Here is a 61,618-nt window from a genome sequence, read left to right as displayed (position 1 = left end):
ATTCATACGAAAAGGAGGGATATTTTGTGTAGCACATGGTAGTGATATCTTCTCCCTCTTTTCAGTTGTACATGTAAAAATTGTCGTTTAATAATAATATGACTCATTTGCTATAAAGAGGTACATCACTGATGCTCATTTCTGGATCAATTACAGTCAATAAGGATCACCTTCATTGTGCAGCATTCGCCTATGAGCTAAACATAGCCACATTACATTACGTTTGTAGGTTTCTACGAGGAATTACCTTCTGTTTGATATTCAGTTACATAAGCTATGCATATCCATTTTCGGCTGTGCAGTATTATGTAGCTTTGTGTTACTGTCACAAAATACTTTACTCAGATTTAGTCAGATAACGTTTACTGACTGAGTATTGGGTCATGAACAGACATAACAGAACATAAGTTTATAGTCCAGGGCGTTGTCTAACCACCCAATATAGCAGATCAGTTTAGTAACGCGGTACACACATCATACAAACTTTCCTTGCAAGAAAAATGGAGTCGAATTGACAGTGGTGAGAAGCAAACAGGGTAGTGGAAGGAAAATAGTTTGGCGCACTGCAACGTCATTCTTCAGTGTTTCAGAAAATCCTGGAACAAGCAATGTTTCTTGTATTATTTGAAGGTTGGGGAGCACAGAAACTTTTTATCAGGCTATATCTTATACCACTGATTTATATAGACAGAGTGGAGCCTGAGTTTCAGAAAATGTTACAGCAAGCTTTCGTAGAGCCTCCTGTCAGTTCCTATGATAAACTGTTGTTGGTAAATCCAAAGTTTATGGTATTAGCGTGGTATTAGATTTGCAGCAAATGTACATAGTTTTTATGTAAGCAACTAGTAGGCCACTGGTGTTACATGGCCTTCTTCAAAAATTTTATGCTGTTAGACTTTTGTCGTCAGTTGATTTAAGACAAGTTATTGATAAAGTGAAGGAGATCCCTTGTGTCGGAGTTGTGCGGAATTTTTGTGTTATGGCTCTTGATACCAACTTTCTAAGTTACCGTTTGGATTCAATATTAGTTGATCTCCTGTAACATCATTCTTCTAGTTGATTTAAGAAAAGAATTGACCACTTATGTGGATCACATTTTATTTGCTGAATAGGATTTGGAAAAATATAATGACGTATTGGACACACTGTTGAACGTAATTAAGAAGTGTGGCGTAATTGTAAATTTAGTGAAGCCAGAGTTTGGGAGAAGTGAAATAAAACTTCTTGGCCACATTCATTGTACACAATCTGATTCCATCGAAGGATGCTGGCTGAGCCAAATTCATGATTTTCCTGTTCCACGACGGTAAAACTGATTTGTACATTCCTGGAACTACTTCACTCTTATAAAAAAAAGTTTTGAATCCAATATTTAAGCTTTATCTCCACTACTTGCATTGATGGATAAGGACACTCCATGGAATTGGGATGCTCAAGCGCACGAAGGATCTGACAGAGAGGAATTAGCTGTTATGTAGGCTCCTTCTGCCCCATCGTGATTCCAATAGAGATTCTTGGCTAGAGCTGGACAATTCAAACAATGGACGACACTGCCGTGCCTCCGTTATTATGATTCCGACGCAGTGTGGGTTCATGACACAACATTTCATTGTCGTCATTCCATTCTGCAGCGGATGGTTGTCCTCATTCGCAAGTGCAATTTCATTTAATGTACTTGAAACAATAGTCTCAGTGAGGAAAATTCCCAAGAATTTTAAGCAAACATTGTCATGAGACGTCATACTTTGTAGTTACAATTTACATTTAGTCACAAAAAGCGAGAATATGCAACTTACATAGGGAAAAATCACCCTCAAAATGTAAGAACTCTCCTACTAATAAAACACAGAGGACGCTAACTGCATAACATGACATTTTCAGGCGTCTACCAGACGCCAGTAGGAGCCTGGCTGACTACTAATAGGATCAACATGAACGATGCCTGGCTCTTCAAAACAAACATGGAATAAACATAATTTGCTGTTCTTATGTGATCGATTATCAAAACTGATCGTGTACATTTTATTCTACGCTAAATATTATGTCTATACATGTGATACTCTATGCTTTTGTATTTACTTAGAATCATTTATGATAGATGTTCTGCTTTATTGTCATGGATCCTAAGATGTCTGTCAAGGCTGAATAACTAAAAGTCAGAAAGTCTTTAAAAAAATTGTTTGCAAAAGAGGAGATAATAATCTGTAGGGTGATACGATGTGTGTATAAATGTGTATGAATATGTAATATAAGGCTTACAAACTATTTTAGTAAATTTTCATGTATATTACAAGAATGGATGGAATGGCACAGGTTGAAACATGGACTCACAAGGCAAGGATATTTGATCAACTGTTTGCTGGTCCGCATGAAATTTTTCTGCCAAGAGATATATAGAGGTCACTTACTCAGCGAGTACAACTGCTGCGAGCACATACCAGTCCAGATGAGGTGCTAGCTGCCTTATCGGCACAAATTAGAGGCGGATCCTTCTGGATACTTTGACAAACCTGTGTCAATTGTGGCGTGTCATAGACCACCAAAACAGCCAGCGGCACAGTCATCAAGTGATGTACTCAAGCGCATACATGAAGATGTTTCCATGAATTCAATGTGCCTTACCAGTTGTCTAATTGCACCATGAAGAGATTAACTATTAGTGCTCCCACGCATGTGTATGACAGTGTAGATATCAAAAAAATGTCACCTTTGGGTCAAGAAACTTTACCACTGTATTCACAAAACAACATGAATTCTTTGCAGTTTCTATTTTCTCTGTTCTTGATTGTGTAAGAAAACCATACAGAATTCGTCATTATTACAACACTTCCAGTTGTGGATTACTCCACAAAATCCTAATTCCATTCAATATTTTTGTGTTGAACTGTATTGACAGGTAACAAAAGGGTGGAACATGTGTGTTCTTTGCATCACACGAACATGAAACAAATATGTAATACTTCAAGTTTTTATAATTTCAGGTGTATCTTAGTTTGTGTATATAACTTACTTCTTGTCACACATTATTTGTTTTATTACTTTAATATTGAAAGATCGAAAATCTTCATCCTTTATTACAAATTTTACAAGAGAGCTTGTCATAACTAATTAACATCCAGAATTTCTTCGGTAACTGAAACAAAAACAGCCGATTTACCATATTTAATGTTTGTATGTTGTTTTATGTCAATTATTTTCTGTATATCTTCCACCTTTTTGTACAGGGATTGTGAATTTAGCACATTCTGTGTTTAACACAGATTCAGTTTTTACTTAAAGTTTACATAATCTTGCAATCAATACATTTGTGTAGTCAGTTTCATCCACAAACATAGATGACTGTTTTATTCTGTTTTTATTTTTTGTTAGGGCAGAAATCAGTGTTTAAACTAAAATGTTTGTTTTCTTTGTCTAATGATTTACTGCTCATGATGGAAGGATTTACTAGTTATTTGCCTTGTAATAGCAGCACTGACATAATTTGTTCATTGGTTTTCAGTATTACACAAGTTTTTCTAGTGTCACTGAACTTAAATTGTGGAGGTCTTGGCTCAGCACTGTATAATATCCCGGCTGTAGGCTTTGCCATAACGTTATCTTCATTTAAATTTTAACTGCAGCGTGATGACTATTTTATCTTTCGATAGCTTTTATTCTTTTAAATGTACGGTAGGATGCTTGGTACAAGTTTGTCCTGTCTTCTGGTGTTATTGTAGCGTGTTCTCGCCGATTATGAGCTTCTCCGTGTTTAACAAATCAGGAACATGCAAAGCTGACTAAGGGAAGTGTCTGCAAAGGGCTGAAATTGGAAGTGTGTTGGGAGTCAAACTGAGACCTTTCAGAGGCGTCGGCTACGATGTTGGAGTTGCTGGTGAGACTTTTTTAGTTTAGATCATTTTAGTCGACTGATACAAATATTTGCAAAAATATTTCGCATTGATTCCACGTGCAGAACTTGTAATGAATCATAACGTTATTTGGTAACGAAGCAGGAAGCATTACGAAGACTGTGGAATGGTTCGATTTTCATAAGCTGGAAGCTGTTTACTGAATCGATTCGTATTTACTCAATCTGATGTACGCACACAGTCTTACCTCCCAGTTTTGCGTTTTTGGTAATTCATTACTCTACTGGCAAACACGTAGAGAGAAACTGTAATTTTTAGCATTTGTAGCACTTCGGTTTATAACAGGGAGATACATTGCGTAGCATGTAGTAGTGATATTTGATTAAGTATATCGGCAATAGATCACTTCCGGATCCAATTTTCGGAAGTACAATCAAGATAGCCATCATAATTGCACAGTGTCTGGATGTAAACTAGACTTATCCAAACCCTATAATTTTATTAGGGTTTTATGAAAAATTGTCTACAATTGGAGGTTCACTTACTAAGTTTCATTTGTCCATTTTCCATTTCTAAAACTCAAGTGCGTATCATTTAAAAACGTTCCTTCACTTACTTTTAGTCAAATACGCTTACAAATTAAATATTTGGTCTTTCACAGACATTAATTTACAGTAAAACTTACGACGTGTCCCAGGCGGACACTCGAGAATACTACAAATTAAGAATGCGCCAGCAAATCGTTTGATCGCGTATCGTCTTCTGTGGGGTAGCTTGGGCTAGCTGTAAATGTTGTTGCTCATCTATGATTTAATAGAGGCAGTTTCAGATTATACTACAGCCCACAGATGAAATTCGGCTCTCTTTAGCAAAGGCCACTGACGGCAAAAATTCTCGACGGAAGCGGTTGACTTCGGTCTGCGAAAGTTGTTCAGGCGTTTGGTAATGTGTTTGTCTCTATAGAAAATTGACGTTACTGGCTATTTTTCCCATTACTTAATAGTTCATTTTGTTTGCCTGGGAACACTAACTGTTGTTCTTCTAGGAATTAGCCACGTCATAATGTGTTGACTAAGGTTACGACTACGTTGTGATATGGTAATGAAATAGTAAGTTGTTTTTCATAGATCTACATTTGCCTCAATATCGTGGCGTGACAATGGCCTTGTTTAGGCATTTGTAGATACTATTGAGGATTGAGCAATCAATTTTGGCCACCTGCCAAATGAACATTGATCCATTCTTGGAGTTGGGTAACAGTAGGGTTTTTCATTTAGATATATTTAATGGACACTACTCAAGTTTAATTTGTACAACTTTCATCTACATTTTATTCAGATCGCTCATTTTAACTGTGTACGTCACAATCATTTAATGTGAAGGGTGGTTTCGGAGAGAGTGGGAGGGTCACGGGAGCACTTGTGCCTCCCCCCTCCCCTCCTCAGACAGTTCGAGAGAAGCAAAAAGAGAGAAAGAAGAGAGAGAGTAAGGAGAGAGAGAGAGAGAGAGAGAGAGAGAGAGAGAGTGAGAGAGAGAGTCGGTGAGTGAATCTCAGCATAAGCATAATTTTTACCTAAGTGCAACAAGTAATTTTGAATTCAAACAATGCTAAAAGCTTGAATTATCAGAACGTAAGTGTGAGTCCTTGTGTTATGGCTTCAATTCGTTGTTTCCAGCTTCTTTTTTTGTCAGAATTTAAGATAGAACTAGAATAAAGTATAAAGTCGATTGATCGTTTCGTGATTGTGCAGCAGATAAATGAGCAATGCATTACAAGCTATGCAAGCAAAGTTAAATGTTTTATCGATGGAAATTTTTTTAAATTTTTAGGGCTGCGTTCAGACTCACACTTTCATTTAATTTCAGTAAGTATATGTTCTCTCTGGATTCTTTCCCTAGATAGTAACAAACAGTACTGGCACTAGTGCCTATAAACAGCTTTCTTTTAAGCTACGCGTTTCGATTTTCCACCTTCGCCCGGATTCTTAGTCATTACATTCTGCTTGATGTTTCCATCAGGAACCAGAGTATTTCAATTATAATATATTTCTAAATGTGAAATTCAACTCTGTCGTCAGTCACCTTTTCATCGCGGAACCACTGAATCGAATTTGATGAAGTTTCAGATGGAATGCTGAATAGGAATGTATGCTACTTAAAAAGCAATCCATGATAGTGAACCAAGGCAACAGTAACTCTGTTGGCACTGCACTGCTTTGCAGTTCATTGAGCTGCCTAAAATTGGAAAGTACTAAATTGTCGATGTCAAAAAGATATATACAGAAATCCACGAGAGCGTATGCCTATCTTTTACGGTTCACCCATTATCACCATTTCCATCTTTTGATTGTACTTGGTGTAGTGAATTCGCAAGACAAATTTGGTGATTGCGGGTTAACCATAAGAGATAAACGTGTGTGTCCTCATGAACCTTTTCCTAGATTGCTTAAAATCTGTGTTTAGTATGATATCAAATTATGTGCCACATATTGATAAGGTAGTGCGTTTCTGCTCCCGAATCCTGTACTTTAAATAGCAGATTACATTTCAACGGCTGAACAAACTATTATCAAACATACATCACGACAATGGTATATACGTGTGTGTGTGTGTGTGTGTGTGTGTGTGTGTGTGTGTGTGTGTGTGTGTAGGTGGGTGGGTGGGTGTCTGTGTGTCTCTTTATTTTAAAATTAGTCTAAAAATTCCTATAAGAAGACGTTCACCTTTCTGACCCTTATGCCCCATCACCAAAAAAAATTGTGTGTCCGCCCGTGTTTATTGCGTTGCTATATGCCTAGTAAAAATCTCTTTTTGTACAATTTTCTTGTTTTCTTATGTCCAGAAGAAGTGTATCTTGGATAACTTACTGAATTTTTGAAACCCCTGTAATGTAATGACGAGCAAAGCTTACGAGAACAGCTTACTTTGCTCCGATATTTTTACGGCATATCCCTAGGCTAATTATTTTAGCGACGTTTTCTTAACCTATGGTTAGTATTGACTGCGGCACCCATGATATTGTTTATCGTCGCAATGGAGTCATTAGGAATTTCATTATGGGTATTAGAGCTGCATTCGCACTGACGCGACGAATTGCTGTCAGTTAAGCTGCTATATGCTGCACGGTACCAGAAACACCGGCTTGAAGCGGCTGGCAATTAGTTTGCGGGTAAATTTACGGGTAAAATGTCATGCGTGACTAATTTCTTCAGTGTCGCTGCTGAGGGACCTCATGCCATCTGTGTCAAGTTTTTGTTGTGGAGAAAATTGCATACACCATGAAAGTTCAAATCAGTTATGAGGATGACGAATATCACATCAGTATAATTTACAAACATTTCAGGAGGAGGGTAATAAACATCTTTGCAAATATTCGCTTGAAAAAAAGCATTCTTGACAGAATCTTTAATGACTTTTATTGTTCGTACATGTGAATGACGTATTTCTATTCTCATCTATATAAAATTTATGGCTACAATGCATTAAAACTGTTTTATGACATTTTTCTGTGAAACATCAGCTGAATGACTCAGTCAGTATACTAAAGAATAAGTATTTTAATTGCTCACGACCTAAGCACTCTCTGAATTTATATACAGTAATTCGTTTCCGAAATTTCAGTGGCAGGGAGGCTGAAGAAGTAAAGTATTAGGCTTAATGTATTTGTTTATACGCCTGACAAGTCCAATTTTTTCAGAAGTAAGGAAATTAATTTTAAGATATTGGTCTTGCTACATTCGCTGGCCAGTCTTCAACCACTGCCATGGAAGTTGTAAAGCATGTTCAGTAGTGCGTACGTCCCATTCAGCACCTGAAAAAGAAACCGAACACCTGTTAGAACGCCTGATTTTTTTCTTCGTTTTCAAGGCATCAGTATCCCATAGGATGCGAAACTTCTTGAATTTGGACGCTCGAAGTACGTTTTGTGTGCTATAGGAATGCTTGTAACGAAATCCCATTGGACGCAAAATGTATTGCGAGAGTCCACTTTCAGCACTAGCTCTAATTTAAAAAGTGCGGTGTTTTCTCTATTAAGAAAATCGTAATAAGTTAAACAGTGTTTCAGCTATGGTCTAACCAGGAAGTGCTATGAAGACGATCATGGTTTTACATCCCACGAGACGCAGTGAACTGATCGTATTAAGAAAAATCGAAGTCCAGAAAGCGATTCATGAGCAGCAATACGTTTCTAAAGTGAGTGGTAGAACTTTACACAAATTGTAAGTCTAACCCAAAACATTCAAAGTGTTTAACCATATTTATAACTGACTCTCTCATGTTTACTCTTGCGTGACACGAGTTCTTGCAATGTATGTAACAAAGCTAAATCACGGCCTGACATTAAATTTATCATAACTCGAATTAAAATTGCGTTAATATGTACTGCTATACGATTCCGTAGTGCCTGGGTTGTTAAGAAGAGCGATCTATCTCCGAACTAACAATGAAACGTTCTTCTTACACTATCGTATTTATCCGCCGATAACAGGGCGCTACTTTCAACTTAAATACCTTCCTCTGTACGGAAATTACGTATGTGTACGAGTAGAGGGAACGACGACGTACGGAAGTTTGGGTCTATCTGTGGGTCGCGCGCGGAATGCCAAAGCGGTTAGTGCGACTACTCGCGTAAAGCGAAAGATTCAGGTCTGAGTCCAGTCCGGCACAAATTTTCTGTACCGTCAGGCCATTATAGAGCTGATAATTCCTCGTATTCGCAGCTGAGAATACATTTTATGTGTATCCTGTTGTGTTCAGTATCCTAATTAAATAAAACTCAAACTGTCGTTTTTCTGCAGTGATTATACTCTGTACAGTCAGAACATTATGCCGACCATCATAACACCCTGTATGTCCACCTTTGGCACGGAAATCAACGACGACGCGTCGTTGTACGGAAGCAGGGAGACATGGGTAGGTCGCTGGAACCACATGTCCACACACAAGTCACCTAATTCCCATAAATTCCGGGCAGTGAACGATGAGCTCTGACGCTACATTCAGTCATATCCCCGATGTGTTCGATAAGGTTCATATCTGGCAAGTTGGGACCAGAACATCAACGTTAATACGCCACTGTGTTTCTCGAACCACTTCATCACACTACTGGCCCTTGGGGCATGGTACATTGTCTTGCTGAAAATTCCACTGTTGTCAGTTAACATGAGCGTCATGAAGGGGTGTACGTGGTCTCCACCAGTGTACGATACTCCTTGGCCGTCACGGTGCCTATCACGAGCTCTGCCGCTGGACCCATTGATTGCCAGATGAATGATTCCCAGAGCATAATAGCTTGCCTCCGTCCCACCATACAGGTTTCAAGGAGCTGTTCTCATGGAACACGACGGACTCGCGCCTCCCATCGACATGATGACGGAGGTATCTGGATTCTCCTCAGGTCATGCAACGCTCTACCACAGGGCCAACGTCCAGTGCCGATGATCACGTGCCGATTTGAGTCATAGTTGCTGATGTCGTGGTGTTAACATAGGCACATGCATGGGTCGTCGGAGGCCCATCGTAAGGAGTGTTCGGTGCACTGCGTATTAAGACACACTCGTACTCTAACCAGTATTGAACGCTGATGTCAGTTCTGCCACACCTCACCGCCTTTATCAATCTGCCGAGCTTACAAGGTCCGACATCTGTGATCAGGCATGGAGCCCCAAACCCACGACGTCTGGACGAAGATTAACATTGAGTTTAGTCACGTGGTGAAGATAATCACCACAGCACTCCTCGAACACTCGACAAGTCATGTAGTTCCCGAAATGTTCATACCGAGCCTCCGGGCCATCACAGTCTGCTCTCGGTCAGGCTCAGATAGAGCTGGAAGGTCCACATTCTACACACTAGCAGCACACACAGTGATACTACATGCATCGTGCGTGTGTCTGACTAGCAGTCGTTCCTCGCCAGGTGGCGCTACTAAACCCTCAACGATTTTACTATCGATGGTAGGTCAACGGTTATATTTTTCTGACTAATCAGTGTAATCTGTATTGTGAAGCACTTTGCGATGTACAGAGCTAACATCATAAAATTGTTACAATTCATTGTTAAACATGTTAGGAACATGATGAACTGAGAATGAAATTCATACGAAAAACTTGTCTCGAAGCTCAAGAAGTAAAAATCCTCTTTGCCAATGTAGTCATTACACTAAAATGAACAATAAGGAATTTCCACAGAATGAGTAAAATTAACAAATGGCTTTAAATCAAATTTTAATAGATCTCATACGAATAACTGAAATGTAATTAATTACCGAGTACTGCGCCCGACATCGACTGTATTGTGGTGGAAGATGCTAAACCAAAGAAGCTATGTTGAGCAACTGTGCAATATTCTGTACGAGCACTACTGCCGTGCTGGTATGATAGAGGGGACTTTTCATGACGTCACAAACTTGACGCTGACGTCCTAATGTTAGAATGGCCAAAGGATGTGGTGGAAGTGTTTCAATAAAAGATACTGGCTTGCATCTTTTACAGCTAGTTGTTCTGATTATAGTCTAAAGTGTAAAGGAATCACAATTCATTCGTTAGTATACTTTTCCATGGTATGTTTTCTTTTATATGCATGAACGAAATTTGGGTTTGTTACTTTCACGTTATGGTTTTATTTCTCTCAATTAATTGTAGATTTGGAATCAGTTCAGCTGGAAAACTAATTTGGAACACTGTGTGGAAGAAAAGTTGAAAAGCAACGAAACACGTTAAACTATTTTCTCAGTATTTTCGGGATGAGGATACTTTTTTCAGTCCACGTTAAGAGAAATAATGTATTATGAAAGCGGCTTTTTCGTGTTACATACTCCTCTTCTTGGTTATTCGAAACACATAACAAAGGATAGTAGTGTTAACGAGATGCGATACTTCTTTTTATTAGATCAAACAGGTGCCTAAGCGCAGAAAATCGTCTGAAAATACCTTCCTTACAAAAGCACTTTGACATATAGTATTTGAAACAACTGTTGTGTGCACACAACAGAAATTGAGAACAAGTAACAATCGTCTGTTAAGGTTTTGGACAAACTAACACGGCATTGCCGGCTTCAAAGCATCGTACAGCGTAAAGCTGTAGTGTCATCTCTTCTTATTATACCTCCATGACATCCGTCCACTTGCTGGTTACACAATATATAAACACAAAGTAACTCCACTTGTGTTTTTTTTTTCGTCATTTAGACATTGTACTTACTCAGTGGTCTATTCTGATGTCTGATGTGGCTCAAGGTACGATGTGGGGTTTCTTTTAAATAAATATATAAATATGTTGTCTTCATACGTCTCGTAAATTATTTATAAGGAACTTAACCTTAACCTAAGATTCTTGGAAGTATAAGTAATTGATCACAATCAGTATGTGAATTATACTTAAGACTAAAAAAATGAAGAAAATTTTAGTAGCTCTTGGCACTGAGCTTCTGTCTGGTGCACCGGTCTTGTTTATAAAGTCAGTAACTTTTCTGCTTTATAATTTTGACAGAAGTGAAGATAGAGCTTGCAACTTTAGTTACGAGTCAAGTGCTTTGTTTATCTGGTGATTGTTTATAAATAAATGCTTATCAGTTAGCAAACGAACCAGACAGAACTCACCAATTTAGCCACCACACTTCGTTGGTTCGCTAAATTCAGGGAAAATAACGAAGACCTACTACAACGTGAATCCCATACTATGGTTTTTAAGACTTTCTTTTTTCAGTTTCTTGTTATGAAAACACAATTTTTCCTTCTTTTCCATGTAAACGAACTGAGAATAAAGCCAGAAAGGAAAGCAAACAAGTGTAGACGAATTCAAGATCCAAATTGAGCACGGAGGGACGGCTGTGGTGAAGTGGGATCGTTATGGAAGTACAATTCACTTTTCTTTTCAGAATCGCTTGCTCATATCAACCAATGACAATTACCTCACACTTTTACATTGCAGTTTGTGGCAATTTTCGAGTATTGGTGTTAGAATTGTCTTTGCCCCAATGAACGAATGCATTTTCAAATGACCTAGGTGGTGACAAGAGCAAGCGATTCTGCGAAGTAATGCCTATGAAGCAGTTGTAAGTGATGGTAAGAAAACTAGATACCATGTTGGACAGGATAAAGGACTTGTCTACTAAACGAGACTCTGTCTGCCAAACAAGAGCCAATGGCCAGTGAAAGGATGCTACAACAACTGATTTATTTAATTTATCTACAACTAATCGTGTGATGGCTACTGAAATAGCTGAGTTATCCAGTAAGCAGGATTCTATAGCAATTTCATTTAATGAACTATCCAGTAAGTAGGATACTGTAGCATAACACATTCACTGAATTATCCAATAAACAATTTGCTGTGCCGACTAATCAAGAGAAGATTTAGTTGTAAATCTCAAAATATCCCGTAAAACAACATGTATTATTGCATGACAAACTGATGGAATACCCGCACTGAAGGTAGCCTGTAAGGGCATACATGGTACAGGTCTTCTCTGAAAATGTAGGTCAAGTAATTCAAAAGCAGACAAAATTGTCAGGAACCATTTAGAAGTTATCAATCAAAATGGATGATTAAGCTGCTAAACAGGATAAAGTTCGAAATGACACGGTCGAATTGGATGAGCAGTTACTAAATGAGTAATTTATCTCGTGGATTGATATGAAAGAAGAACACCTTGTTCAATTAGCAGTGATTAAGGTGCAGAAAGTTATTAAGAAACCTTGTAACAGTCCAGCAGGGGACCATAATACCCCCAACTCAGTTGCTGTCAAGAAATGCAGAAAAAAGGAAAAACAAGAAGTTGGACTAAGATTTCTCCACTACGCCGTAGAATTGTCGGCGTCCAATTTAACGAACAGCGAAAAGAACTATCTGAGACTAACGATTTATAAGACATCTATGATACAAGTGTCGGAGGAAGACTCTGCGCCGGATATAGTGTTCAGCTAGAAGGAACAGCGTTTGCACTACACAAAATGACGTGTGACAAACAAACTGTACGTTGCCTAACGATTATAACTACGAAGGGAATCTCAGTCGACATCGACAGTTTCACGTATTTACATCTGACAAAAAGAGTTTCTACCCCATCGTCGTTGTAAGTGCTTTTCATGGAGACATGCCAAAATCATGATCTGAGATATGGAAGATCGCTTTCACTCTAGTTTGTACACAGGGAATGCACCTTTGCGTGCAATAGAAATTGCTGTGGCATGTGACACGTGTAATGATTCTGAGAAGGCATTTTTAGTGAAATGGTTTTCAGGAATAGAAGAGAGACTGAGGCAGGAACTGTTTAAACTGAACCTTTTCAGCTATAAAACCGAAGTTTCAGGAAATACTTCGAAAAACATTTGAGTAAGACCAAGTTCTAGGACAACTCAGTACCACAGAAACATATTGTTTGGACATAGAAATGTAAATTACCTGCTCCCGTACGAGAGAAACTAGTCAATGTGTCCGAGACTGGTATCAAGGTATTTTAAGAGAATGAGATGTTCCATAGGAACAAGAAAACCAATGAAAATTGGGAATTAGTCATGTAAATGTGAATGCATAACTGAACGGATCGGTAGACTCACGTACCAACAATAGTAATGGAAATGCGTTTAGAAGTGTCAATAATCGTAATTGATTCCTTAGGGGAAAAAGTTACATGACATGTTTCACCCTCATTAGTCTACTTTTAACAATATGAGTTAACAGTGGCAAAACCATTTAAACAATCAGCAACAAAACTGAGAGAGCTCTGATGTTGAGAGGATTGGGCAGTTGAAGTTCAACCCTGACACAATCTTCCTGGAATGAGGTAGGGGAAAATAGAAGATGTAGAATTTGTGCAGCACAACAAGGAATTTGTCATAAAGGAAGAGTTATACCCTAACAATCGACAGTATCAAATCACACAGAATAATGTGTACCAAGCAGCATTTGAGGCCTATATAGAGAAAATACCCATTGGGATTACTTTAGTTACGGGGGCTGCTGTGAGCGTGATTTTCATGAATATATATCGAAGAATATGTGAGGAAGTTGATGTGCCTATCTTGCCCATTAGTAAGTCATGTTCTGGGAGGGTTTGATATGAGATCACAAAATTTTTAATGGAGGGTTCGCCTATCAGTGAGGCTAGGGATTGGAGCAACAATTGATGTGTTTATTAATAGTGAACTGTCTTATCGGAGTTGATTTCCAACGAGAGGGAAAGGCTAAGATTTACCTCTCTGTGGGCCTTTGGTTGTTTTATAATAGACGGCAAGGAATCATTAATGTAATTATTTAAAGCTCAGGAAGGCCATGACAGATATTGCCAAAATACAAAAACTGAATACGTGACCAAGGAAGAGAAAACACACGGGTGGCAGCAACCACTTGCCAGTAGTGCTGTTGATTTAAAAGAATGAAAGTGTTAGTCAGCTGGCCTTGATGGAAAACAGCAATCGAATGTGACAGTTCTTCTATTGCAATATATTAAAGTGTCTAAAATGAACTGGGAATGAGAAGAGGCTATACATGTCATTAGAAAGGGAAGCCATATGAATCCCTCTATTATCCTTTGTATCCCATTCACTTAGCTGGGAAACCTACGGTTGCATAGGAAATTGTATATATTTTTGTATATAGCTAACAGTGTAGGATTTTTCCTTTTTTCTGAAAGTGTTTGTTAATATTAAGGTAATTTTAGTTTACATAAATATAAGAATAAATTCTTGGTTTCAAACCAATGCTCACACGCGAGCAACTGCATTAATATTGTTCGTATTAATGCCACATACATCTATAACATTCACTGACTTGCGAGGTAGAGCAATGATGTGAGAAAGGGCTTTCATATAGACAGCAAATGAGATACAACGTAATGCAGGCTGTACTCTGCTTTAGGTTGTTAATCACACTAAAATAGTAAATATGGTTGTAATAACCGGTAATTTGTTTTTGGGAGATACAGGATAACCTGTGGTACATAATATATATTGCATCAGTTGCAAGAAAAGCGTGAGGCGCATAGAAACAAACCATGTGGTTCCAGTGTGGGAGTTACCAGTGAATTCGCACTATTAATGAAACTTGAGTAAAAAGCATTATGCAATATAGGAAATACCCATCATTCATGTCATAGAGGAGCCCTTTTAAGCCTAATCCAATCTATTGATTGCTTCTACTATGAAGATACGACAGGCTGTAACTGAAGAAATGAAAGTAGGAACTTAGAGACTGTTGTGTATCATTGTTGAGAACTGCGAACTAAAATAACAAGTTACACGTGAGGGACCAAACTCAGATATGCATGAGTTGCAGGAGTGATAGACATATCAAATAAAGTTTTGCGTCACCGCGGTTCCTAGAACTCCGGAAGATAGACAGACGTTAACTGTGGATATTGTATCACAGACACAGTCCTTTTGACTGTTCAGAGAAGTCACTAAACTCGCCAAAAGATGTAAACAACCATGCACGAGCAGCGCATAATAGACGGAAAGGGTCTGACAGCCGAACAGTTACAGTCATTCCACGAGCAAGGCGTTTCACGGCTCATGTTATCTATAGTTCAACCATGCCTAGACGGTCAATAAATACCGCGGATCGATCGCACCTGCATTGTTACTTCGTGCGAGGAAGGGCTCTCAACAAAGGAAGTGTCCGGGAGTCTCGGAGTGAACCAAAGCGACGTTGTTCGGACGTGGAGGAGACACAGAGAGATAGGAACTGCCGATGACGTGTCTAGCGCAGGCCGTTCAAGTGCTGCTACTGCAGTGAATGACTGCTACCTACGGATTATGGCTCGCAGGAACCCTGACAGCAACACCAGCATGTTGAATAATGCTTTTCGTGCAGCCACAAGGACGTCGTGTTACGACTCAAACTGTGCGCAATAGGCTGCTTGATGCGCAACTTCACTCCCGACGACCAGGGCGACGTCCATCTTTGCCACTAGGAGACCATGCAGCGCGGTACAGATGGGCCCTAGAACACGCCGATGGGCCGCTGAGGATTGGTATCACATTCTCTTCACCGATGAGCGTCACATATGCTTTAAACCAGACAATCGTTGGAGACGTGTTTGGAGGCAACCCGGTCAGGCTGAACGCCTTAGACAAACAGTCCAGAGAGTGCAGGAAGGAGGATGTTCCTTGCACCTTTGGGGTGGTATTATGTGGGGCCGACGTATCCCGCTGGTGGTCATGGAAGACGCCGTAACGGCTGTACGATACGTGAATGCCATCCTCCGACCGACAGCGCAACCATATCGGCAGCATATTGGCGAGGCATTCGTCTTCATGGACGACAATTCGCGCCCACATCGTGCACGTTTTGTGAATGACTTCCTTCAGGATAACGACATCACAAGACTAGAGTGGCCAGTATGTTCTCCACACATGAAACCCATCGAACATGCCTTGGATATATTGAAAAGTTCTGTTTGTGGACGACGTAACCCACCAACCACTTTGAGTGATCTACGCCGAATCGCCGTTGCAGGGTGGGACAATGTGGACCAACAGTGCCTCGATGAACTTGTGGATAGTATTTCACTACGAATACAGGTATGCATCAATGCAAGACGACGTGCTACTGGGTATTAGAGATACCGGTGTTAACAGCAATCTGGGCCATCACATTTAAAGACTCGCTGTATGGTGGTACAACATGCAATGTATGGTTTTCGTGAGGAACGAAAAGGGCGGAAACGATGTTTATGTTGATCTCTGTTCCAATTTTCTGTACAGATTCCGGAACTCTCGCAACCGAGGTAATGCAAACCTTTTTTTGATGTATGTACAAGCAGGAGAAAGTTTTCTTTTTATTGGTTTGAGATTAATATTTTTTCTTGAGTTAATGCCTTCAACTACTTTTTAAAGTAGATAAAACTATTAGACTGGTAGTGTAAGGATATCTATATAGCAAAAACCCAATATGAATCAGTGTGGCTGCTATATGCTTTATGCTTGTATGGACAAAACGTTATCTAAAATACAATAAACTATACGCATATGAATTGACAAAATACTAGGACAGACATTAGTTAAGCATTCAGCATGCAGAACGTTTTACCAATCACACATACCGTACACTGTGATGTCGAATTATAATGAATAAATAATCCATAGATAGTCTTATGTGGATTAGGAAGCCCATTTCAGAGAACGACACTAAGGTGCCGGTCTCGTAAGGAAGAGAGGTTATAATGCACAGGCAGTAATGGCAACAGAAAGCTGGTTGAAGCCAGACGTCAATGACAACGATATCCTACGTTTGGACTGGAATGTTTATTGTATGGATAGGTTAGTAGCCAATGGTGGCGGCGTCTTTAGTGCAGTAAAAATTCGATGAAATCTAGCGAGGTTATCGTGGATTCCGAATGTGAATTAACCTGGGTGATATTAAGAATCAAAGAACGGTCAAAAATAGTGAACGGATGCTTTTATAGACCATCTGAGTCAGGATCTGTAGTTGTAGAGCGCTTCAGACTGAATTTGCAAAGTACCATTAGTAATTTTCCTGATCATGCCCTTGTAATAGAGGGTGACTTCCACTTGTCAAGCATAGACTGGTATTGTTATGCCATCAAGACTGCTGCCAGAGGCAGGGAATCGTGTGGCATTGTTCTGGATGTCTTGTCCGAAAATTACCTTGAGCACATAGTCAGAGAACCCACTCGTGCGGGTAACTTCTTAGACCTCCTGGCAACAGACACACCTCAACTTACCGAATCAGTTAACGTAGAGGAAGGTATCAGTGATCGGAGGGATGTGACGCCAACTATGACGACGAGTCCCTACAAGGAATGTCAAGTAGGACTGATAGAGGAGATAGAAAAGATCCAAAGAACAGCGGGGCGTTTCGTCACGGGATCGTTTATCTGGCGAGACACCGATACGGATATGCTGAACAAACTCCACTGGCAGACGTTACAAGAGAGACGTTGTGCATCATGCAGAGATTTACTACTGAAATTCGGGAGAGCACTTTTCAGGAGGAGTCAGACGACAACATATTTCTTCCCCCCACATACATCTCGCGTATTGGCCACGAGGAGAAAATTCGAGAAAATAGAGCCAATACAGAGGCATACCGACAATCACTCTTCCCACGCACTATTCGCGAGTGGAACATGGTTGGAGGGACCGATAGTGGTGCCGAATGTAATCTCCACCACACAACATTTGCGAGATGTAGCCGCGCGTTCTGAGGTGCCTTCCCACGGTTCGCACTGCTCCACCCGTTGGAGGTTCGAGTCCTCCCTCGGGCATGAGAGTGTCTGTTGTCCTTAGGGAAAGTTAGTTTAAGCTAGATTAATTAGTGTGTAAGCCTAGGGACCGATGATCTCAGTAGTGTAGTCGTATACGAACTTACCATAAATTTCCAAATTTTTGTCAGCAGTAACACCGCTGTTCACCTCCCAAATATTTTCAGAATGGAGCCTCTCTCCATGTCACGTCCGTATTCGCTAACGATGATCATCGAGAGTAGTGCAGAGCTGTCACGCACTGCTGAGTGCAACCGGCATAGTACTGCCCTACTGTAGCTAGTCACCGACCAGTGGTGCAGGAAGAGACAGAATACTGCAGAAAGTCCATTAACTGTTCTTGAATAGCGGATAGGAATGTGAAGGTTTTGTGGTGTGTTTGGTGCACAGTACAGGGTTCCTCTCTTGTGGTGATCAGACTTGGTGAACTGGAACCTTGACGCCGAATATACCTGATATCACGTACCGTTACAGTGCAACACTGGGCCACTGTTGTATGCCAATGTCCCAAAAATCTACATGTTTCATGAGTCGTCTAGCCAGCCAAATTTTGATCAAAATGCGGTCGTCCTCAACTTCTGTCAGGTGCTGAGAACGCTGTCTCACGATAGTATGCTGTCCTTCATAGTGATCCCTCAATATCTTATGCTATTGAGCCACCTTTTACGCCCTAGTGGGTTTGCTAACAAGACAAATTAGAACAATAGTGAAGCACATTGTACACTGTAGTACCAGCAGCAGATGATTGTAGCTTTCTCATCATTTACTTGCACATAAATGCCGATAATATACAGGGTATTCGGAAATTCCGGTTACTGATTTCTAGGACTTGTAGAGGGAACTGAGTTGGCCATATTTTGATTTGAAATCCGTACCCGGATTTATAAACGTGTTTGTTAGGTAGTTATAGTGAGTGGTGATGGGGGAGGGGTTGGGGGACGTGCTTACGTCGGATCGGCTGATGTCATTTGACGTCTATCGTACCTATCTTGTTCGAGCCTAATTCAATTGTCTGTGAGAGCATCATGGTTGAGTACACATTCGCAGAATACACCGAGATGATCCTTCCGTATGGCGAAGGTAACGGTAATGGAAGAACTAGCTCACCATCTTTGTCAATATCGTTATTCACAACGTCTGACTTCACCGCATATCCTTTTCGCCACAACTACTCAACGACTTTCAGGAAGGGGTGCCTTCACTGTCAGCAGGAATGACTGATGTGCTCCAAAGAGACGCCGCACACCGGAATTAACTGTAAATTTGTAAAAACTGATCAGGTTTCCTGTTTGTTTCCCTAGTTAATAAAGAATGGAACGGTAAAACAAGTGATGTAGTGGCTCAAGCCAAACAAATTACTGGAATAATTTGGCACGTTACCAAAATGTTTTCAAACGATTGTAGCAGACATAGTTTCCTATTGAATATTTTATGTTCTCACTCCTCTGTACTAATAATACAAGTTTGTAACGATGATTTCCGAACACCCTGTGTATACCGGCAGACTAGGGTGGCTGAAAAAGGTCTGAAAAACTAATTGTTAAGAAAAAATTCTGTACATTGCACCGTATCCGAGTTAACTAGCATTGAAGTTAGCCAATCAGGCAGTTGCGCTCGAAAATTCAAGCATCCCCTCGAAGATGGTGTTCTTCATTTGGTTTCTTAAAACCGTACAAGACAGAGACATAAAAATTTGGCAAGGGACGATAGTACGGATCGAACCCGACCCAAAGGCTCAGCAGTCTCGTGCGCAGTCATCTACGCTATGAGAAAAACTGACACTAATTGTGTCTGGCAGGCGGTTTGAGTTTGCTCGTGCAACGACCTGATTATATAACTTTTCAGACTTTTTCTAACCACCCATACACACATCTACACACACACACACACACACACACACACACACTCACACACACACACTCACACACACACACACACACACACACACACACACACATAGGGCGACGATAACTAAAAAGGACATACCACAGGGAAAGATTCCTGACTGGAAATGGAGGAAAAGAAGTCCTGTGAACATGTGTCTGCAAATGCATGGTTGCCACAGTAGATGGCGTTGACGAATGAAATTTTATCTGCCAATGTGCTCATTGTGCGTTGTGTAGCGTTAGAGACTGTGTGATTGACGCAGTGCACTGTGAGCGGAGTAATGATCCGATATTTATGTCGGAAATAAGACGAGATGGTGTTTGTGTACGACCAACCAGATGGAAACGGTCGAGAGGCAACACGAATATACCAAAAGAAGTAAAAGCAAAAAGCAATCTGTCTTGAGGCCACAAGTGGCCCATCGGGACCATCCGACCGTCGTGTTATCCTCAGATAAGGAAGTGGATAGAAGGGGCATGTGGTCAGCACATCGCTCTCCTTGTCGTTAAGATGGTTTTCTTTGACCGGAGCCGCTACTATTCGGTCGAGTAGCTCCTCAATTGGCATCACGAGGCTGAGTGCACCCAGAAAAACGGCAGCAGTGCATGGTGACCCGGATGGTCACCCATCGAAGTTCCGGCCACGCCCGACAGAGCTTAACTTCGGTGATCTGACAGGAACCGGTGTATCTACTGCGGCAAGGCCGTTGCCTACCTTAACAAGAACCCTCACAGAAACCATCCACATCACACAACATTTCAAGCCCTTTTTGGGCGTTTATGTAACCATGGCGCTTTTCAGGCAGTCAAACTTGCTGGGAGGCGGCAGACTGTGCGTACACCAGAGCTCGAAGACCACTTTGTACAGTATACTGAGACAAACCCTAGTACAACCTCCAGGCAAGTGGCCCACCAACCTGGTGTAAGGTGAAGTACGATTATGTGCATTCTGCATGACAGCTGTTATTCCTGTCACCTGCAACGACTTAAAGAATTATCAGCAGCGGATTTCCCTATTCGGGAAGGATTTTGTCGATGGATTTTGCACCAGAGCATCACCGCTTTGGGATTTCTATCAGCTGTCTTTATAATTGTTATCTGTGGACTTCATACAAATGGTTGAGGTGTATCATTAACATCGGTTCAGCATCTGTATGTGTGTGAGGGCAGTGATTCTTGGCGACCACACACTTGGACTGGTTTTTATTCCACAACGTCTCGACTTGGACTTCCTGCGGAACACTCTGCCTGAGTTGTTTGGGAATGTGTCTTTGGCAGTAGGACAGATTATGTGGTTCTTCGTGACGGAGCACCATCCCACTTCCGCCTTACGGTTCGCCAATGCGTCAACAGCGACTTGCCCGGACATTGGATAGAATGCGCAGGCCCGGTAAGGTGGCTTGCTAGATCACCAGACTTACACTCTATGGATTTTTAACACTGGGGGTATCTTACAAGCTTCGTGTATGCTAAACACGTTGCTGATGTACAGACTCTTCAACAGGATGTTCATGACGCCCGTGACGCTATCCGGATAGACGCCATAACGTACGAAATAGAGCGGTAGGCCATGATGCGACATGTGGACTCGTGCATTGAATCTCACTCAGGCCATTTTGAACACATGTATGCGGTACAGCTCCGTACTGTGTTCTGGGACGATTTTTTGTCATTGCACGCACGCCGTCCATTTCCGGACATAAGGTCGTAGGACAATCTTTCCTATATTTCCAGTCAGGAATCTTTCCCTGCAGTTTGTTGGTTTTATTGGTGTTCACCCAGTATGAACTGTCAAACTTGCAAATAAATAGATAAAGCATAAACAAAAATGCGTGTCGCATATTAATAACTATTACAGCAGGCAATGTAACACTCTCAGGATTGCTTGATTCCAAATGTGTAACGAAGGCATTTCAGAACAATAATGGAATCAACGTAAAATGTGCTCACTAACCTGTAATAGCATCTGCTTAGACAGTTTACAGGTCTTCCCGACAGTGATCTCCATCGGCTGCATAGATCGCATCATGAAGATGAGCAGGTTACGCTTGAAGCGGATGTCACAGTCCGCCCAGCCGCAGTTGAAAGCACAGTTGACCAGCTTCTCACTCTGAAACAGAGTCATTGCTCTTGTTTATTGTAATTATAATTTTTGTGGCAGCATAACGACGTGAAAACTACTATGAGTTTTGCTTTTGAATACTAAGTCCTTCGAGATGTCTGAACATATTCCTACTGCCTTTTTCGTAATAAATCCACCATTTTCTCATTCTTGTTGAGACGCTTATTAAATGAATAAGTAAGATGGTTGTGTTAATTCAAGGAATATTTTTAACAAAAAAAAGTAGGTGGTGCAATTGAAGTACTCATATTAACATTTAAAATTGTCCTTACTGAACATCTCTGATGCGTGGAATATATAGCAGCTGGAAAATAAGCGATGGATTCTTTTGGAATAGATAGAAGCAGTAATGTCACGCGCGTTTAATATGAGAATAAACATCGCGACTTCAAGATACAATGTGGCATTTAGAGTTGCTAGGTGGGCAATGGGGACGAATAAACTTCCACTTACAACTGGCTATTTGACTATCTGCAGGAAATCGTCTTAAATGGTTAATTATACCAATTTATGCTCCTAAGATGTCTTTTCCCCTCTTGAATTTCAGTATTAATTTAAAATGGAAATTAAATTCAGATAACTTGAAAGGCCGTAAAACGCCCATTTGATCCATGTGACGACTATGACTTCACTGTCTTACACACTGCTCGTACTGTCTTAAAGTGGATTCCCGGTGACAGCTCGTCTTGAAATTTACGTTTCGGAAAATGGGTTACAAATTGTGTGTAGTTACATGGGATACAAATACATGTATAAGAGCTCCGTAAAAATTGCTCTTCATTGAAAGAATGAGAAGATGCATTAAATGTGGTTGCAAATAGCTTATAGATTCAAGTGAAACAGTGGTCACTAGCGTTTTTATTTCTGTGAGAATCATCTCCAGGTAAGTAAACTCATTCTACATTGACCGGTTGTCACTTGTAGCGTAATAGATAGCGTGCTGGGCGTGTGACGCAGTGTCCGCAAGATCGACATTCATTGGGAGCAAGTTCCTTCTTTTTCCTTCCTGTCCTCTTCCCTTAATACTACTGTTTTCTTAGGTTTACTTTATTCGTAATACAGTTATGGAAAAGCTATACATTCTGTATCATATAACATTTTAATATCAGTAGCCATATTCATTTATTACTTGAATTTTACTCCTGATCAGTTTCAGATGTATCAGAAGGATCTGTCTTTCCTTTCTGATGTAGCTCTAACTCTGAAGAATCTGACAAACCGTGTATCAGTTTCAGACCACATTACTCTTCCCAAAGAAGTCGTTGAAGACTGGCCACTTCCATCTGTCTTCATTAAAGCTATGTAATTTTGGCAAAGAGAAAAACTATACTTTCGCTTTGAAACTGATAGGAAATGTAATAAGACCAGGGCATTACGGTAAAATGAAAGATGGTACTGTTTAAAATTTGATAAACAATAATGTTTCAGCGGCAGTGGGACAGTGGGTGTTTTAATGTTCTGGTGCGCCACCTAAATATTTTATAGTCTTAACTGTTCGGTGGTAGAGATCGATACTTGGTCGGACTGTGAAATAGTCTTCATAAAGCTGTCAATCAGACAAGGATCGACCATTGTATTAGGATGTTTTTATAGACCACCAGTATCCGCAACAAACGTCGCAGAACGTTACAGGGAAAGTCTTGAGTACACAGGAAATAAATAACCAAATCACCCGATAGTTATAGGTGGAGTCTTTAATATGGCATCCATTGACTGGGAAAATTACATGTTTATCACAGGGGGCAAAAGCAAAGACTCGTGTGAAGTTATTCTTGGAGCGCTCTCAACATACAACGTTGAGTAATTGGTTAGAAAACCAACTCGAGATGGGAACATATTAGATATCTTGGCTACAAACAGACTTGATCCTTTTGATGAAGTTAATCTAGGAGAAGGTATTAGCGACCATAACGTCGTTGTGGCTTCTGTGTCAGTAGAAGTTTTCTTATTTGGGAAAGCAAATAAAAGTGCCATTAATGAGTATCATCATAGTCAGCTCCAAGCATTCACCGCCGGACACAAAGATATTGAGCATCTTTGGTCGGAATTTAAAGGTATTGACCACCACTTGCTAAATAAGTATGTGTCTAGCAAAAATATAGGGGAGGGAAAGGATCCACATTGGTGCAACAAACATATTAGGAAGTTCTGAGAAAGCAGAGAATTTTGTACAGTCATTTTAAAAGTAGTCACTGCCCCGCTGATAAACATAAATTATGGAAAATGAAAGCAGCTGTCAAAATGTCAACGAGATTTTCATTTAACGAATTTGAAAGCAATATTTTATCTGCATATTGTAGACATGGCCCCAAAAAAGTTCGGTCGTACGTAAATTCTATGAACGCTACAAATAATTCTATACCTTCTCTTGCTGACAGTACGGGTTATGTAACGGATGATGATAAACAGAAGGCCGAAATTCTAAACCTAGCTTTCAAAAACACGTTTACGGTAGAAGACTGCAGCACCATTCCCCCTTTCAATGTCCGCAGCTCGTGGTCGCGCGGTAGCGTTCTCACTTCCCACGCCCGGGTTCCCGGGTTCGATTCCCGGCGGGGTCAGGGATTTTCTCTGCCTCGTGACGACTGTGTGTAGTGTGATGTCCTTAGGTTAGTTAGGTTTAAGTAGTTCTAAGTTCTAGGGGTCTGATGACCATAGATGTTAAGTCCCATAGTGCTCAGAGCCCTTTGAAGCATTTTGAACCCCCTTTCACTTTCAACTTTCGGAGAAACGCAAGGATGGCTTACATAGTGTTTAGTGTATCTGGGTTTTTAAAACAGTTAAGATCCTTAGACGCCAGGAAGGCATCTGGACGAGACGGTATCCCCATAAGATTATATGTTGACTATGGTACAAATATAGCACCATTATTATCCATCATCTTTCAGAGATTATTGGAACAGCGGAAAGTTCCACGGAACTGGAAGAAGGCCCAGGTCAAAGTAATCTATAAGAAGGGTAGAAAATCGGATGCACATAATTACCGGCCAATTTCACTGACATTGATTTGTTGTAGAAGCATTTTGTGTTCAGGCGTAACGACCTTTAATATTAATAAAAACAGTCTTAACCGCGTTTTATATTTATTTAGTGACAACCTGTTTCAGCCCGTCGCAGAGACCATCTTCAGGGCGAACATACCACTGGTCGACTGCTGGTGGCGTCACGGCTACCAAGGTGTGGCAGGAGACTCTGAGAAGCTCATCTGCAGAAACCAGAACGGTCTTAGGAAACAGCGGTCATACGAGACACAGCTGGCCCTCTTTGTGCATTATGTACAACAGGCTCCAGATACCGGCTTCCAGGTTGATGCCATGTCTCTCGACTTTCGAAAGGCGTTCCACTCAGTTCCGCACTGTCGCTTGCTCGAAAAAGTGAGCGCTTACGGTCTATCGGATGACATATGCGGTTGGATAGAAAGTTTTCTAACAGACAGAGAGCAGTATGTCGTCCTGAATGGGGTTACTTGAACAGAAACAATCCTAACTTCAGGTGTACCCCAGGGCAGCAGGTCCACTGTTTTTTACGATTTACATAAACGATCTGGATGATGGGATTGACAGCGGCATTTAGACTGTTTGCCGATGATGCTACAGTCTACAGGAAAGTAGTTTCACACGAATGTTTTGAACAAATCAATGAAAATTTGCAGAAAATAAATGTGTGGTGTAATGGCGTGCAATTATCTCTCAATATTAGTAAGTGTAACCTACTGCGTATAACAAGACGAAAATCTCCATTAATGTACGAGTACAAAATGAACGCCCAGTCTTTGGAAGCGGTAACATCTGTCAAGTATCTGGATGTGACTATTCGAAATAATCTCAAATGGAATGATCAGATTAAACAAGTAACGGGCAAGATGAACTCTAGATTGCGTTTTATTGGTAGAATTCTGAAGGGATGCATTCCTTCAACAACGAAAATTGCTTACAATACATTAGTTCGTCCATTATTAGAGTATTATTGGTCTGTATGGGACCCTTTCCAGTTGGGTTTGATCCAAGAGATTGAGAAGGCCCAAACAAAAGGGGCGAGATTCGTCACTGGTACGTTTAGCCATTGCGAGAGCGTTACAAATCTCATAGAAAGTTTGAAGTGGGACACACCTGGAGATAGACGACGCGCTAAACAGAAGGGGCTGCTCACTGAATTCCGAAATCCGATTTTCGCCGAGGATTTAGAGCATATATTATTACCACCAACTTTCAAATCGCGCAATCATCACCATTCAAAGAAAAGGTAAACTAGAGCTCGTACTGAGCCGTTCAGACAATCGCTTCTCCCTCGAGCGATCCGTGAGTGGAACAGTGGGGGGGAATATGTCTTTGGCGCAAATTGTGCCCTGCGCCACACACCGCTTGGTGACTAGCGGAATACATATGTAGATGTAGATGTGGTTTAAATTAACGACTTGGAGTGACAAGAACTGCAATGGGTCAAGTTGCTGAAGGAAAAGAGGATGACGCTCTAGAGTTCACCACGAGTATCACTATGCGTTCTGAAAATTTGAAAATTATGAAAATAGGCAGCTGGAAAAGAGTAATACTTGTGGAAATAAGCACATCAATTAAAAATCAGATATGATTTCTGAAAGAAAAAGTTTACACTGTGTTTTATTATGCTAGCTTTCACAAGTCGCCCAGGATGGAACAAATGTATTCACAGTTGTGAGTATATTTATTCTGTTTCACACAGCTGTAGAACATTGCATTGTCTGCTCCTTCAGACTTGCATGCCTGTCTGAAGGAAACTGCATACTACACCGCAGAATACAGAGACTGCAAAATTTTCAGCATGGGCCCAGCAGATGGTCCAGCTCCAGATTCCCTCAGTTTCAAAGCAGTTCTGCGACTCATTGCTGTGCCACAGTACTTCCGCCCCAGTCGTCATCAATGGTAACTTTCATGTTACTTATTTCCGGAACATAAAAATCTGTGTTGCTTTTGAAGAGCTAAGAGACCATAAGCACCCCAACTTCCGAAAAGTTTCCGTCAACCCTCACAAAACTCCTTTCCACTGTAACTTAAAAGTTCTAAATGTGTTTTGCATCACTAAATAACTAAACTGTTTGCAGAGAAAGTACGGACAAACACCAGTAACTTCGGCTGACACTTTTGTTTACGACGTCATATCTCCTCAACCATGTGTGGTAGAATGACATAATCTGGCGGGTACATTCAGTGGTATATGTGGATACTTACTGGAAAATGTGTTACCAATACAACTGCAGTACAGAGGCAATAAAATCAAATGTGTTATTTGATTCTGAACTTTCACTACAAGAGCAGCGAAATTTTAGGAAGTGATAAATAATTTTAGTTTAATTATTTTCTGGAGTGTGCCACCAAGCAGAAATATCAGAAAGTTTGAAGTCATGTGCAAAGTCTTTCGGAAGTCGCTGAATGCTTTTGTGGTATCGGCCGCCATCCGGTTGGCCACACTTTCAAATACGGAGTTCGGGCGGTGAATATACTTAATTTCGGACATTCATGCACTGAGACCAAAGTTAATAATAAATATGGCAAGCTTTTGACATAAGATTGTAACTCTTAATTTGCAGATTATCACAACATTTAACATTTTTAAATACATTCACTAATTACATGAAATAGTGAAAACCAAGAATTTGTTGTCCATGCATCCTGCAACTGGGCTTCATTGGCGAGTGACCATTCAGCCGTTGGCGAATTCGTCTTGAGATTTGACTTCAAGTGATTCGGTGAGAAGTTACTACTACCCAATGTCCATTAAATTTTGTGATTTGCTTCGGAAGGATGATGTACTCATACGTAAGTATGGGTGGCTGGGCAGTACTAAATTTCAGATAGCGAAAATCGTAATAATTTTTTTAGGGGTGGGGGAGTTGTGGGGAGGGGGGTCGTTGTGGGAGGAGGTGTAGGAAGCTGCCCTCCCTTGCCCCTTGTGGTGACGCCAGCATGTGCTGCTCTTTCCCAAAGTTATCTGTCGTTACCGTTGTTGAGTGTGAACTGGAATTTGTTGCATTAGCCAGCGCTTTTTTTCATTAAAGCACATGACACAGTCTTAAATACGTTTTCTGATAACAGCTGCTGTTTGGAAACTCTTATATCTACAGCGCATTTTACTGTAGATTACCAAACGTCCCTCCCCCTCCACTCACCAGTCAATTTGTAGAAGTTGGTAAAGCCATCTGCTTTTTGTTGCGTCCACCGTTACCTCGCTGAGAGATAGTCACTGTTTTCTGTTGTATTACTGGCTAGTAATTTGTTCTATTTCGTACCGTTTCCTTTTTTTGATAGTGTAGTAAGTGTTACAATTACGAGCTTTATTGACAGTGACAGTACATAAGATTATTTGAATTTAGATTAAGAATTTCGTTTAAGTAAGTTTTCCTTCCGCGCCTGACTTCCGCAAGAGGCAAGCGGTGCTTGTAGACGACTCATAGTTCCCTGCCACACAGCAACCTACGTGTGGGCTCAGCTTGTTTCTCCCCCCCCCCCCCCTCCCCTCCCTCACCGAGAAACCCTCCCAGGCAATGGGCCAACTTAACAAACTGAAGCTACATAGCATGTGTGTGCGTCGCCATTTATCGTAGCTCGTGTCACAAATCATTATTTACGTGCTGACTCCGGGAGGATTCTGATTCGAGCACTCGCACTCATTTCGTTCGGTTGATCGCAGCAGGTAACGATGCTGCCGTGTGGTCTATCCCAAGCGCCGCTTCCCCATAGGTCTCCGCACCAGCATTCAGTATGTACGCGGTCGTACAAAGCTTTTGGTAGAAGCTATGCCTCAAAAGAGTCGTCATTTCTGCAGTTCCAAAACACTGTGATTTCATTAGTAATGAGAGCTGTGTCTAATTTTCAAACACGTATATGCAACAACCAAGCGACTTCCTCAGAACCCGAGCCAAAAGTTGTGTTTTTTTCTCATGTCAGTCACGACTCACGTATAATTTTATTTCAGAACCTCTGTGCGAACTCTTGCTGAAGCTGCTACCACACAGCCACAAAACCCTTTACTATATCAGATAACGTTCACTTACCTGATCTGTTATAATGTTTCCGAAAATGCAGTACAATCCCGTTTGGTATAGGACCGGAGGTATAGCCAACAGCGCCTTCAGTGCTTTTGTTACGCTCTTGTCTCTCTGCAACAACTGTCAGTGCCACACTGGATATTAGTAAATACAATACTCAATCGAACATGTATGATATTTACTTTTCGTTGGGGTGCAGTTGCAGGTATAAGAGAGTGCTTTTTGATTAAAACAACAACTTAAATTATTTTTCCGGACCGTCGTGGAACACTGAATACTACCAATCAAGCTTCACAATAACTTGGAAAGGAATTTCCTTGTTAAGTGTATGTCAAATTTACTTTCCTTCATGGAGAACAACGCAAGGTTGATAGGTTGTGGGATTTCATTACTACAGTCTATTAAAATATGAAAACAAAAATAGTTTCTAATTACTTGTCACATTTCATCGTAATAAGATATGAATTGCGGTAATAGTACCTAGTACCAATGCGCATATTTTTCCTGTCATCTAAAACAACAAATAGTCGAAAGAGTTTTCTTCGTGTTTAACCAATAATAAACTGCTATATACACTCCTGGAAATGGAAAAAAGAACACATTGACACCGGTGTGTCAGACCCACCATACTTGCTCCGGACACTGCGAGAGGGCTGTACAAGCAATGATCACACGCACGGCACAGCGGACACACCAGGAACCGCGGTGTTGGCCGTCGAATGGCGCTAGCTGCGCAGCATTTGTGCACCGCCGCCGTCAGTGTCAGCCAGTTTGCCGTGGCATACGGAGCTCCATCGCAGTCTTTAACACTGGTAGCATGCCGCGACAGCGTGGACGTGAACCGTATGTCCAGTTGACGGACTTTGAGCGAGGGCGTATAGTGGGCATGCGGGAGGCCGGGTGGACGTACCGCCGAATTGCTCAACACGTGGGGCGTGAGGTCTCCACAGTACATCGATGTTGTCGCCAGTGGTCGGCGGAAGGTGCACGTGCCCGTCGACCTGGGACCGGACCGCAGCGACGCACGGATGCACGCCAAGACCGTAGGATCCTACGCAGTGCCGTAGGGGACCGCACCGCCACTTCCCAGCAAATTAGGGACACTGTTGCTCCTGGGGTATCGGCGAGGACCATTCGCAACCGTCTCCATGAAGCTGGGCTACGGTCCCGCACACCGTTAGGCCGTCTTCCGCTCACGCCCCAACATCGTGCAGCCCGCCTCCAGTGGTGTCGCGACAGGCGTGAATGGAGGGACGAATGGAGACGTGTCGTCTTCAGCGATGAGAGTCGCTTCTGCCTTGGTGCCAATGATGGTCGTATGCGTGTTTGGCGCCGTGCAGGTGAGCGCCACAATCAGGACTGCATACGACCGAGGCACACAGGGCCAACACCCGGCATCATGGTGTGGGGAGCGATCTCCTACACTGGCCGTACACCACTGGTGATCGTCGAGAGGACACTGAATAGTGCACGGTACATCCAAACCGTCATCGAACCCATCGTTCTACCATTCCTAGACCAGCAAGGGAACTTGCTGTTCCAACAGGACAATGCACGTCCCCATGTATCCCGTGCCACCCAACGTGCTCTAGAAGGTGTAAGTCAACTACCCTGGCCAGCAAGATCTCCGGATCTGTCCCCAATTGAGCATGTTTGGGACTGGATGAAGCGTCGTCTCACGCGGTCTGCACGTCCAGCATGAACGCTGGTCCAACTGAGGCGCCAGGTGGAAATGGCATGGCAAGCCGTTCCACAGGACTACATCCAGCATCTCTACGATCGTCTCCATGGGAGAATAGCAGCCTGCATTGCTGCGAAAGGTGGATATACACTGTACTAGTGCCGACATTGTGCATGCTCTGTTGCCTGTGTCTATGTGCCTGTGGTTCTGTCAGTGTGATCATGTGATGTATCTGACCCCAGGAATGTGTCAATAAAGTTTCCCCTTCCTGGGACAATGAATTCACGGTGTTCTTATTTCAATTTCCAGGAGTGTATAACGTATACTTATATTACTTTCATTACGTGTAGGAACACTATTTTTGAAAAAGGAACTTTTCCCTAAAATAAATGCTTTTGAAAGAAGTAGCAGTTCCCCCACAATCGACCTCAACAGGAATAAATTTAAGAAAAAATTGCACTCTCAATCTCATCATTCACAAATCTTATACAAATGTTGGATTCATAGTAGAAAGCGACGATCAGTTATCAAACTTTACGCAGGTCACAGTTAAACCGTCTCAAAGATCCCTGTTACTTGGTGCGTATACTCCTTCATGGGCTTTGTCGTCAATAATACTGTAGAGACTCATTTAAATGATATTTCAGTTATCTTTCAGTGAACACTCGGAAGAGAAAAACACCTTGCATTTTGATGACAGTTCCTTAACCTTCGTACAGACTTTTGGGAACTTCTCTGCCGATTATGTGTTCAACAGCATTCCTATTGAACTTTTAAAAAGTCAGTGACCGAAATCCGACCTAAAATAAGTTGGTGATAAGAGCGACAGATGCGTATGTGCTATCATTTTATCCATTTAAAAACGTTGCCAGCTGTGTCTCAGGAGCTAAAACATGACAACACTGCAGGGAATTGTTTTGATAAATTTATTTTAATTTCATTTTAAAACTTTATACTTTAATAACCTATAGCACACACATATACAAAAACCAAAAAAGTTCCTTTAATGAATATTGTTTATAAATGCGTTAGTGGAATTTATTGGCACTTTGTTTGCAAAAACTAGCACTGGCATATATAAAAACTAGTTCCATCGAATCAGACTTATTGTGTTACAAACTTGACAGTGAACAAGAGCAGCAGCACACAGTGAACGGAAGGAAGTACAACTGTGTGAAAAAAGGTGCAACTGGAACTGGTAACCACTAGAAAAGAAAGAAAATAAAAATTCTGGTAGCGAGCTGGGAATAAAGAATGACCTTTCCTTAGAAGACCTTTCTCGGTTCCTCCGTTCATTGTAGTGAACCGTTCGTTGATCCGTTCCTTTGCGAACGACCGACCCCTAGTTTTTTGCCGACCCATGGTATGCTGCAATGACGCATACACTCACATATGTACGCACGGCGACTTTCAAAACGAGGCTACTCATTGGAAATGGCATTTAATTATCCAGTCTCACTAACCATCAAAAGAAATTACAAAAATGTCTGTAAGACGCGCTACAGTCTCTCGTTGATATACTTTCAAACCATCTGTGATGATACTTGGACATTGAAAAGAATGAACTGTTCAGCTACCCTCAGTACGTGAACTGATGTTGAACTGTATTTTCATATTTCGCCCCACTGGTGATCAAAACGTGTTTGTTTGGTTGGACACTGCGTCTGCCACGAACGCTAATTTCATGGCAGACAAAAAGTTTTCAACGGTTTCTTCTGCATGATTTCAGTTTTTCCTTCTTTTTTATTAAAAAGAGTATTGTAAAGGTCTTAAGTCCTTCGAATATGTGGTTGAAATTTCCTCACGAACTTGTACATTGTTGCCCAATGTTCCGGTATATTTCAAAACACCCAAACGAAGACTAAATGGCTGACAGGTCACTCTTGTCTCTTATCTTTCAAGATATCATGTAGAATCAGCCACACTATAAACTAGACAGAACTGATTTTCTGTCATAAAAATGTGCACGCCTTTCATCTACGTTTTCCAGCGTGGCAGTGGAAGTTGAAAATTTTACACGTACATCCTATTATTCTTTACGTAAGAAGTGTGACTTGTTTATTTAACAGTTGTTAAAGTCTCCAACTGCGTCTCGGATTAAGACTCATTGCATCTTGGCACCCATAAACTATCGTCCAGAGATCTCTATTCTCTGAGAAAAATATTTATATCTACACCGCTCCTTGATTTCTTTTTCCAGTGTACTAGATATTTATGTTTGCTGATCTAATAAAGAACACATTCACAAAACGTCTGATGTTTCTCTTCAGTCTGGTTCATTTAGATAGCCGTTTAAAAACGTAGAATCACTAAGGAAATTTCTTAAATATAATGGACGTTGGAGTATTTCCGTTAATGATGTTTTCCCTAGTCGTAATTAACTAGCAAACTGCGGTATTTACTTACCACTGCAGTGACAAACATACTGGAACACAAATTAGCCATGTTGACGAACAGCAGTACAAATATTGACACAGTCATTGACGACTGCAAAACAGCAACCAATCTGGAACAGACGAGAATGACTTACATAACTACACGTAAAATACTCTCAAATGAGGCATCTACGCCTCGTACATCCATAGGACTTGTGTAAAAAGAGCACAAAAATGTTCGGAGGTAAGGAAAGTATTCCTTACGTAGAACATCCATAAGTAGAGAACGAGAATCCAGAATGAAATTTTCACTCTGCAACGGAATGTACCATGATATGAAACTTCCTGGTAGATTAAAATTGCGTGTAGGACCGAGATTCCAGCTCAGGACCTTTGTCTTTCGCGGGCAAGTGCGCTACCGACTAACTTAAGATAACAGTTGTACTTCCGCCAGAACCTGGTCTTCTAACTTCTGAACCACGCAGAAGCTCTCCTGCGAAACTTGCAACCCTAGCGCTCCTGGAAGAAAGGTTATTGCGGAGACATTGTTTAGCCGAAGCCTGCGGGATGTTTCCAGAACTGGCACAGTGTTTACCCTTCCTGCGAAAGGCAACGGCTCTAGATTGACTGTAGCACAGGCACAAATTTTCAGTCTGCTAGGAAGTTTCATATCAGCGCACACTTTCTTCCAGTAGTGCTAGTTTTGCAAGTTTCACAGGAGAGCTTCTGTAAAGTATGGAAAGCTGGACACTACGTACTGGCGGAAGTAAAGCTGTGAGGAGTGTTCGAGAGTCGTATTTGGGTAACAGGATCGGCAGATTACTTGCTTGTAAAAAGTAAAGAACACGCGTTATATTCCCAGTCTGGCACAGTGTTTTTGCCTTCCAGCAAGTTTCAGAACACGAGAATGTTAAGAGCTAAAGAAACTGTTAAGTACAGGAAGAATAAACATGGCTAAGGTGATAACATGTCAGTTTTTTTACTTCGCAATCCCAGTCAATTGCGCTAACAATCTTAACAGGAAAATCGTAGGCACCATAAGTAAACTGCTGATGTCGCGTATTCGAGAGTAAAAGTGATCGCTGTAAGTGTTCACGAGCTATTAGCTACATACATCAGAAAAGAATCCATCTAACTGCATCCTCAGTCATAAACATCGTTCGGCTCCATCGTTCTCTAAAAATATGTTTTTTGTTCTCAACTATACAATGAATGACCCTAATACACAGGTGGTGAAAGAAAACGCTTACATGCAAAGCTGAAAACATCTTTCTAAACTCAAATTTGGGTACTACAGCTTCAGTGTACGTACTGCAGTGAATTCTGATAACTCGCAGTGAAGGATTATTGGAAGCGGCGTTGTTCTTTTTTGTATGATTGTGAAAGCCTTTTCCCACATATTGGGGTGGGATAGTTAGTAGTTTGTTTACTTGAAGTACAAATGTACCACTCACCTAATTTTTAGCTGAAACAGCAAAACCAAGAAGGATACCTGTGACTGCAATGGACTTTACTACATTAGACACATGACATTACATAAGTGATTACAATTATTGACTAGTACACGTCTCATTCATAAGAGGCCGAGCACAGTCCCAGATACGACGAAGACAGGAAGGACATCGGCCTGTCAAGGAAACCGTCTCGTCATTTAGAGACGTTCCAGGAAATTTAAATCTGATGGTCAGACGAGAATTTTCCACCTGGTCATACCGAATGACAGTGCAGCGTTTTCTAAGCTGGAATTATCCTCCGATTGAGTAACCTTTTGAGTTTTGTCATGATGCAATAGCTATTTATATTCTGTAATCACTGCAATAAAAATTAAGCTTGTCAATGACATGTTATCACAGTTATACTGGACTAAAATATTAGTCAAGTATTTGTGTGGTTTTTAATCATACATAAACAAATTTCCTACTTTCCGTGCAATTATTCCTAATTCGTATATATTTTTTTTTTTTTTTTTTTTGCGTTTTTCCATAGTGATCGTAGATTTAGTGGATGTCGAAAAGACATTAGCGAAGTGTCGACTAAAGAAACTGCGCATAAACTTTGTAGTACTGCGGTACCGTAGTATAAATATCAGGATTATATTTACCTAAATATCGTCTGATGATGCCGAACGTTGTTCACGAGCTGGAAATATATCTCCTCATCTGAAACATCTTTTGTTATCAGCGTAGTATTTAAGGAATGCTGGCTGCGAGAAAATTTCTGCGTTTCATTATTTATTTGTACACTGGAACACAAATCCTCAACCATGTACTGTGGAATCTTGGTACGAATTCTCTGCATGGCTGACACACTGTGACTTAAGACCTCAATTTCTGCAGAAATCATCAGTATGAGGTGAATGAAGAAACTGTCGATGCCGACCGAAGTCTCGGAAGCTATCAGAAGGCAGAATGATAGCATCGCGTACAGCAGTTGGTACGTGGGTGACACCTGGATGTCCAGAGGTAGCCACGCAGGCGCGGGCAGCTGCCGACGTGTGTCGCCAGAGCCCTCTGCGCCCCGGAGCACGCTGCGGGACAGCAGTGGAGAACACACCCAGCCTATGATGGCCGGCACAACTGCTGCCTGGAAGAGCAACAATACACTCTGTTACACTTCTCGTGGCTGCAGTGCGCTCGCACACAGTGAGGTATGTACAGGTTTAGGCTTACGCAATTTCAATGGGAAACGAGGCACACAGAGGCACTGTACTTTGCTCCCGTAACCACAGCTGAAACAAGATGAGGCAAACAACATGTACAGACGGGCTGGGACCGCTGAGCACTGTAGAGAATTTCACTGTAAAAAATCACATGAAATCGGCAGAAGGATTCACTCGTGAGTACCAAAGTGCTACCAGCACAATGACTGAATGCAGGTAGTTGGAAAGAGCGAAGTGCAATGGGTGAGCTGCTATGGTAAACAAAACACTTCTGCAGTCAATCTTAAGCGACGATTAAGGTGGCGCAAAGAGCGACGCACTGAACAGTGGATGACAGTAAACGAGTGAGCTGGAGTGATGAATCACGGTATATCCTGTAACAATAAGACTGCAGCGTTTGGATTTGGCCGATGTCTGGAAAACGCTATGTGTATTAGACACATTGCCAACGGTGAAATACAGAGGAGGTGGTGCTACCATATGGGTGTGCTCCACTTATCGAGCTTAAGAAAACGTTGAATGGGGAAGGATGTGAAAACATATTACAGGTATGTGTACTGCGTAGAGTAGGGGAACAGTTCGGACACGTCCATTGTATCAGTACGACTAAGCACACCGTCAGAGTGCTGCATCTCTGAGATAATGGTTTTTGGACAATAACATTCTGGAAATGGAGCGCCCTGGCCAGAATCCCCTCCTACATCACACTGAACACATTTCGAATGTGTAAAAACGAAGACTTCGCTCTAGACCCTGGGTCCCAATATCGCTACCTTCTCTGGTATCAACTCCTGAGACTCCACAGACAGCTTGGCCATCTCTGATGTCAAATAAAATGTTGCAAATGGCTCTGAGCACTATGGGACTTAACATCTCAGGTCATCAGTCCCCTAGAACTCAGAACTACTTAAAGCTAACTAACCTAAGGACGAAACACACATCCATGCCCGAGGCAGGATTCGGACCTGCGACCGTAGCGGTTGCGCGGTTCCAGACTGAAGCGCCTGGAACCGCTCGACCTCTCCGGCCGGCATCTCTGATGTCGTGTCCCTGTGCAATGGCTACCACTTCAGGACACACTCAATTTAATAAGTGACATAGTTTATGGAGCTCTTCTGGACTTTTTCAAGCATATTTTAACATCGACTTCCTTCCTACGTGGAAGCTAATTTTATGAACAGACAGAAAGAGCGATGATGGATAGTCGCTTGTCTCTGGGTAGTGGCTTATAGTGCTTATAGAGAGTCTCGTGGATGAGGCACTTACGACTACTGCCAACCAGCTCACCTGTTTCTTCTCGCATGTTGATGACGCATTCATCAGTTTTGTCACATGGTCGGAAAAGACTGGACGAGGTTCTTGACCATCTGAACTCGACACACCGCAACATTAAGTTCACAATATAATTAAAGAGTGATCGTCAACTTCAGTTCCTGGATGTCGTGGTGAAAAGGAAGACGGATGGCACGATAGACCACAGTGTGTACAGGAAACCGACGCACACTGACTTATCCCTAAAGGCTGGCAGCTGCCATAATCCGCAGCAGAAGAACGGGGTATTGAGAACACTTGTACACTGAACAAAGACACTATCCGACTGAGACAGCTTGACAGCAGAGTTAGAACACCTGCAGCAAGTGTTTACATACAATGAGTACTCATGCAGGGAAATCCGCAAAGCGCACTTGCCACTACACGACGTGATATAACGTGAGAAGAACAAGAAGAAATGACCAGAAGTGTGCCTTCCTACTTTATGCAGGGCTTTTACGCTAAGATCAGCAGGACACTGAAAAAAAAGAAAAAAAGAGAAGAGTGTTCTGTCCGCAAAATAAGATCAGGGCGGTCCTTGGAACGGTCAAAGATGATTTGGGTTTAAGGAAACATGGTATCTATCACACATAAAATGAATGTGGTGTGTCTTACATCGGTTAAACCACCGGAAAATGCGAAAAACTATGTAAACAGCACTAATGACATACCAGGCTACGACAGGCCACTAAATCACCAATAGCAGAACATTGCCTGGAACTTGAACGAGTCATGCATTATGATAAAACCAGTATCCTGCGTCTGACCCTAAGATTTAGGGATACTGTGATTACTGAAACAATCGAAATCAAGATTACAGAGAGCATGATCAACCGGGTTTCAAGATACTAGTTCAGTACGATGTTGAATCTGGCTTTAGAATTAGTAAAGAAACAACACAAAATAGTTCCATTCTCCGGTAATGAACGTCAGAGAATAAGGGGCATAATTAGCGGGATCGAATCGCTTGTGAAGCACCAGGTGAACCTGTAACTATAGTGCACGCGGACGAGAGAGCGAACATCAATCGCCCTAAACCTCAGGGAACACACGTCCTAGGAGCAAACACAGTACGTAACTGTAGGCGGCGCCGGACGTGGTGACCGAGCGGTTCTAGGCACTACTGTCCGGAACTGCGCGACAGTTACGGTGACAGGTTCGAATCCTGCCGCGGGCATGGATGTGTGTGATGTCCTTAGGTTAGTTAGGTTTACGTAGTTCTAAGTTCTAAGGGACTGATTACCTCAGCAGTTAAGTCCCACAGTGCTCAGAGCCATTTTGAACTCTAGACGGTGGCCACCGCCACGAGAGATTGCTGCAGCAGGGACGGACGGAATATGTCATTCCCACAAAATGGTTCAAATGGCTCTGAGCACTATGGGACTTAACATCTCAGGTCATCAGTCCCCTGGAACTTAGAACTACTTAAACCTAACTAACCTAAGAACATCACACACATCCATGCCCGAGGCAGGATTCGAACCTGCGACCGTAGCAGTCCCGTGGTTCCGGACTGCAGCGCTAGAACCGCACGACCACCGCGGCCGGCTGGAATTCCCACAGTAGCGTAATTTGCCACGAAGGGCAGCTTGTCGGGGCGTACCCAACCTACAAGGCCAGGAGTATGACACGGACACTAAGAAAGCCGGCAGCGGCAACGATCAGCATAAGAAACTTCTGGAGTGTGTCAATAGTACTGTCAACGCGCCTCGCTGGCGTGCATCCAGTACGGGACGCCTTGCCACTGCCGCCACCGGAGGAATGAGCGGAAACGGGAGCGGACTGAAGAAGGAACGCCTAGAGATAGAAAGAGCACCACCAGAAATGGCCGCAGAGGGTACGGTTTTCGTAAGGAACACCAGTCACCGGCCAGGCGCAAGTATGGAACAAGGGGAGGTTGTCGACCAGCCGCAGGAAACACGTGATGGAGACACCGAACCACGACGTCGAGATGACAACGACTGAACTGTTTAATGTTCATTTCATCGTCTTGGGCAATTGGCACTTTGCACGCTAACTCATCTACAGTAGGCGCTGGCTACCAAAAATTGTATAATTTTGTCCTGTGCTCCAAAAAGTGTCTTACTTAATATTATTGGGTATGGAACTCTGGGATGAACTGTATGAGTGACGTGTCGGTTAACGTAACAGTTAGTAACTAGTTTCAACACATATGCTAACAGTAATATTCTCACCTATGTTTCCAGGGTAAATACTGTTGATTCTTACGCATTATATCTGAATAATGAGAATACTGTACGTAGAGCTATCTGTTAATATGTGAGTCTAACCTGCAAGTAGAAGTAAACGCGGTCCGAAAGCTTCCGATAGCGCCGCCTTGTAGCGTCGCCGCTTCCTCCACTGCCGTAGCGTCCCCTGGTCCAGTGCAGCAGCTGCACCAATTGGCGCAGGGCGCGTCCCCCATGGACGAAGAGCGCAGCCTGTGGACACATGCAATCATGTTTTATGGTCGCAAATTGCTGTTTTTTATGTTCTTGGATTTGCATGACACTGTAAATCACAAAGCGTTCCATATGTACCGTATAACAGGTGTGCTAGCACGGTGTACAATTATTACCTACAAGCAGTCAGACAGACGGTTCTGCATGTGTATCTTGAACCTCGCAAAAAAGAGGCAATTTCTGCGATAGAAGAGATAAATTGGTCGCTTCTTCTTGGAATCTGCATTTGAATAAAGAGACTTTCCATTAGAGAAATCTCCCTCAAAACCTATTCGATCTAAAACACCGCTGTAACGACATGTACTCGACAAGGCATCGGTGTTGATGGCAGCGTTGAAGGATCTTTCTGGTTTGAGACAACTGGACAGCAAACCATGCCTCAAAAACACTAGACATACACCCTTGACGTACTCACCTGCAATCAGTTCTGATGATCTGGGGCAATCGAAATGTGTTCTTATGTTGCAGGCTCTTAATGGAACAACTGTGAATAAAAACAGGAAACACTGAGGCAGTGTATCATCTAGCGAAAAGGCTGGTATGTTATCCAGAGGGACGTAGTAAGTGTAAGAAAGATTACATCTCTTCCGCCAGCATTGTCTATGTCATTGGTGTGTTAAGCACTGTGGTGATGAACAAGAAGCAGCAATTCATATAGCACAACATTTCACCAACAAGGACATCCCTAGATTGCACATTCCTTTTCGATTCATTCACATCCAACTTGTTACCAAGATGTAGTTGTGCTTCGAGTGTTCACTAAGGACGCTCCTATGCGAACGAGGCAGTGTCTCATGACCAGTGTGACGTAGTTGACAGAGATAAAATACTGAGATTCATAATTTAATTAGTAACTCAAAAATGGTTCAAATGGCTCTGAGCACTATGGGATATGACTTCTAAGGTCATTAGTCCCCTAGAACTTAGAACTACTTAAACCTAACTAACTTAAGGACATCACACACATCCATGCCCGAGGCAGGATTCGAGCTTGCGACCGTAGCAGTCGCGGGGTTACGGACTGAAGCGCCTAGAACCGCTCGGTCACCTCGGCCGGCGCAGATGTCATGTTGCTCTATTGAGTAAATCATCATCAGTGATCTGTAATTAACGATAGTTACAATTTGATTTGTTTTTATGGTGGAAAAACAGTTTGTTAAAATTTGATGGTTTTTTATTACAGTAATTTCTCCTTGGTTTCTCGTGTACATCAGGAAATGTATTGGTCAAAGACAAACTAGTGTCACAGGATGTCAAATCAAACACGTTTCAGTCATCTAGTTTCCAAACTTATTTTATTTGGCTACCAGTTCGGCGATTTACTACGCCATATTCAAGCCCCTGACCGACCTATAGGAAGATTCGACCTCGGTTCTGGTCAAAACAGGGGCCAACATTCGAATACCAACAAATGTTTGATGTCAATGGCATTTTTCCATTTAAGAATGTGTGTGTGTACACAAAAAATACACTTTCTAAGTGTTATTATAATCCGTTTATTGAGTAACGATTGAGCCCATGACTGCCAATGTACTCTGTAAAATCCGCGCATCAATAACCCTTTTATAACCAGAACCGAAATGGAATCTACCTACACGTCAGTCAGGTGCCTGAAGATGGCGTAGTCAATCGCCAAAACTTGTAATCAAATAAAATAAGCTTGGAAATTAGACGTCTAAAAGGTATTTTATTTGTCATCTTGTAGCCGACAGCCGAATCCTGCAGCTACCTCTGAAAAGATGGACACACAGAAAACTAGTGACACTGTTGGCAAGACTACAAAAGACAGCACACACACAGACGTATAAAAATAAACAGTAAACAGTGGTGTACGAAAAAGTATGTTGTGTAAAACGTAAAAGCAGCTAGAAACTAGACTACAAGTATCTGTGTCGAATGAAAAAAGAAACCCAAGACGAGATAGGAGACGGCATTTCCTGATGTAGGTGATAAGCAAGCACAAATGGCCATAAGTAAAAACCAAGAAACTGTTAATGAACTGTTTTCCGATCTTAAAAACAAATAAAATTGTAAATATCCTTAATGACAGACCACTGATGATGCTTCATCTCAATGAAACAAAAGGCGTCTGGTGAGGAAAACACGCCTTTTCTCGTAGTTGTAACGACAGATAGGAAATACCCTCAGGGATTCTGGAGAATGTCTTGGACGTTTTGTTTAGAGAAGTTTTTCCATTTTGATTTGCAGCGCAACAAAACTGAGACGCTACGGCTAGGCGTCCACTACCACTCACAGCTGACTAGTCAAATCCACATCTGCCGTTTATAGTTGTTAGTTGAAGCTGGCACCCTGATTACAAGGCAGCTATGCGCGAGGAATAAGACCAGTCTCGGAACTTTTTGAGCGGACGGTCCATAAGGTCGGCGAGAGCAAGCACACGACCGTCACCACTCGATGGTGGCCGAGGAGGATTTCAAGCCACTCGACGCTACTGGAAACCCTGAAAGTTTTTTTGTTTTATCACGAGACAGCGTCATACGTAAACTAGTGCAAAAACTCTCGAAGACATACCTTCACCAACATTCCGCTGGTGATAAAGGCAACAAAACCACACATTGCGAGTTCTTCCAGTTCGTCAGGAGGGTCCATGGTCAGCTTGAGGGCGACGAAAGCCGGCATCAGGGCGACGGCGGTCAGGGTGAAAGCTGCTCGGAGTCGGCCAGAGTAGTCCTGCTGATGCCGCCACAGCCCGGCCAGGCGCCGCAGGGTCGCCCCTGGCCCCAGCAGCCACTCAACGTCCACTGCCTCTGGCCGCATGGCAGTCTCTCTGGCTGCGCGGGCACCGACCACAGGCTACGAGACTGGACTGCAACACCGTTCACCGGCAGTGCTTAGGTCAGAGAGCGCATGCACCATTGACACCTAGCAATGGAAGGAAACGGAGTAAGTTAAGAACGTAATATTTCGGCCCTATTACTGAATCGATGCTTCGAGGAAGAAGTGACGGAAACAACATGACGGTTCAGGAGATAAATTATGGTTCAAATGCCTCTAACACCATGGGACTTTACATCTGAGGTCATCATTCCCCTAGACTTAGAACTACCTAAACCTAACTAACCTAAGCACACCACACACATCCATGCCCTATGCAGGATTCGATCCTGCGACCGTAGCAGCAGCAGCGCAGTTCCGGACTGAAGCTCCTAGAACCGCTCGGCCACAGCGGCCGGCGAGATGGATTAAAATTTAGCTATGACAAGATTGGTTGATTACATAACAATCATCAGTCAGTGTGTAGAATAGTCTCAGGATATGCTGAGTGGAGTAAAGGGTGTAATGAATACAGAATACGGATTCGAGTAAACCAAAGGGAGACGAAAGTAACGACGGGTTCTAGATATGTGATAACAGATCAATTTAACATCAAAATGGCGCACCAGGAGACCGATTAAATGAAGGAATTATGATAATTTAGTAGAAACGTAACGCTTGAAGGACGAATGAAGTAGGACGTACATACCAGACCGACGCAGGCGGAGAGTACATTCCCGATCAAAAGCAGTCTACTTGTATCCTCAACTACGTACAATATCTTGTGCTACTAGTATGAAACACCAGCGTTAAGATCATGAAGAAATTCACGTGAGCGTACTTTCGAAGCACAACATTCAATGGTAGCGAATCGTGGGCTGTGGGGAAACTGGAACAGAAGATGGTTGAGATTTAGCGCCATAGAATGACGATTAACATTACTTTTGCTGATAAGCAGTGAGCCGGTCATTCAGAACATGGGCAAGGAAAGAAACATGTGAAGGACACTTTCGAGCAGAATTGACAGGATGGAGCCACATGACTGTGTTAAAACATCAGGGAACAGCTTCCGCGGTACTAGAGGGATCAGTAGACGGTTAGAACGTTGCGGATGGACGAAACTGGAAGGTATCCCACAAATAAGTGGGGACGTAGGTCGCAAGTGCTACTATGGGAAGTGGCTGGCAAAGGAGGAAGTGGTGACGAGCCACATCGAACCAGACAGAAGACTCATTCCATAAAAAAATTATAATTTGCAGCCATTGTGGATCAGAATAGCATGCACGAAAGTCAGGGTGCGATGCGCTCTGTCCAAATAGTCGATAATACGCTACGACGCGGCCAAATTTATCTCCTTCCTCAATTTATACTCCCACATTATGTGCTCTCTTCCGGCAACGTGAATCATACACACATTGAGATGATGAAACGCATGGGATAGCGATATGCACATATGCACATGGCAGTGGTATCGCCTACACAAGGTATAAAAGGGCAGTTCATTGGTGGGGCTTACATTTGTACTCAAGTGAGTTCAAAAATCAAATATGTGTGAAATCTTATGGGACTTAACTGCTAAGGTCATCATTCCCTAAGCTGACACGATACTTAACCTAAATTATCCAAAGGACAAACACACACACCCATGCCCGAGGGAGGACTCAAACCTCTGCCGGGACACAAGTGAGTCATGTGAAAAATTTCTAATGTTATTAAGACCGTACGACGAGAATTAACAGACTCTGAACGCGGAATAATAGTTGGAACTAGACAATGCAGGGGCTTTCACTTAACGACCGATCCTAACGACATTTCTGTAGAGTTGCCAGTGCTAACAGACTAGCAGCACTGGGTGAAGTAACCGGAGAAGTCAATGTGGGGCGTAGGAGGAACGTATCCTTCAGGATAATGAGGCGAAATTTGCCATTAGCGGGCTATGGTAACAGCCGACTGGCGAGAATGCGTTGCTAAAAGCACAATGTCGCCTTCACTGTCTCTTGGGCTCGTGAACATATCGGTTGGACCTTAGACGACAGGAAAAAAGATTCGTGGACAGATCAATTTATGTCGGTAGGAGCTGATGCTAGGGTTCGAGTGTAGCGAAGAACCCACGAAGCCATGGATCCAAGTTGTCAACAAGGATTATGGTAGGTTCATAATGGTATGGACTGTGTTTACATGGAAAGGACTGGGGCCTCTGGTCCAACTGAAACGATTATTAACTTGACCGGCAGCGGCGTGGTTATGGTCAGTTACTTGGAGACCATTTAAAACCATTCATGGACTTCATGTTCCCAAACATGTCACCAGGCCACAATTGTTCGTGATTCGTTTGAAGAACATTCTGAAAAACTCGAGTGAATGATTTGGCTTCCCCAATCCCCTACATGAATCCCATCGAACATTTATGGGACATAATCAAGGAACCAGTTCCTGCACAAAATCCAGCACAGGCAACATTTTCGACATTGTGGACTGCTATAAATACAGCATGGCTTGATAATGACTTGTTGAGCCCATGACACGTCGAGCTGCTGTACTAAGCAAGGTAAAAGGAAGTCCGACATAGTATAAGGAGTTATCCCGCGACATTCGTCACCTGAGTGTAGTGTCTTCGCAGACATGTGATCATTAGAGGTCTTTTTGGCTAATAGAACCCAGAACGTTATAGTGGACAGCGAATGTTCCACAGAAACAAATTTAACGCAAGATGTGTCCGAAGGAATACTAATGGGACGTTCTGGTGTTCTCAGTGCGTATAAACGATTTATCACATGGGATCAGTTTGAAGACAGGTTCGCAGCAATAGAGTTAGAAGTGGCCACCATGCCGTAAACTGAATGCTGGTTCAGTTACTATTGGTTAACCGTCTTGAACTTGCTGCAAGTCAATTAAAGATAATGACGTCAGACGGGTTTCACTTTTATTTCTAAAGTATCTTCCGTTGTTATTTGTTTCTTTACATATTCTGCTTCTTCCCTCCTTACTGGCACCGGTTGATGTCGAAAGACTTCGACTGCCTCGGGTAATTCTTTTTAATTAAATTTTAGTAAGCTGAAGACGGATAACCAATATTAACTGATTTTAACAGATGCTGCGGAACATGGTCAAGCAAACAAACGTATTATGAAAGCCGGTTTTTTGTCGCCAGGCATCTCTGAGTCTTCACAAAGGATGAACGGAATTTCACTCATGTGCTATACTGACTGAAAGAAACATGTGTTATGAAAACACACGGTCATATGCCTAACGACAGACTGTCTTGGACAGTAATTTGAGCACTATATGTGCTACCTGTACTTCAGTGGAGAATATCTGGTAATCACGCTGGCCTGGAAAATTGACAAACATTTTAGAGAACAAGTTGGTAAAACCTAAAGGCGAATGCACTGTCGTCATTTACAGGAAGGGCACATTGTATGAATAATAATATAAAATTAATTATTTTATGGATGTATTCCGCGTTCTTAAATATTTCTTCAACAGCCGCCAGAGGTGTAATGTCTTTGTAGAGTATGGTTCCCCACACCATGTTTGATACACGTGATCCTGCAAGTCGCCGGTCAGTATCCAGCAGTAGTTGCTGCTTCCATAGCCTGTGCTGCGGACGCAAAGTACTGATGTCATTTCAACTCTCTGTAATTTCGTCCTGTTATCGTCTAAATGACCTAATAAATACAACACTACTTGTGAAAACCCAACTCTTATGACCACGCCGTATCCTTTAAATACCTGCTTGCAAAGGTAGTTGATAACGTCCGCTGGGTTTCGTTTCAAAGATAACTTGTTCACATTCAAGTGCCGGAAGAAATTTCAATCAGCGTACAAAGCCTGTTTTAACCTGATCAGTAGGCTACTGACTATTGTTCTGGGTTAAATTCCAAGCCTCTCCGCCTTGCCTCATGGAGTGAGATGTGGAACTGTTCGTAATAGTTCGTTAGGATGTGAAGTTTATCTATAATTTTCGATATATGTTTCTTTCGTAGTTTGAAGCAATTTCTTCCATATTTATGAAGAAGCAATCGTTCTTCGCGTGGTCCATACGACAATGGAACTGGAAGAAGCCCTTATGACTGGTAGACTGAGATATATTCACTGCTATGCAGTTTATAGCGATGTACGGAGTATGGATGAAGCTGCAGTGTAGAATACTGTGCTGGTTGACAGACAGCGTATCGTGGTGGCAAAAGTAAAGGTAGCTCTCAAGTCTTTGCCCAATACTGTCACATGTGTGTCTGCCTTCACTGTGCGTCGACTATGCAATCAACGCTGGTATGAAAATGGGCAACTTCATCCGAGTGAGGTAATTTTGTGTTGTTCCGGTGCTTGTAGCGTGATACAGAGAGAAAACCGTTCATGTCTGGCTGTCAGCCTTTGCTGTGATCTGTTTTAACCTGTAGGGATTTTCTCAGGATGTTTAGCCGCTAGTCTGAGATTCGGTAGAAAATGGATGGCTACCGCAGTCTGGGCATTCTGACTAAGGTGTAAACTAGGTCATTTACACCCCGTAAGGCGAAAGACGATGGGTTTTCACTAGTAAGACCACTGCTGAATCCTACCCATCTTTATTCTACGAACGTAGTTTTCATTTTTTCTTTTTTGTTGACTAAACTCTCGACAAAGCGTTAAACACTAATATTTATTCTCTGCTCGGAACAGACCAAAACAAAACGTCGAGGTCCTTATCTTTAAAAAGACTTGTTTGCCAAGTGTATCAGCTTCATGCACATGGCCAAAATTAGTGACTGCAGTATGGATTTGGGTTTTTCGTGTTGTGTATTACTGCTGTACTGGAAGGCAGAGAGAAGGTGAAAACGGATGCCAGCAAACAGCCTGACACTGTGGAATGGCACATGTGTGATCGCAGTTATTTGGTATTGTTTAATATTGTTTGTTTCTCCTTCTTTGGAAAGCGATGCAGTCAGTCAACTATGTACTTGTTTCATGAATAGCCTTCGTTCCTGCAGCTAAAAATATCTTTCGGATTTTGCGAGGATTATTTAGTGAATAATGTCACAATTATTTGTTCTGACTTTACTTATAGCAGTGCTCAGTCTTTAGCTGACAGTTAGTAGTTGTGACAGAGAATCAGCGATTTTGTTATTCCTGTTACTGTCTATTTGTTTACCGACTATATAACCTTCCATTGTTACTGAAGTACTAGGCGGCTGCGTGTTCTGTTTCAACATTAATAATGCTCAGAAATAATTTTAATTTCCAGTTGAAAGTTCGTGACACCACTTACTTCAGACGATCAGCGATATTGTATGTTTACATCTGTTTGTCGACAATTCTACCAGCGATGTTACTAAGTGGATATCTGTGGTGTGAACCGTTCCGACGTGTTCGGTCTGACAAGAATCCGAAATGTATCTAGCCCCAAAACACCAATGACTGGCCACAAAAATGTCTCAGAACACAGGCGAAGTTCAGATAGGACATCGTTGGCTCAGCGAACCTATAGCACATAAAGCTGCCGCCGTCGGTCTGCCATCTGGTTTTGTGACTTAACATTTGTTTACGTGGGACACACTTTGAAAATGATGCAGCGTAAACACGGCTAAGCGCAAAAGAGGTGCGGTTTTGCCAACAGCGAATTTTTATTCTCAGACATGGCTGGTTCAAAATGGCTATAAGCACTATGGGACTTAACTTCTGAGGTCATCAGTCCCCTAGAGCTTAGAACTACTTAAACCTAACTAACCTAAGAACATCACACACATCCATGCCCGAGGCAGGATTCGAACCTGCAACCGCACGGTTCCAGACTGTAGCGCCTAGTACCGCTCGGCCACTCCGGCCGGCCTTCGGATAGAAGCTAGCCATTGTCAATGGACTATTATTTTCGCTCAATGCATGTAATTCCCTGTTTGTCGGGCTTGATCCACAGTGCACTGAATACTTTCTGAATGGAAGTTAACTTGATGAACCCTCGTTTGCTGAGGCATAATAACACATTGAATATCTAGAACATTTACACAACAGTAATATAGGAGTTCCCATATGAAAACACTTTGCGTTTCATATCCATAGCAGAAGTACAAAAAAAAGAAAAAAAACTAGCTTACATTTTGTAGTTGTGAAGGAATTTCAAATTATTAAGAAAAAGTCAGGTAGATATAAAAGAGATGAGCCCAATTACATCACAGAAAAGATAATAAGAAACACTCATATTGTTGCGATATTATAGGGCGCATCACTTTTAAATTTACGCAGATTTTACATTCTTAATCATTTTAATTTGCTTCACCACAGCATAGTGTAAGCTACATTTTTCTTTTCCTGCACTTACACTCTAAATGTCTAAACGTAAAAGTTTTTCGTGTCGGAACTCTGTCATTCCTGTTCCAAACAAATTAAGTACTGCTTATACCATTACGTACAACGTTTCTTCGCATCTACATTGTCAATTTCAGATTCCGCTAAAAAGGGGATTCAATTTAAGATCCGAAAACGCTCGTGGAGTAAAATAAAAGCTTCCTTAGCAGCTGAGATGGTTATTCGTCAACATCAGTAACGTCACGTGATCTCACTTCATAACCAGGCTTTTGTGATTCACTTTCTGGTCGTTACTCTGAAGGCCATCAGCTCGGATTAAAATTACACTAAGACTAAAGGAATAATTCGATACGGGAAGAGGATAATTGTGTTACCATCGTCAGACTGGTGAGATTACGTATTTTGGCGATGATAAACAGAGATACGGAAGTCAGGGCTCAGTCTACGAAAGTCATGAGGTTGGTTTCATCAACAATACTATACAGTAAAATGCATTACTTACCATTTATTACATTTTATCCCAGGTACACTTCAAAGCACTTTGAAGTTTTTACGCATAAATTATACATATAGTCTTCACCATAATTTTCGTTTTGAGGGTGATAATAGCCTTTCTAAGACAAATTCTTGACGTCACTATAACAGCAGCACGTATATGTTCTGTTTGTTTAATTCCATATTATATTGTGATATGCCTCATCTCGGCAGTTTTCAGGTTCTAACTGCTTCTTGTTCCAAATGTGTGTAAGCTACAGATTTTGAAATAGTTTCACAAAAAATTGCAACTAATTTTTTTCTTTAAGATCCACTTTCATTCTCCTTCGCATGCGATATTAGCGTTTGATCAAAATTTAAGAGCACCACAAATGACAAACCGAACAGGAGTTTCCTTTGTCATTAACATATTAATACGGAACAGAACAAATAACGGTTCACGGGTTTTAAAAATTCCGGACAGTTTCTTCCTCCAACTTCAAGGCGTCGTGAGAAGATGTGGTGTATAGTTTGCCTGCAAATCAGCTACTTAACTGATAAAAGTGCATACACAGGCGGTAAAGCTAAGTGAAGTTACTCACCTGTACAATTATCGTTTCGAAAACAACATAGACCCTTTTACAAAATAAAAGATTCGTGTGGGTAACAATTCTCATAACTGCTGGTAAGTCATTCCTCCGTAGTATCCTATCTTCCAGGAATGCTGGTCTAGCACGGCAAGCAGGAGAGATTGTGAGTAGCTTAGGAAGTAGGAGGCAGGTGGTGGCCGAAGTGAAGTTGAGGGCGGCTAGTAAGTCGTGTCTGGATAGCTCAGGACGTCAGCCTTCGGCGGCGCAGCGGTTCGGACGGTGTTTACGTCCCTGCCGCACGTCTGCGCGAGAGGTGTTTACGTTACGTGTGTAGCGGTGTGTGGCGGTATACATAGAACGAATCATGGCTTTGTCGTTCCGCAAATCGACACTGACATTTGGTTTTGCTAACGAATATGCTCGACCGAAGGCTTACGAGATCGAACGTTATTTACGGGACGAGGTGAAAATCGAACCTGACGTTCTAGTTGGAATACACTTATCTATAGTCAGCAGCGTGGTCTATGTCAAGCTCATAAATGAAGCGGCATGTGACGAACTACTACTTCGACACCGACAAGGACTTCGTTTCTGTCATTCGGACGGGAATGTTGGAGCGGTAACTGTTGAACACGCCGGCATGGGCCTCCGAACGATCCGCGTATTTGAGCTTCCATTCGAAGTGCCAGAAGAATTGGTGACAGACGCCCTGCGTCCTTACGGAACGGTCCTATCCCACGTGGCTGAAAAATGGGCGAGTTTCAAGACGTATCCTGTCCTCAATGGCGTCAGACAAATACGGATCGAACTCCGAAAACACGTCCCGTCATACTTGTACATCGCCGGTTGTCGGGCGATTGTCATTTACGACGGACAACCAACGACGTGCTCTGGATGTGGGAAGGAGGGACACATACGTTCTGAGTGTGCTCAACGAAGGTTATTACAACTGCCACGGGATGATCCACCCCTCACGCCGCATCCGACTGTGCTCCCCATGACTTACGTCGCCGCATTACGCGATGACGTGGGCCGCGAGACAGACGCGTACCAGAACACACAGACAGCGACGGATCGTGGCGAGCCACAGAAAGACGACGTTGCGGTGGACCGCCTGCAGCAGTCACAGGACGCCCTCTCTTCGGTTCCGCTTGCGGCCCCTTCAGATAACGCACTTGGAGACGTCGATCATACGACGGCGCATGATTCCGACGTCCCCCACGAACAACTGGAGACCATGCTGACCTCTTATTCCGAGGCCCGGCAACGTAAACAGCGATCACCAAAACGCCGGAAGAAGCGTCGCCTCACGGTGGAGAACGACCACTCTGATCTAGCAGACAATTCTGAGAAGTTTACGGGTACAGAGCAGACGACCATGGATACAGAAGAACTGCCTAGCGTGGATGCAACGGTGGCCAGCGGGACGGCGGCACGACCTACCGCTGACGATGCTCCAGACACAGCGAAGGCGCTCGATCGACGGCAACAGGCTACTGAGGAGGCTACGGCGCCTGCACCGCACGACAACGATGGGACACTAGGGGACTGGTCAGAAGACCCACCCCCGTGGGGAACTGATGATGCTAGAGGAACTGCTCCCACGCACTCTCCCGGTGTAAGACCGGAAGGGTGCACGGAATAACGGCAGACCATATGAGGGTACGGCGGGGGACGTTAGTACGACAGCAGCCTATGTACGGAAGAATTAGCTACCGTATGGTGCCCTATCTACGTTGACCGCCATGCAACAAGCTTATCGGATAGGGTCTGCTAACATCAATAGCATTGGGACGCCGGTAAAAATCAAGATGCTCAGTGACATGATAAAGGCTGCGGATTTAGACATAGCACTATTACAAGAAGTTCGGGTACTTCCCCCCTCGGACTTTTATGGTTACGACATTTACTGTTCCCCGTGTGACGAGAGGGGCGTTGGCACAGCTATTCTATTAAAGGAAGGGATACGCGCAGACGAAGTGGAATATTTGCCTTCTCCCCGTGGTACGGCCGTGACCATAGGTGGAATACGTTTGATCAACATATACTCACCGTCAGGCTCGGATAAGAGAAGGGACAGAGCAGATTTTTACGCCCATGAGGTTACACCGTTGTTCCAGGGACGATACGATGGTTGCATACTCGGCGGAGATTTTAATTGTGTGCTCGATAGAAAGGACCAACAACCTAACTATACTACTAGCCAAGAACTTAGGGAGCTGGTCAACGGGATGGAATTAGTCGATACATGGGACCTGAAGTATCGAAACCAACCAGGATATACATTTTTTACTAGCCACTCCGCGGGCCGTTTGGACCGGATCTACGTTTCAAGGGCGTTAGCAACGTCGACGGTGGACGCAGAAATATGGCCGACGGCATTTACAGACCACGAGGCATATATTTGTACGGTTAACCTTAATAGACAGCAGGTGTGGAGACGGAGGGGTAATTGGAAGATGAACGTCTCCCACCTGCGAGATGCAGAATGCCGACGCATGGTGGAGGACGCGTGGCATGGCTGCCTCCGTCGACGAAATTCTTTCGGTTCTGTCCTGCAGTGGTGGATCGAGTGCGCGAAGCCAGCTTTACGGAGGACGTTAATAGGTTACGGGAAGGAAGTTTCTCAATGGCAGCGCACGACCACTGAGTTTTACTTTACGGCTCTCCGGGAACTGTTAGCACAACCACCTACAGCAGAACGCCAGACGGCCGTCCACCGAGTTAAAGCGAAGCTGGTACAACTTGCGACGCAGAGGATGGCAGGTACGATGATACGCGCGAGGTCGCAGGATTTCCTGCCCAACGAGGTTCCCTCGATGCATTATGTGATAAAGGAAAGACGAAGAAGACGCAGGAATTTAATACATGAGATCGATCTCGGCGATGGCCGTCGTTTTACAACACAGAGGGGCATAGCACAGGCGTCCACGGATCATTTTAGCAGATTCTATGCGAGCAACGGGGAGGGTCAGAGTGAGCTGGGGAACGTCCTGGAAGAGATCCCAGACGCGACGAGTGTGAACGGGGAAGCGGACGGGTTATCTGAAATTACGTGTGAAGAGCTGGAGGAAGCGATTACACGAGGTGCTTGCAACAAGTCCCCAGTTCCAGACGGATTCCCGTTGGAATTTTACCGTGCCTTTGTGACCATTATGGCACCGATGTGGCTGTGTATGTTTAATGAGCTTCTGCAGCAAGAAGTACCGGTTCACATTCAATTCACGGAAGGGCACATGATACCAATACCGAAGCCCCGTGGTGGCAAACGGCCTTGTGATTATCGCCCCTTGACCCTCCTTAATAGTGACTACAAGATCTTCATGCGCATCATGGGAAGTCGTATCAAAAAGTCGCTGGAGAATCGAATACATGCCGATCAGACTTGTCTTGGCGGCATCAGTAATATCCACACAGCCTTGGGAGACTATCGTGACGTCGTCGCCCTCGCGGCTGCATGCCGCCTCCGGGGGGCGATGGTTGCAGTAGATTTCGATCATGCTTTTGATCGCGTGGATCATGTGTACCTCGCGGCGGTGATGAATAGGATGGGTGTCTCGCCATTATTGACCAATGCTGTGATGCGTTTGTTGCACGGCGCCAGATCAGCGATGGTGGTCAACGGAGGGAGAACTGAGTATTTTAAGATCTTAAGATCAGTGAGACAGGGTTGCCCCTCGTCGATCCTCCTTTATGCAATCGCCTTAGAACCGTGCCTCGCAGGCCTTCGCCGCCGTCTTAGCGGGATCTCCCTACGGCAATTATCCTTCAAATGCAGAGCATACGTGGATGATATTGTGTTCCTCGTACGGAATGAGAGGGAGACTCAAACAGCACTGGATTGGCTACATACGTATGGGATGGCAGCTGGAAGTGTGGTCAACTACCGAAAATCACAATTCATGCATGTGGGCCGTGGACTAGAACCAGGAACGGAAGGACCCTTACCTGCGGTGGAAACCCTTCGCTGTTTGGGTATCGCCTTTCATAAAGAGACAGCCGGAACGGCTGCGAACAACTACCGAAGACTGTTACTCAGAGTCCGCACGGAAGTACGACTAAACGCCCTACGGTCGATGGATATGCTGCAGCGAGTGTTACTCGTCAACCTTTATCTCGCGCCCATGATGTGCCACCTGACGCACCTTCTTCCCTTGACGCGCACGATGGCTATGAGGATTCAGGCGGCTTTTGGGTACTATGTGTGCCTGGGACAACTCTTTAAGGTACAGTACAACACTCTTACCCTCCCAGCGCGAGAGGGGGGCGTTGGTTTAGTGAACGTGCACGAGAAGGCGCGTGCCAAGTATATTAATACTATGCTCAAACGGTGGCGCAACAGGAATCACTCGCTTACGGGGACGATCATCGAAGAACTCGTACCCACATCGCATCTTCCTCCAGTCAGTGTCGGCCATATATCACCCCCTTTAACGTATGTGCGCACGTTCCTCGTGGAACACAGTTACGTTCGCGAGCGTTTACCGACGACCCGACAGTCGACATCGAAGGACGTGTACCATCTGCTTCTTCGACAGATCGCCCGGAATAGGGTGGAACGCAAACATCCAGCTGTTAATTGGCACGTGGTGTGGTGCACGGTCCACCACCCCCACCTACCTACATCTGTCAGGTCAACATGGTACATTGTCGTCAACAGAAAATACCCTACAAATGATAAAAAGTACGCAATACATTTGGCGGATTCGCCCTTGTGTCAGCAATGCGGCGTGCTGGATACGGACGACCATCGGCTGGTCTGCGACGAGGCATTGGCTGTCTGGACTCTCGCAAGAAAGATAATAGCGTTAATGCGGCGCACTATCTATACAGCAGTCTGTTCTGACATAGTATTTTTTCCAGGGGAAACGTATTTTCCGCGTCATAAGACGAACGCAGTGGCGTGGATCACAGGTATGACGGTCCATTACATCTATAGAGACACACGTACGAACTTACTGAACGTACTGGATTACTGGCAATACTTGCAAGGTGGACACACGAAACTATTACGGCTACAAAAGTACAAGGAATGGTATGCCAATTTCCTGGTAACGGTATTTGCGGACCCGCCATATACTTGGGGTGTGCCGGGTGCGCAAAGATGAGCGGCGGTGCTTTCGTTGTGAAACCGACCAAGTAATGTGATCGACTAAGAACACTATGCGACCTACGAAAAACTCACGCTTGAACAGTTAGCAATTGGATGCACTTCAAATTTTGTTTTCATATCCATAAATACTTTTCTTTAGGGTGCCGGAAGTGGCCCCATTTTGATTTTGTTGTTATTTCATGCTGCATGGTAGGACGGCAGCGAGGTTCCTTCCAGGACAGTTATCATGTGTCAGGACGTACTATGTTTATTTTGTGAATAATAAAGGTTTCTGTTTCTCCTTTCTCTTACCTTCCTTCATATATATATATATATATATATATATATATATATATATATATATATATATATATATATATATAAAAAAACGTGAAGCTTCTAAGTTGTTGCAGTCACCAAGGAAGGAACACAGCAAGTCAAGTGTTAATTTTGAAAATTAAATTTTTGGCCGCTTTTGCTGCCTTGTACAAAAAAAAAAAAAAAAAAAAAAAAAAGGTGGTAAGAGCGTTGCTCGCGGAAGGGAAGTACCGGGTCCAGATAGAATTTTAATCAGCTACAAAATATTTTACACTTTCTTACGATGCACAGGAAATCAATGCCTCAATGAAAATGCAGTTTGATGGGGAAGTAAGCACTAAAAAAAAAAAGCAAGATATGTGTCAATAATGGTTGGTTTCGTGCTGCAAAGGGGAAAGCCGAATACCTCAGTTGACGTGAGAGTTCGTTTACGCGTGTGCGTTTGTTTGCCAGAACTAGTTCTCGCAATAACATCGGTAACACTAAATCGATCAATTCCTTTAATTTAAAGCAGGTAGACCCCGAGATAGTTACTTTTATCAGTCACAAAACCTTGAGTATGACGGAATAGTGATATCGCTTTGACAACTGTAACAGAAATGCTATTTAAGAGACCACTAAAAATATTATATTTTATATCATAACATACGATACCAACATCTTGCCACTGAGTGCATATCGAAGCCACTTCTCGACATAATTTGTCCGGTGTAAAATCAACTTCATGGCTGAAACTGTGTGGCGGACTATAACTCAAAACTGGAACCTTGCCTTTCGCGTCCATGCGCTTATCGATTAAATCACTCGATGCTACGAAGGGAACTTTTGTGTCGGTTCATCAGCTATATATGTGTTTGTTTGGGACGTTTTAAGATGCAAATAACGTATTATTTATGTGCATTTTGCATTGCCAAACGTGGCATCCGCATTTGGTAGGTATTAGCTTTGCCAGTGAAAGGCAAGGTTTCGTGGTGCAGTTCAGTTCCTGAACACAGATTTAGTCTGCCGGGAAATTTCAAAGCAGAGTACACTCGGCTGCGGAGCGAAAGGTTCATTCTGAAAATGCTGCTATTGAATACAAATCAAGACTTTTTTAACGCTACTGATTTGTTTCCATCAGTGGAGATACAGTAGCGTACCACGAATTTGTTTATGTTCGTGCGAATGAAGCAGTTACTGAAAATTATAAACTGGCTTCAACGCTGATGCATCGTAATCAACAGTGCTGTATATCTTTAGTGAAACTTAACTAGCTTTGTATGCCTGTGAAAACAACTTCCGCCACTGGATTGAAAATAGGATCTCTTTACAACGAATCTCAGCGCGCGCTAGTACTCTCGGCTTTAAACACATCTACTTCGCCGGCCGAAGTGGCCGTGCGGTTAAAGGCGCTGCAGTCTGGAACCACAAGACCGCTACGTTCGCAAGTTCGAATCCTGCCTCGGGCATGGATGTTTGTGATGTCCTTAGGTTAGTTAGGTTTAACTAGTTCTAAGTTCTAGGGGACTAATGACCTCAGCAGTTGAGTCCCATAGTGCTCAGAGCCATTTGAACCATTTTTGAACATATACTTCCTCGAATAAGATAGGATTAATGTTAGCAGTGGGGAACTTGGTTACGATAAAATGGAAGAATATACTAAAATTACCATTTATTCTGGATACATAAATCGATCTAGACAAGTCCTATACTATTCTGGTTAGAGATGGAATTGTGTACCGCAATGTTAAGTACATACATGGGAATAGCAAATGTTTAAAGTAGTTTCTATTCCTGCTCACAACTGGAACAGTTATAGGACTTTGAGCAGCCGGCCGCTGTGGCGGAACGGTTCTAGGTGCTTCATTCCGGAACCGCGCTACAGCTACGGTCTAAGGTTCGTATCCTGCCTTGAGCATGGATGTGTGTGATGTCCTTAAGTTAGTTAGGTTTACGTAGTTCTACGTTATAGGGGACTGATTACCTCAGATGTTAAGTCCCATAGTGGTCAGAGCCATTTGAACCATTTGAAATTGAGCACAAAACAGTGGTGGTAAATTCCTATGAGACCAAACTGCTGAGGTCTTCGGTCCCTAGGCTTACACACTACTTAATCTAATTTAAAGTAACTTATGCTGAGGATAACACACACATCCATGTCCGAGGGAGGACTCAAACTCCCGACAGGGGGATCGTCCCGAACCGTGGCAAGGCACCCGAGACTGCGCGGTTACCACACGCGGCTGAGGACAATGTGCTCTCTGTCGATAAGAAAAACTCAGTCATGAGATGCCGGCCGAAGTGGCCGTGCGGTTAAAGGCGCTGCAGTCTGGAACCGCAAGACCGCTACGGTCGCAGGTTCGAATCCTGCCTCGGGCATGGATGTTTGTGATGTTCTTAGGTTAGTTAGGTTTAACTAGTTCTAAGTTCTAGGGGACTAATGACCTCAGCAGTTGAGTCCCATAGTGCTCAGAGCCATTTGAACCATTTTTTCAGTCGTGAGATAATCTTCTTAGTTCGAATTGAAAATTTAGCCTCTTCACTACTACCACCAAAATATTTTCAATACTAATTATGCATCTGCTGCGTATCAGAAAAGAGCATGCTGTTAAGTTAGAAAATTTGGGACCAATTCGCTGTCAACCACGAGGTAATCGGAAAAGGAACAAAAAGTCTTGCTGGACATGGATAGGAAGAAAATAAGCTGTTTACCTTGCGTAGAAACTATCTCAAAATTAGCTTTGAGCAATTTAAGGAAAACGCTGAAAATCTCAGTAATGGGATTTGAATAGCACTCCTCCAGAAATCGAGCCCACTTTGCCAACCGACCCGATACACAATGTGCTTTTACCATCAGCATAAATCTGTGGTCCTTTATTTGTAGATGTACAGTTAAAGAGTCGAAGTAAATAGGGTCGCGTCCTCATAGAGACAAATACTTTACAGAGCAGACAAAACCGGAAGTTCAGTGAAACTTTTCGCGTACGATGCTTTTGTATACAGAGAGGTCGCAAAGATACAAAAGGCTAGTGAAATGCAGGGAGACCGGCAGAAGATCGACGCATGGTGCAGGGAGCGGCAACACTCTCACCATAAACAAATGTAATGTATTTTGTATAAATAGAAAAAAGACCCATCACTTCACACGTACAAGCCTCAAGAGCGCTCCATAAAATATCTAGGAGTATAAAATATCTAGGAGAACGCGTTTGTGCAATTTAAAGTTGATGACCATAATATTATTCGCAGTAAAGGTACATTCCAGACGGATTTTCGTTGAAACAATGCTCAGAAAATATAGTCCGTCAACAAAGATAGTAGCTTACAAAACGTTCGTTCCACAAATACTTGAATATTGCTCGTCAGTAGCGGATCCATACGAGATAGGTCTGACAGAGAAAATACAGAAGATCCAAATAATGGCGGCACTCTTTTTTGTAGATTCATTTAAAAAGCCCGGAAATGTCACAGAGATGTTCAACCAAATCCAGTGAGAGACGTTGCAAGGGAGATGCCATTTTCACGGCGTCGTTTGCTGTTTAAAATCCGAAAGCGTATAGTTCTTGAATAATCGACGAATATATTGCTTCATCCTTCGTATATTTCGCGAAAGGCCAAGAAGGAAAAATTACGGAGTTTGAAGGCCACACGAAGGGTATTGGCGATCGTTCTTCCCGCGAACCATTACCGACTGGAACAGGAAACGGGCCAAGTGGAAATGATAGACAAACTACCCTCCGGCATACACCGAAAGATGGATTCACAAGTACAGACGTAGTTACAACCTGCAATCGGAACACAGGCTGTTCAACTTATGTCACGTAACATATTTTTTATAGCAATAATCATATTCTCTCTGTCCGATTCATATGCCGTTAATAATTAACGATCTACCTCCCTTTTAAAACAAACAGAATTTGATGCGTCATGTAGGTGCTACTCCTTGAATATTTATGGAAGCGAACAAATGATGCATGTGCCTATTTACAATTCTGATTTTCACATATGCTTGTGGCTTAAACAGAAACACAAAGAAAATTTCAAAATTCCATATTCTCGTCCAATTTGCTCGGATGGAGCATTCAAACAAACCTTGGCTTTACACACACACACACACACACACACACACACACACACACACACACACACCAACATACACACACACACTTAGCAATTTTGTTAAACGAATTAGGAACTTACGATAAAACAACTAAACTCTGTCCGAACAGGCCTTGGAGGTTCAAAGACACCGAGCGGCCGTCGTGTTACACATGTGAACAGTGTCGTGAGACAAAACATTAATCTGAGGGAAATGATGAATCCCAAATAATGAAAACAAAGCCCAAAAGAAACTTAGCGTAAACTATTTAACTGCATCTCACTAATAAAGTTTGTAATGAAAGTTATATAACATGAAGTTTGACATGCATTTTTCACGAAATGAAATACATTCTCAACTTTACAGAAAATAATTGTTTAATGTTATCTTCATTGTTCACTCTAAATTAATCAGTTTAATAAGCACAATACCTAAAAATTCTGACTGTGTCATTATCACTCACAAGAATGCAAAGTGAGATCTGCACTGAAATCAAAGTAACTTACCTCATGCTCAGCGTGCTGTTTTGTGTCTAGTGTACCGACTGAAATCAGGAGCTGCAGCAGCTAAAGAAAAATTATCTACTCACTATAAAATTTGTTTATTCTTGTCAGAAGCAATCTGTGGCTGCGTGTGGCATATGGTGCTATGCACACACGACAAAATAGTGCATTTGCAACATAAGAAGAATCTAATAGTTATCAAATTCTCTCAGTACAAAATTTACAGACATTCCAAACAATTGCCTTATTTGTCACATAATGAAAACAAAGAGGTCAATATTGTTAGTTATGTGAGGGACAAGGATTTCTTTCATTTAATCGTTCTGACAAGCAAACGTTTCATCCTTGCGCATTCATTGATTACCTTGAAAAATTCCTCCAAATGTCCCCTCCTTCAATAGAACCAATATCATATGTTTACAAATAAGTTTTCATCTCTGTAATAAAATAATCCAGATAATGTCTATCAATTCACAGATATCAAATTTCCTTGTTGCTTCTGTGACTAAAATATGGTGTTTCAGTGCTGCATATATGACTGACTAGCATGCGAACAACGATAAACTTAACCACAGGTGTAAGGATTTTATTCACTACTCGTTCACTCATTTTTGACCCAGTACAGTAAAGGTCATTTATTTACAATGGCTGAAAACATGGAAAACTTATAACAGTAGCCATATCAAGCAGCACGTTTGTCTCCCCGCAGCCAGAGAGTCACGACAGGTAGTCTGTTGCGACAGTGCCGCAACAAGACAGCCTGCAAGCGCAAGGGACTGCCGCGAGCAGCGCTGAGACCAAGGTGGAGCTATGGCGGACGAGTGTAGTCAGTTGGTCCACGACCGAGAACGGGAAGCCTTCTTCTATGCCAAGCAGCTGACTATAGCCCATTGCTAATGGTCAGCATGAGGCGGGACCTTCGTGTGGACAGCAACAACCTCGTGGAGAGGTTGCTAACATTTCCTAGGCCTGAGGACTGCGATTCCAGAGGGGGTAGAGATGGGGCTTCTGCGTGTCAAGGGGAGCACTACCTAAGCGTTTTGGAAGCCGACAGCTACGTTTTGGTGGTAACGTGGTTCACTATAGTGCTGTAGAGTGTAAGCAGTGAACTGAGTGTATTGCTTAACAAGTAATAGTACAGGCATAAAGTATACGATTATGGTGTAACGTATAATTGTTGTTGTGTGATGGCACACTGGGTGTACGAATGCGTTCCCTAAACACGGTAGCTACCTTGTCTTCGTTACTTACACATCTTAAGGGTGACTGATTTGTGTGTTTTATTATACTGAAGGTGATATTAGTTGTACTGTGAGAGTGAGTGTTTTGATTTATGCCTCTTGTACAAAGAACCTTACCTCGTTATTTGTGTTTGCGAGTGATACATTGATTTTGTTTTTATGGTACAGCAGATTGTACTGGGATATATGAGTAGGCAGTCTTGTAGGTAGTGGACAGTAACTTGTCATATCTACATCTTCGTCTACACAGATACTCTGCAAGCCACTGTACGGTGCGTGACGGAAGGTACTCTGTACTACTACGAGTCACTCCTTTCCCTGTTCCACTCGCAAGCAGAGTAAGGGAAAAACGACTGTCTGTACGACTCCTTATGAGCCCTAATTTCTCGTATCTTATTTTCGTGGTCCTTACGCGCGATGTATATTGCCGGCAGCAATATAATCATCCTGCTGTCAGCCTCAGCCCCACTTCTCTAAATGTCGTTAGAATTCCTCGGAAAGAACTACAGCTTCCTTTCATTAATTACCATTTCAGTTCCTTAACACCTGCGTGTTGTTCGAATGTACCGGTAACAAACAGTCCGCATTTGAATGCTTCGAAGACTTCCTTTAATCCAACCTGGTCCACTATTCAAGAATAACTTGCACTAGCGTCCGAGATGCTGTCTTCTTTACG

At 42.6% G+C, this 61,618-nt stretch overlaps 1 protein-coding gene across 1 annotated transcript; it reads right to left on the bottom strand.

Annotated features, from left to right (window-relative positions):
• Window positions 1–7,599: 7,599 nt before the first annotated feature.
• Window positions 7,600–42,370, bottom strand: LOC124572840 (odorant receptor 43a-like). Its single transcript, XM_047131133.1, has 5 exons — window positions 42,125–42,370; window positions 39,422–39,571; window positions 35,540–35,743; window positions 21,916–22,071; window positions 7,600–7,659 (listed from the first exon to the last, which is right to left on the bottom strand). Exons 1-5 carry the CDS (start codon window positions 42,368–42,370, stop codon window positions 7,600–7,602), a joined length of 816 nt encoding a protein of 271 aa, XP_046987089.1.
• Window positions 42,371–61,618: the final 19,248 nt, after the last annotated feature.

This window comes from Schistocerca americana, chromosome 1, assembly GCF_021461395.2.
Source record: "Schistocerca americana isolate TAMUIC-IGC-003095 chromosome 1, iqSchAmer2.1, whole genome shotgun sequence".
Taxonomy (NCBI): Eukaryota; Metazoa; Arthropoda; class Insecta; order Orthoptera; family Acrididae; genus Schistocerca; species Schistocerca americana.
This window is presented reverse-complemented; position numbering and strand designations above follow the sequence as displayed.

What these genes read in the sequence shown, in the direction of transcription:
- LOC124572840 (XM_047131133.1), bottom strand. Translation starts at nt 42,370, where the DNA reads ATGCGGCCAGAGGCAGTGGACGTTGAGTGGCTGCTGGGGCCAGGGGCG. An exon ending in GCGTTTACTTCTACTTGCAG is followed by an intron (nt 35,744 to 39,421) that starts GTTAGACTCACA and finishes TTGCTCTTCCAG; the next exon opens with GCAGCAGTTGTGCCGGCCAT. An exon ending in CTAAGCAGATGCTATTACAG is followed by an intron (nt 7,660 to 21,915) that starts GTTAGTGAGCAC and finishes TTTCTTTTTCAG; the next exon opens with GTGCTGAATGGGACGTACGC.